The following is a 72,089-nucleotide window of genomic DNA, read 5'->3' as shown; positions in this document are numbered from 1 at the left end:
GGTGTTCATTGACTGGACACAGATCCCTGTTGGGCCTGTCCAGAGCCACGTGCACTTGGTCTCCTGGGGCGGTCTGATGACAGCACAGACCCAGCATTGCTGGGGCTGCTGCTGGCACTATGGGGGTGGCCGCGGCCCTGTTGTCATCAGCGATGACTGCCAGCTGCTGCTGTTGCTGGCATACGCCCACATCGATGCCTCAACTGTCCACCATTGCCCTGGCTCATGGACATGTAGTTGTGGAACCGGTCTAATATGTCCCCGCAACATCTGTCTATGACATCGGTGAAATTACAGATGGCAGCCGCAATGTCACGCATACTGTCAGTCATGGCTGTGCAACATGCTGTCAGCTCCCTCAGACCCTGTCTGGTGTACCGTTCCATATGTGACTGTGCCTGCATGACAGTCCGAAACATAGCTGAGGTTGTAAGACCTCTGTGGGCATGTCTGACAGGGGCAGTACGCCCATGGATGCTCCCACGAGAACCCCTGGACATCTGTCTGTGTGGTACCATCTCAGGGCCATGCCCATGGCTGCTGTGTGGGGATGCATGTGCCACAGATACCACATTACCCAGGTCAATGCCCACTGTATCCTGTCCATCACCTAGGGACATTGGGGACAAAGGGTGTATTGGCAGGATAACTGTGCGCATTGATGGGGTTAACAGCTGTGTACTGTCAATTGGCTGACAATGATGGACGCTGGCATACCTTCCTGTGCCATTACACAGATGTCATCATTATCAGTACCCGTGGCACCTGATTCAGGTTCCGTGCTACATGACACCAGAGCAGCACCCGAACCTGTGGGAGGGAAACAGGAAACACAGTTTACAATGTCTACACAATGTTACCAGTGATGCACACATGCACACATGCACAGGTGCACACATGCACACATGCACACATGCACACATGCACAGGTGCACACATGCACACATGCACACATGCACAGGTGCACAGGTGCACACATGCACACATGCACACATGCACAGGTGCACACATGCACACATGCACAGGTGCACAGGTGCACAGGTGCACACATGCACACACACACAGGTGCACACATGCACACATGCACACAGTTGCACACTTGCACACTACTCAGTATGCGAGATATCAACACACAGACACAGACACACCTGCATGCATACACAGAGCACTACTCAGTGAGCCTAATATTACTATTACTATCAAGACTATTAAAGGTATTGTTAATACACACTCACCAGCATGGATAGGCTGCATTGCTGTTACACCGGAGAGACCTGCAGAAGTAAGGAAATTAATGTCAGTGGGCACAACTGTGCCATTGTTACTGAGTATGATACAGGTCAGTAGTACAACAGTCGCCTTTCACAGGTCAGCTGTTGATATTGAGAATATCACACTTGCACATTAAATACTATGATGACAGCTACAAACCAAGGACACACCTCACACATGCATTAACTACCAGTGTACACAACAGTCAACTATACATATGGCATATTACCTGCACGCTCATAGTCTTGCTGCTGCGTGGCTCCAGCCTCCATCATAATGCAGGTCTGCTGCTGTTGTTGTTGTTGGTGGGCTGGAGCCACAACACTTATGAGTAGTCCCTCCAGTCTGGCGAGTGGGGGATGTGTAGCCACCCCACCACCTGTGGCAACCTGTTGCCTGTGGATATCCGACGCATGCTGATGGACATTTCTGATTAAATCACTGCAGTGATGTCGTACCTGCTCATATGTCCTATTATGTGTGCCTATGTCATTTACCCAATGGACCAGGTCTTGCCACAGTGCAGCCCTCTCCTGCTGATTCTGGCTGGTGTGGGAAAAGAGTATTGCATAATCCCGCACCAGGCTCTGGTGTATCTCCTCATCCTCAGCTGCAGAGTACGCTGGATTGCGCTGGTGAGCCATGGTCCTGAAAAAGGAAATAACATGATATCAGCAAAATATGTCAGCAGAATTTGGCACACATACTACACATGCTACTCGACTGTTGTGATACAACATATCTCACATATATAGCATCTGTCTGTCTATTGGTGGATACACATGTAAATGGCCAGGTATCAGTGCTCAGCCAACAACTGTGCAACAGTACCTGGCACACTCCATACGACATACTACCAAACTCCAGCAGTCAGAACACTGATTCAGGTCCAAAGCACCTCCTCACTCTGGGGGTTTGTATCGAGGTACTGCATGGGGTACATCATCAACTACTGTGAGCTGACCACAAACTAATTGCCCTGGATATACATATCCCACCTCCACCACCAGCACAAACGACTACAGTGAATAACATTTCAAATGCAAACTTTACACTTCGTAACACTGACATGGTATCCTTTAAGCCCACTGGGCCAGTGGAAGACACAACCCACAATGCTGACCCCTTCACAAATGATTTCTATGGACATCTCCAAGAATGCATGGATCATGCAATCCCATATAAGACCAAGACACTCTACACAAAGGGACAGCATCCTGTCTGGTGGACCCCAGCCATATACAGATTGTATAACAAAAGATGGAAGCTACTGCAAGACATAGAGCATAATTCCATAAAGGGAAGGCATATCTGATCAGCACTAGTACGGAGCTATTTTCTCTCATACAAACATCCATGGGCAACTTTGAGAGGGAAATCAACAGGGACACTACAGATAACCACAAGGCCTTCTTCAGTTATGTTAGCAACCTGGTCAGAAACCCTCCAATATGCTCATAGTTAGTACACAACAACAAATAATTCACTGAACCCACAGATATTGGCAACATTGTGGCAGACAGGTTCAGTGCAGGTTTCCCCCTCCCTCTCCCCCAAAATAAGACATACTTATCCCAGCTGACTGTAACCTCCCTGTCATCACAGATGTCCAGGTGAGAGCCGCCCTCAGAAAAGCAGAAAACACAACATGAATGGGACCTGATGGTATCCCCAGTTGCATGCTACATGAACTCCAAGAGGAGCTAAACACACATATAGAAGTTCTATGTAACACTAGCCTGACTACAGGATATGTACCTGTACACTGGCGTACAGCAGATGTGGTTCCACTCCACGAAGAAGGCACCTCTACATACCAATACAATACAACACAATACAATACATTACAATACAATACAATACAATACAATATGCTATTGCCCCTGGGACTACAGCAGCATACTGTTCTGCTACCCTGACCATTGTGACACATGTGATGTAATGGTACCTGCTGCTGTCAAACAGTTACACAGGGTGACTCATATGGCATATTACCTATCTGACTAACATTCAGCAGGGGTATGTGTGACATGTACTCATGGGGAGTCTTGCTTCTTAACACTGTGTGGTTTATTTCAGGGTATGTCTTATCTGTGAGTAGGAACCTGTACCTCCACCATGTGCTCTCTACTGCAGTGTCACGGATGACACACAGCAGTCCTTTAGGTTGTGGATGGTGTGATGTGTTAGTATGGTTGTTGGACATCTGTCATGGGTGTGACTTAAGTATGTAAATCCAGGAGTGGTAACCTCTATGTGGGTGGTATGTGTGTACTCTGTGGTGTTGTCAGTCACTGTGCATTGGTAATGTGTTTGATTACATTGTCACAGTGTTGTACATGTCACTGTGTCCTTCTCCATATCTGTAACTGTCATGTGAGGTACATACTGTGGCAGCCATTGTGTGGTGTGGAGGGGTACACTGACCTACATGTCCATAACTGACACACCATGTCTGCTGACACATACCATGTGCAGGTATTCCAGGAATAGTGTGCCACTGTGAATATCATTGGGGGGACTATTGTACACATTTATGACCCTGTTCACCCCTGACACATGCAGTGGTGGGCAGCCAGTCACATATCTGGTGGTTACTGGTGTAGGTGATTTGAAATGGGGTATGGTACTCCAGTTTTGACACTGGTGTTCACTCCATGCCTTTGTCACCAGGCACCTGTTGCAATACATCTGTACACATGTGCCTCACTCAGAATATATATACATCTCTCTCTCTCTCTCTATATGTGTATATATATATATATATATATATATATATATATATATATATATATATATATATATATATATATATATATATATATATATGTCTGTATACATATACACATATATATATATTGATGTACATATATTGCTATAGATATGGGGGGGTGACAGAGAGGGGGTGAGAGTGATAGAGGGGGTGGGACAGGGGGAGTGTGAGATCATCATATACAGTCATACCTGTAGATAGTCAGATCTGTCTGTCTATGTGTATGTATCTACATATATCTATATCTGTATGTGTGTATTACATATATATGTTTGTACATATTCTATCTATCTACATCTGTCTATGTATTCCTACATCCCTCTCTATGTATGTATACATATATGCATATTATATACACATATATATATATATATATATATATATATATATATATATATATATATATATATATATATACATACATACATATATTGACATACATACGTATCCATATGATAGATAGGTATATCAACATGTTTGTTTACAAAACTGTATACACACACTAACATACTGCTAAACATACATAACTGTGAAACCTACTTTGTACATTGCACTACAACCTACATTCAACTTACATTGATATGTGCACATAGATGCCCTCACATACATATGTATGTACAGCCTTCACTGATAGTTGCTGTATGTCCCCTGCCCTATGCACATCTTTATATACATATGGATACAGACCAATGACACATATGGAGGGTTCACAGTATGTAGACTTTTATAGTATTACTTTACATTACCTGTGTTTGTCACAGCTGCTTGTGTTGCCGTCTGGTTTCATGTCCTGCTGCTCCACTTGCCAGTTGTCAGCTTTCAAGTGGTTGTTGCTGACTGGTTTTGTTTGTGTATGTTTATTTTTATTTTTTTCTCTCTCTCTCTCTCTCTCTGTCTCTCCCTACCTCCACAGGGTGCAATGAAAGTATTGCATGTGTTGACTGGGAGTACAGCATGCTTTTGTAGGTATCTGCATATGTCCATGTGACAGCCTCTGCACCAATTGTTAGCCAGCATTTGCTAATTGCATGCAGCCAGTTGTGTACTGATTGCAGTTCTCACTGTGATTTCAGGACAGTGCTATAAAAAGGTATGTGAGATAGGCATAGCCCTTTCAGATTTTGAGGGCAGGGACCATGCTGGTATGCTGTGGACACTGTTCTGTGAGTGTAAAGGTTAGTATCTCTCTCATATTTCCGGCTGTGTTGTAGATTAACATTTATCCAGTTTCCTGTACTAATTGTGTATGTACACTGACACCTAAGACTACTACTACTGTTAATGTGGGTGTGTGTGCTTTCCTGTGGGACATGTAGTGTAACTGGTGTATAGCAGTGGCTCTTGCACTTTGTTGCTATGGCTTCAATATTTGCCCTTTACATTCACTACTTGTATGCCTGCTAGGTGTCTTGACTGTAGTGTCTTGTTGTGGCTTTCCTATTTTCCATGTATATTCATACCTTGGAATGCTTGCTATATCTGCTAGGGTGTTACTGCATGCAGTGTGGTCTGGCCATGGTGTGGGCCTTGACATCTATTAGGGTATTTGAGTATGCTGCTGAGCAGGCCCCAGAGACTCTCAGGTGCATCTTTTATCTGCCTCATGGAATGGTACATATCAGTGGGGTACACCCATTAAATTGTCTGGTATTCTGCAGTTGTGACTGTGGGATAGCATGAGCATATGTATTACTACACTATTTCTGCCGTGCAAGTGGTGCATACTTTCAGTACTTCATAGTTACCATTGCATGTGTTGTAACACCTTTCTGCCCACTGTTTGTACATTTCACAGGGAGTTTGTGGGGCATCCCTGTAACTCAGTCACTGTTGCTATGTCTAGGCTCTTAACTATTCAAATATGGCAGTGTCAGACCTCTCAAGTGTACAGATATTTGCAGGTTGTCCACATTTTTGCCTCATATTTTGGTCAATATCTCATAAACAGTTTTTTCTGGCAAATCACTGTGGGCTCAAGTCAGACTATAGTGACAAACATTTAAGTTTCAGACTTCATACCCTTCCAAACATCCAACAAAATGCATAACCTGTTACTCTCTGAACTGTCTAAGTTTGTTGTAGCATTATTTGGAATGTGTCCCTGTTTTTGGCCCTTTGCTCCACATTTTTTATTACTTAGTCCAGATGTGTTCCTGTAAGAGGTTGTGGGGTATGGGCAGTGATTATCCTGCTGTGAGTATGTGTGTGGCTTGCAAGGTGCTACAGTGACATTATTACCTACTAGCTACTAACTAGCATGGCTGTTTCTGTTTACACACTACTATTCTAGAAATCCACTACATTTGACAGTAAATATACATGACATGCTTTGTGTACTACACATCCTATATTCCCTTTACATTCATTCCTACTATTACATGATATATTTATTGTAGCACAATGTTCTTTTATAACAGTCATGGCTTAGTGGTAAGTCATGCAGACTACTGTTTGCATGATCCTGAGTTTGTGACTGACAGTGGGATTTTATTTTGCTTTTGAGCAGACTACATGACTTGTCATTCAGAGTGACTAAGGCACTTTTAAGCAGTTGTAACCGGGTTAACGCTGGTTTGCGCGGAGCTCCCGCATGCGCACTGGCGTTCAGCTCCATGCACACCCACTTACAACCGCTTAAAAGTGCTTACTCTTGCGCACACCCGCGCTATTTTCATCAGCCACAGCTGTGCATATGTTTGTAATTTGGTGTGACATTTGAAACCTTCCACCTCTGAGAGAGGTGTGAGGACAACAATAATACTTGTTGTACAGCCAATTGTAATTGACAGTTTCCATGTCCAGCAGACATGTGTGCGAAATGGGCAGCTATGTATGGGGCGTAATTTTTTTGTGGGTACAGAGTGCCCTTTTTTTTTTTCAGGTGAGAGTGGTATGTCAGGTACAGGAAGTCGGTATAGCTAGGGAGGTAGGTTGGGTAGGTCAACAGACAAGACAAACATGACGCATACAGGGGTGGTGTTTGACACATGTGGGGGGGGTTACACAATTGACGGGGACGGATGTTTGGCTATCTAGAGCCCATGAGCCCACAGATGGCAACAGTGGAACTGATATCCCCACCCATGGGCAGTTGCCACTGTGCCTTCACAGCCCAGGACGGGGCTGTGCAGGAGGCTGTGTAGGCCGGGCAGCAGGCACACCCGTTAGTTCTGCCACCTATGCCTCAAGCTGGCGTAGGGGCCCAAGAACAGCTTCCTGGATCTCCCTACGCACCACAGTCCAGACACTATGGAGGGTGAGTGGTTGTTCTTCTCCGGCCACATTTGCAGAGGGGGGACAAGCCCCATCCCCTGCAGCGCTTCCACCCGCATGTGGCACAGGGCCACTGGAGGAGGGTCCGGACTGGGCACTACTACCAGGTGCACTTGCCAGTTGAGGTGGGAGAAGTGGGTCCGCTGGAACCCGCCTTCCCTGTCGTCCTATGTTTTGCATTATGTCATGACAGTTTGGGTTAGTAACGTACAATACCATTCACAATTAGTTGTAACAGCATGCATTAGTATTCCCATTAACCAAACACCCAGATATTCAAACCATTGAACAGCAGGCATAACACATGCATATTTTGAACAGCAATACACAGTCCAACAACATGCAGGGTTGATTGATGGCAACAGGCCATCAGGTTTGGATGTATGAACAGGGCAGATGCATCAACGTACATGCAAATATGTATGACCCAACAGGACAAATGTCCAGGGGTGTTAATTGTGATTGCACATACCAATTTCATGTGGAATGGATTATATGTGGTTATAGGGTAGGGTGAAGAAAATTTAATTAACACCTTCAAATACCAATACATATGCTGTACATTTCTAATAGCTGCAGATATATACACACTACAGTTCTACCTACAGTTTCCTATGTAATAACTACTTCAAGTTGGTGATAGTAATGTTACTGCTACATCAATATACATTTTCATTTTTATTCATACACATTCATATCTGGCTCTGTTCAGCTACATCATCCTGCTACATTTACTTTATGTAGCTATAGACAACTGTGGATGTTTGGTATTTCAGACAACCATACTATCTGTATATTGCAGACTGAGAGCAACATATCCAGATTTTGGGATACACATTCCAGCTGCAGTAACATTTTCAACACATTTTGCAGTTTGGTTCTGCTTGTCACATTCATTTCATTATGTACTGACTGCAGTATACTTTATTCAGGAGTTATTACTACTTTATTGGTGGATTCATAACTCTTTCTCACACACTCTCACTTGTTTTATTTTTACAATTCAGGATGGTACTTAATTCTAGGCTTTATTGACATGATGTCCTTCAAGGATGCATCTGCTGTCCTAACAAATGGGTTGTCCTGGCCTCAGGCAGCCCTTCGGTCGTCCGGATTCCAAAGTCTGGGTCTGGCCTCGGCTGATGTCGCACTTCACCCGACGTCATAGCTGCAGTTCTTCGGGTATAAAGGTATCAGCCGACGCCATTTTCCTCAGTCTTTCTTGCCACGTGGCGCCCGAAGCAGAAGCTGTTCGCAAGTGCCGGTCGGTCAGAACCAGAGATTGCTACTACCGAAGACTTCTAAAAAGCTAAGTACCCCGTTGGGGACTCTTTCTTGCCTCAGCCGATGTCAGAAAAAGTGAATAACTGTTTAACTTGTGGGAAACAAATACCTCATAAAGATTTCCACTCTTACTGCCTACCTTGTTTAGGCCCAGACCACGATGTAGCAGCTTGTCTAGCCTGTGCTTCCTTCAACCGACGAACACTTAGACGTCGGTTGGAGTTTGCAGAGGAGTTTTTCGGCTCCGCTTTTGCTTATATCATGCCGTCGGAGACTCCGACTTCACATTTAGCTAAAAAGCGTAAGGAAAAGGACTGACACTCGCGGTCCGCGGTTTCGGCCGAAACCGCGGCTAAGCCAACCACGAGTGTCTCGGTTTCGGCTGAAGCCGAGTCCGTGGTTCTCCCTTCGGCCGAAAGCACACCTCCTTCTACCGAGGCCTCTTCCAGCATGGCTGAATCTGCTACAGAAAATCCACCTTCTCTTACAGTTTCTCAGGATTTATCGGATACTATCCCCTTAGATGTATCTACTCCTGCACGTGGAGCTGCTAGGCCCCCTGCATCCATGTCAATTAAGGCTTTTGCCAGGGCTAAAGCAGCTAAATCTTCAAAGGCCGTGCCTGCTAAAGCCCCCTCTCACAGGCCTAGCTCTAGTACTCAAATGCTTAGTCTAGCAGAGGATCTCATTTCTTTGATCAGGGGAACCCAGTCTCACCCTGACAGGGCCTCTCACCCACCTCCAGAGAAGAGGCTTAGAACAGAGCCCCCTGAGCCAGTTTCTTCAGATTATTCCTCTGATGATTCAGAAAATACAAATCCTCCAGAGGGCCCTTATTCTCCATATGAGGACTCTGATGCAGAGGATTCCATACCTTCTGCCTCTCCTCCTGAGGAATATTCTTTTGGGGAAACCTTGCATGCTATGAGGGAACAATTTCAATGGCAGGGCCAGGATTTTTCAGACTCTAGGAAAAGGCTTAGGACCTTTTTGCATTTACCACAGCATAGGCCTTTAGCTATTCCTCCAGTACTTACAGTTGTGGATGATGCATTTAATGATGCTTGTACTGCCCCTGACTCACTGCCTCCGGCCCCTGCTAAGCCCGACAGATACTACAGGGTTCCGGACACACATTATCATTTGTATAAGGCTCCTATTGCAGATCCTGAAACTATTTCACAGGGCCCCAAAGCTGTAGCAGTTGCCTCTGCCAAAAACCCCCTCCCCTCTGAAAGAGAATCTAGGGCATTGGAGAGATGGGGTAAAAAAGTTTATACTTCTGCTACCCTTTCGGCTAGGGCCTTAAACTGTCAATTCCACATGATTCAGTATCAGGAATTTCTGTTAGATCAGCTTACTAAAAAACTGTCCTCTCCTGAACCTTTCGACCGTAAGTCCCTTCAGGATTTGGTGCATAACACTCAGCAGGTCAGTAATCATTCCTTAAAATGTGGCTATGATGCACTGGAGGCTTCCTTTAGATCAGCTATGACTGGTACAGTGATCAGAAGGCATGCATGGTTAAAAGAACAATCCTTACCAGACCATGTAAAGTCAAAGCTTCTAGATGCTCCCATGGAAAAGCACAGTTTGTTTGGTTCCCCTGCACAGCAAGTGTTGAAGAAGGTGGAAGAAAAAGCTAAATCTGTCCAGACAGTCAAGGATTTCTTACAGGTCCAGCCTCCAAGGTTTAGTAGGAACTGGCCTTCCAAGAATTGGTCCTTTCCAGACACCACCAGAGCACAGAGAAGCAGAAATAGACGCCCTAGAGGCAGAGGTCAATCCAGAGGTACCTACAGGGGACGTCAGTGGCAGCCTAACAGCCAGAGAACTACTGCCACAGATCCAGCCACTACCACTTCTACAGGGCAATCACAGTGACTTGGCTCTGAAACCGCCTACCAGGGATCAATTGGCAGCACCCTTAGGTGGAAAATTAGCCTTATTTTCAGTGAATTGGCATTACATTACAGGAGACAAATGGATTTTACAGACAATAGACAAAGGCTACAGGTTTCACTTCCATACTCTTCCAAGGAAGAGAGGAATGCCAAACCTACCTCCAAACCAAAGGACAAACGCTCTACAGCAAATAGACCACTTACTAAGGATGAGAGCTATAGAAAAGGTACCGGCTATGGAACAAGGACAAGGATTTTATTCAAGGCTTTTCCTAGTACCAAGAAAGGAAAAACAATGGAGACCTATCCTCGACCTGTCCGCTCTAAACACATATCTCATTGTTCCAAAATTCAAAATGCTGACCCTACAGCAACTTCTTCCCATGCTGGGCAAGGAGTCTTGGCTGGTGACTCTGGATCTCAAGGAGGCATACCTGCACGTCCCCATATGACCAAATTGCAGAAGATACCTCAGATTTCTTGCAGGATCAGAGCATTATCAATTCTCAGCATTGCCTTTTGGCTTATCTACTGCGCCCAGAGTATTCACGAAATGCCTGGCATCAGTAATTGCTCATTGCAGGCTTCAGGAATTCAAATTTATCCATACCTGGACGACTGCCTGTTACAAGCGGACAGCAAAGACAAATTAACAAAAGATTTGAAAAAGGTTATTCACCTGCTGCAAGCCCTGGGATACACAGTCAACACAAAAAAGTCAAGGCTGATACCATCCCAAAGGATAACCTTCCTGGGTGCAGAACTGGACACATTAAACCAGATGGCATTCCTCACAGCAGAAAAACAGAAGCAGCTACCACTCTATTTCATGGCATTAACAACGCAGAACCAGCTTACAGCAAGGAAAATCCTGCAAGCCCTGGGTTACATGGCATCCTGCATAATATTAATTCCATATGCCAGACTACATATGAGGAAGTTGCAATGGTACCTGAGGAATTTATGGTCTCAGCACAAGCACAGCCTAGAAACCAAAATTCCAATAATTCCATGCCTGAAGCAAGAATTCCAGTGGTGGGCCCAGGCCTGTCAATTGAACAAAGGACTGCCCTTCCACAGGCCTCACCCAAGCCAGACTATCACCACGGACGCCTCAGACCTCGGTTGGGGGGCACACATGGTGGACAAGTGCATACAAGGCTTATGGACTCCAGACCAGATGAACCTTCACATAAATCAAAAGGAGATGCTGGCAGTAAAACAGGCAATCCAGACATTCAGACCATTTCTACAACAGGGTAATTTGCTGATAAGGACGGACAACACCACAGTTATGTGGTATATCAACAAACAGGGAGGCACACATTCATATCCTCTATGCCGGATGGCAATGGACCTCTGGAATGTGGCCCTGAGCCTCAACATTCAGCTCCAAGCCATATTCGTGCCAGGAAAAGAACATATACTAGCAGACATCTTAAGCAGAACCACTACGGATACCCACGAATGGATGCTGCATCCAGACATCTTCAAAACCATCACAAGGAAATGGGGACTGCCAGAAATAGACCTGTTCGCATCCCCACACAACCACCAATTGAAAAAATTCTGCACAAGGACATACCACCCACTTGCTTGGAAGGTGGACTCCCTATCCTTCAGTTGGGAAAACCTGACAGCATATGCATTCCCACCTCTTCCTTTGATGCACAAAGTGCTACTGAAGATCAAAGAAGATCACCCGAGGATCATCTTGATAGCTCCAGATTGGCCGAGGCAACATTGGTACCCGCTACTGAGGAGTATGTCCCGGGAACACGCATGGCCTCTACCCCTACTGCCTCTACTGCTAACACAGAACAACTTCAAAATCCTGCATCCGAACTTGAAAACACTGCAGCTAGCTGCTTGGAACATTACATAAGGAAAAATAACCCAGATTTATCTCAGAGGGTTAAAGACATTATCTTGGAGGCTCGCAGACCCTCAACAAGGAAAACTTATTCAGCAAAATGGAAAAGATACCTCATTTGGAGTGCAACAAAAGGAGTAGATGCATCATTGGCAAACATAGCTAACATCCTGGAATACTTAGCAGAGCTTTTCCACAATGGTCTGTCTTACTCCTCCATTAAGATTCATGCATCAGCAATTTCAGCAGAATACAACATGGATCCTCCAGTCTTTTCTCAACCTCTACTCAGGCAGTTTCTCAGAGGAATTAAAATGTAAAGCCACCAAGGAAACCACCATTGCCTACATGGGACTTGAACTTTGTGTTAGAAAAGTTGACACTCCCCTTTTGAACCAGCAGCAACAGCAGAATTACAGTACTTATCTTGGAAGACTGCATTCCTGCTTGCAATCACTTCAGCTAGAAGGGTTTCTGAATTACAGGCATTAATGGCAGTACAGCCCTTCCTTATCTTCCATCAGGATAGAGTGTCCATGAGAACTAATCCTACCTTTATGCCAAAGGTGGTCTCCAGGGTATCATTAAACCAAGCAATACACCTACCAACATTCTTCCCCAACCCACAGAACAGGGGGGAAAGATTGCTACATACCTTGGATGTACACAGACAATTGCGCTACTACCTGGACAGAACCAAGAACAATAGAAAAACTGACCAGCTTCTGGTAGCATATGCAACAGGAATGGAAGGAAAAGCAATTTCAAAACAAACAATATCAAAGTGGATAGGAAATTGCATTAGATTTTGTTACTCTTTTCATGGAAAGGCAACTCCAGAAAACATCAGACCTCATTCCACAAGAGCTACAACCACTACTACAGCTTTCTTACGAGGAGTGGCTACCAAAGACATTTTAGAGGCTGCTACTTGGAGCTCCGTGCATACATTTGCCAAGCATTATAATCTACCTTTATACTCCAGATCCCGAGCAGGTTTTGCCACTGCTGTTTTGCAAGGGATCTTAACTACACCATAAACTCTTAGTGCCTCCTTAGTGCCTCCTCCCCCAGTTTGGCTATGGTATTCTACCCATTTGTTAGGACTGCAGATGCATCCTTGAGGGACATAGTACAGTTTTGTACCTACCATAAATGTAGATGTCCGAGAGGTATGCATCTGCAGTCAGGATTACCCACCCTCCTTCCCCTCTGTGGTACTCCTAGGGTATTTGCCCATCTTGTAGCTAGCTGGGGGAATCTATTATGGTGTATTTGTTTGTATATATGTATATACATGTTCATTTCTATTTGCTCTCTATTGTTTGGAAACATTTGCATTTATCCAAATTTAGCCTTCCTAGAGGGCTCCTGGCATCTGGGGCAAGAAACACTGAGGAAAATGGCGTCGGCTGATACCTTTATACCCAAAGAACTGCAGCTATGATGTCGGGTGAAGTGCGACATCAGCCGAGGCCAGACCCAGACTTTGGAATCCGGCCGACCGAAGGGCTGCCTGAGGCCAGGACAACCCATTTGTTAGGACTGCAGATGCATACCTCTCAGACATCTACATTTATGGTAGGTACAAAACTGTATTTTTTACCTGTAGTTATTACAATCCTTTCCAACAGTCTCACTTCTGTCATGTTTCTGTATTTCAACAGGGATATAGTTCACACATGTGTTTTACTCAGCTTCTGCAGCTGTACTTTTCAGCCTGCTGCAGGTTATGGACTATTATATTACAGGTGGGACATCTTTATTTCAGACTTTATTTCAGACTTTTTCATTTTTCTGTTTGGATTACAGACTGCATCACACTTTTGTAATCAAGCAATACTTGCAAACCCTCTTACACTGTTACTTGCACATTTTATTACTTAGTGACTACACTGCACTCTTTTGCTAACTGTCATACTTTTATATTTATTTACAGTTACAGGGAGAGGATTACTGACCTGCCTGGTGGCACAACCGCACCAGCCTATCGCCATAGGCTCTACGGTTCGCAGAACGGACACCTGCAGCTGTAATATAAATAAAGTAATATTGGAATATACATCTCCATAATATCAGATAGATTAATTTCTTACATAAATAATTAGATGTAACTTACTCAGTAGTGGGGCGTTGGGCATTTGCCGGGCCTCCTGGATCCAACAGTTCAGTTGGTCCTGCTTCCGTCTCTTCAGGTCCGCATGGTGGTGATGGACCTGCTCACCAGTCCTTGGTATCCCTGTGGCACTGGTAAGATTATGAGCCAACCGGTCCCACGCCTCAGCCCTATATGCTCCCCACAGGACCTGGCCCTGCATGAGTTGGGCCTCATGATTGTGGACAAGGAGCCAAACCATATATTTGGACTCCTCAACGCCCCACCTCTGTGCTCGAAAGCAACTACCCTCACCAACACCTGACATTCTGGCTGCAAGTTGGTTCTACAATTGGTTATGCTGTGTATTCCCGCCTATGGGGCTTATATATGCCATTTTTCCTGCACTTATCTGTGATTGGCCATTTTGGAATTGTAGCAGCTTCACAAAACCTGCTTTGTCATGCTCCTCTTTCTATTCATTCCTATATATTTGCTATTACTGCATTTCTAAGTGCAGCTGTCATGGCTTAGTGGTTCAGTACCTTGACTATGGTGCATGGTATCCTGGGTTCGAACCTGGCCACTGCTTTTTATATTTTATGACTGTCTACACAGGCTAGGAGGTGTGTCTGTGTAAAGGCAGTTTTGTTACAGCTTGCTTAATGTTGCCCGTCGGTTAACTTGTTGGCACGGCGCGCAGCTCTGCGCAAATGGGTTACGCTGGTTTACGCTTCATTTGGCTGTCAGCACGCATATTACGCTCAGCTCAGCTAGGGGCACACAGTTTCAGCGTGTTAAACCACTGCTCACCTACGGGCACTCATTTTGCACCTGCTAAACCACTGCTCATCTACGGGCAGATGCACTCAACTTGTTAAACTGTAGCTCAGCTATAGGCACATCTGGCATTTTTTATTATTTTGTTATCTCACATTTCTTCAAGATAAATGGCCCATTTAATTACATTTTACATAAAATATAATTTTATATGTGTACATATATGTCAGGGACTCGTTTCGTGCTTATTTCACTAAAAATAAAAATTGATGCTGGGGGGGCTCGAACCATGACTGCCTGCTCTTCAGCAAATGTCTCTACCGCTACGCTATTGCTTCTTGGCTTACTTTGCATATGTAGTTCTTATATGCTTTTCCACTGACTGCTAACTGTGGCTAAGCTACGGGCACGCCCGCGCAAACGAGCGCACTCACGGGCAAACATCTTGTTCATTTATATATTTTATGTTCATAGTCTGTGGGGGCATATGTTGTGTTTATTCACATTTCCATGGACTCTGTCATGGGGGTTTACTTTCGGGACTTTTACTCTTCTGGGGGTGTGTCCGTTTGCAGGGCTCGCCCACGACACGCCCTATTGTCTTCCACGGACCGTGTAAGCCTTAGGTGTGATTCAGCATGCCCTCATGCATATGCATGACATGCTGACGTCACACTGTTTAACTGCAGCCTCCATGTAAGCCTTGTAACTCTTACATGGAGGCTTTGTGAATCCTGCCCCCAGTCATTAGAGAAAGAAAGAGAGAAAGAAAACACAATTTAGGAGGTGTTAATGGTTTTGTTTGAATTAAGAGTGACTTAGATTTTTTTAACTGAAAAAAATTATAATGAGCAAAAATCATCAGTGAAGAAATTCAGCCTTATTTTTCTGCCATGGAGAATATAACTTATACCCAGGAACTGATGTTCAAAGCTGATAACACAAGTTCTCAAATATCTGTGAATACAAATGTTTAACAAGATATATGACTTCCATCTGGGAATACTAAAGTATAAAGATGACTGACTTTAATAATTGTCTTAGCTTCTGGTATCGTTCTAAGAAGGTGCAATATTTGCCAGCATGGAAGGAGATGGCCAACAGGCCATGCTGCTTTTGCCAAGGATAGTCTGCACCTCTCCCCAGTAGGTTTTCGAATATTTGCTACTGCATTATCCTCTGACATAGTGGCCTTTTAGGCAATACAAAATTGAAAGTACATCTGGCATAGCAAATCAAAACCAAGAAAATCTAAAGGTGTTACTGCTCAATTATGGGAGCCTAAACATTGAATTTCATTCCCTACATGCTCTCCTAACCCTAGAGAATGCTGATGTGGTTTAAAAGTTTGAGAGAGCACACCAGCAGTGCAAGGCTAAAATGCCTTCCACATGTTTAGACCAGCTGCTATGAAGACAGGGACTAAAGGCAGAAGTTTTTGAGTTTCATCAAAAACAAATATACCTTAAGGCTGGTCAAACACGACAATGCACTTGGGGTTCTCCATGTTCAAATCACCACAGGTAAAATTCCTCACCACTTCTTTGCAAGCTATAAATCCCCCTTTATGACCTCGGAAACCCATAACATGTATTTAAGCTTATTGGAAACACTCACCATCCAACCCAATGCCACATTCATGGGTGAGTTGAATTACAGCACTATTAAGTGGAAATCATGTACAACACCAAATGTCCAGTCACAGAGGTTCCTGAATTTTGTAAACACACAGTCCCTGGACCAGATTATCATTACACCAACCAGGGGCACAGAAATACTGGATCTGGTCCTCACTAGAACAGGAGAGTGCTGCACATCCCCTACTGTAATATCTTGTCTGGTAAGGTCAAACTACAAAATGGTCTCCTTTGAAGTAAAAATAAAACCCAGAACCCCAACTAGCCATGGAATGTTCAGGCACTAGTCTAAGGCTAACTTTCTACTTTTAAATGATAACTTGGGAAAATTCTAAACACCATAAACCCTGAGAACACTGCTGCCTACATGGAACTGTTCACAAAAACCCTATGCAAGCATGTTAATAGCTGCACAGAGGCAGCTGTACGCACCAGGGAGGAGCACATTACTAAGTCAAAAAGCAAGCCAGCCTGATGGAATCACATCAATAGGCTATATAGCAGAAGGACGGAAATCATCGAAAAAAATAGGAGGCATAGCAAACTAAACAAAGAACTCAGAAGAAAAATAAAGTCAACAAAGCCAAATTTGAGTTAAATTTGGTCTCCCAGGCCAAGGACAACCAAAAGGCATTCTTTAGCTATGTCTGCAACTTCAAAGGCAATACACAATTGTGTGCAGAGCTAATTGTTAATGGAGCCACCTATACTGAGCAAGAAGATATAGCAAACCTACTGTCAGACAAATTCATCTCTAAATTTACCCCTCTCTTTCCCTCAACCTCCCCTCAGGAAATATAATCAAATATAATTCCCTCTACTATCACTAGGGAACAAGTCCTCAATGCTCTCTCTAAGGCCAAGTACACTGCATCAAGAGGCCCTAGCAATATCCTAGGATGCCTTCTAAATAGCATGAATCATGACTTATCATGCTGTCTGGAATTGCTATTTAACTGTAGCCTTCAGAGAGGTTTCATGCCTCAAGAATGGAGAACAGCAACAGACATCCCTCTGTACAAAGGTAGGACATCTACAAACCCAAAGTCTCAATTGTCTCACATGCAAAACTATAGAAAGAATTATCATGGAAATGATCAATACTGACATAAGAAACCTCCAAATACTGGACTCAACTCAATTTGGTTTCATCAAGGACAAGTCTTGCATACTCAACATGGTGGACTTCTTTGAGAAGGTCACCAAACCAATGGATGATGGCTAAATAGTTCACACTGCCTACCTTGACCTGATTTCAGCATTTGACACAATACCCATTCAGGCATTGTTTACAAACTCAAGAGGCTAGGTATAAACCTTTATGTCACCCCAGTGGATAGCCAGCCCGCTCACAGACAGGACCCAGGAAAAATAGAATTGGGGAGTCCACCTCTTCAAAGGGGCCAGTCACAGTTGTGTTCCTCACAGATCAGTTCTGGGACAGCTATTTTTTGGCATTCACTTCTCTGAAGTCAAGGCCAATGTCAAAGGCTTCTGGCTGATTACATTTGCAGATGACTGCAAATTAAGAGCAGTCATAGAATCCCTCACGACACTAATGTTCTACAGAAAGGGTTGACAGAGACAACTTGTGTTAGAGCCATGGACTAAAACTAAATACCAAAAAAAATGCATAATAGTATCCTTTGGAAAGTCATCCTTCCCTGGTAACTTTCTCTGGAACAGGCTCCCCATCCATGCGAAACAGTTGCTCTCTAGCCTAATTCAAGTGTAACTTGTACAACTGGATGGAGAGCAGGAAATTCATCCCTAGTTTGGCACCTATGTCACTAGTGGGCATAGGCAACCTGTAAGTGTTTAATTTCCCAGGCTCCTGCTTGTAAATGATTAATCTCCCAAGCCCCTGCTTACACTTATCATAGGTGCCAGAACTTGCCAGAGATTTGGGATGCATGGTTAGTTTAAAAAGGCCCTTGTGGTCATTAGCTTAGTACACAACTATGAACCTTTGAACTTATAAACAAAGAGCATTGTGTTGGCTTGAAATGTTAACTTATATGTTAGTACTGCTAGCTGCCTTGTAGACTATTTTAAGCCTATCCAGTTTCCCCTAAATGTGAGAAGCAAACCCTGTACCTTGTGTTTGTTAGATAAACAACTTAACCATTATACTAACCTCCAACCTCACACCGAGCAAACAGTACAGCGCTGTGCCATATTTAATACACAGAATAACAACAAACTACAGAAAAACATGTTAACTGGTATGCACCATGAATATCCCAATACTGAAAAGCATCTTCATCTGCGGGGCAGAGTGGGTATAGTAGTTTCATTTCCAAGAAGGCACTTTAATAATAATTTGCTCACCCAAAATAAAGTTCCCTAAAATAATTAAACTAGCAGACACAAGTCTTGAAACAAGTGATATATCTAATGTTATAATGTCTGACAATAGTCCAAAAAAGGCCAAGACATCAGAATTTTTATATATGATTGGATCTAAGACATATACTTTCAAATAAACATGATCCACAGCCTAAATAGTGACAATTTCAACAGGAACAGATGTAGCAAAATCTATGAAGATTATCATCTTGTGGTTTTGGAATAAGGATACTGTATTGCAGGAACTCGTTTTCTCAGAAGCTCATATGGTCATGTACAGATTGTTAAAGATGAAGTTACCTACTTTCTCTTCATTATTAAGGACTGAAAAGCAATATAAATTAAAGAAAATGCTGGAGAAGAATCCAGAAAAACAGAAATGTTATTATTATTATAGAAACTGCAGAAGACTGTTTGATTTACAAGACGGAGAAACAGTAACAATACAAAACACATGGGAAAACCCACAGCCTGAATCAGAAGTAGTTGGTCAAGTATCCAACCAAGGTGCTGTTGTTCATGGTGATGGAAAGGTGCATACAAAGAATGGTGGACATTTATATACAAAAATATATCAAATCTCAATGAAGATGAATAAGTATAATTGTTGCAACTAATACTGTTAAAAAAAACAAGAAACAGTGAGAGCTGAGATTGTCATGATTTGCCACAAGACTAATCAAGTCACATCTATAAGAAAATTTGCAGTACAACAAGAACTTTGCCAAAGAGATGGAATGTCCAGGCTGAAGACTCCAATCAAATATTGGAAATCTGGATAACTACTGAGTCAAACAAATGAGGAAGACTACTGAAAAAAAGACGTCACTAGAAAGATACTTAGTCATAAGCTAGTCAAGATAATAAAGTTCCTGTGTTTAGAGAGGGCTCTGCAGGGGAGTCTATAATGAGGTGTCTGTGAAGGAAGAAGGCAGTCCTGAAGTTATTGTTGAAACTTGAAACAACAGATAGGGACTGTTGGCCTCAAAACAGCAGACATCTGTGTTTGTGGTAAAACCTAATGAAAATGCACATGACTGTTTTCTTTGGGAAAATCCTATAAGAAGGAATACTGCAACTGTGATTTGAACTCTAGAAGGACTGTTGCACTTATAATGAATTTTCGTTTTCTGTTACTCCTGGACATTTTTTATAAAAATCATTTTTTCTTTATTACTTTAAACGTAATCAAACCATTGCTACCACTGGTAAGACTGTTTCCAGAGACTGTTTATTACTAGAACATACAGAAAATACTACATTTGAGGATTCTGTGGGCAGAAAAACTGTTTCTACACATAAACTGTGATTTTTCAACCTACTTGCTCCACCTGAGTTGCCCCTCTTATCCCATAAAAGAATGCAAGACGTCTGAGTTAGTTATCTGTTAAAGTTGGAAGAACCCTTAGGTAAACTTTATGAAAGCCTGACTGAACACTGAATTGATAAAACTAAGATCTGTTAAAAACCCTTGTGCTCTTATTTGCTCCAGAAAAAAAGTGAGCTTTGAGGCAGGGAAAAGATGTTGTTTTGATGGACATTGAAAACTCAACTGCCCATACATGCATTTGCTCTGGTAAAGAGGATTATTATGGCAGTGAGAAATGCTGCTTTGAGAAGAACATTTGTTTCATTCAGAATAGTTGAGGTTTTAGTATAATTATTTCTATGTCATTTTTGTCTATAGCTGGTCAGCTCTTCAGGAAAGAAGTGTAGCTACTTGACAAACAGCCGTGCAGCCTTTATGAAAGGGGTGCAGCCACTAACTGACAACTGCTTAGCCTCCAACAACAGATATCCAATATAGCTAACCAACCTTTCACCTCAGTGGAAACTCCAAAACCCAGTTCATCTTTGAAAGAATACAGAACGGAAGATGATATGGAGCCTTATTTGGTGGCCTGTAAGAAGTGTAAAGCTACAGAAAACCAGCTGCTATACAAGAGCATAAGGATCCTGTCCTCTGATCTATTTGAGGATGCTGATGCACACTATCTTCTCAGAAACTAAAACTGGAAATATTGGTTAGGAAGGGTTCACCTACTGCATGGCCATTTAGATTTCACAACTGGACATTCATTATGGAAAGTAGTAAGGTCTTAAATTACTGTAATAATGCATATTTTGAAACTGTGGTACAACCTTGTATAAGTAATATAAATAAATTCTATAAACCTTGGGTGTACATTAATTTAAAAGGAACATCCCTAGAAAACTAAGAGAATGGGTATTCCAGAATGACTCTACGTCTTATGAACAATTAGTCAGTTTAGTAGAATGCCTGTTGTTAAGTGAATTACAAACTCCAAGTCAGACTTGCATTCATCAAGGGTTAATATGTCTTCAATGGACCTCGGAATTGCTGCACACTGATCAGCAGCTTAATTTCAGCTTTCCCAGTGTGAAAACAGAAACTAAGAAATAAGAGCTTGTGATACTGACAAACTTGATAAAAATCAGTTAATGGCTAGTAAGCACACTGCCAGTATACCAGCAAAGAAGAAATTTAGACAACCTGAAAGAAAATCAACCAGAAAAGGTTAAGAGAAAGCACTGGCTGGGAAGAATCCTGCAGCTGTTCAGCAATAGTTCAGGAAAAGGTGAAGAGAAAACACTGGCTGGGAAGAATCCTGCAGCTGTTCAGCAATAACTCAGTTTGAAGAATCCTGCAGCTGTTCAGCAATAATTCAGTTCAAGTTTTAGCACTGGTACTATAGATGGCTTCCAGTAATTTAGAGGAAAACATAAATCAAATATTTTCATAGGTTATTAAAATAAATGAAACATTGAAGGACTATATCAACTAAAATAACAAAAGGCTGAAACAAATTGTAAGTAGCTATTCTGATGAATTGATAAAATTGCAAACATCAGATGATGAACTGAAGAAAAGTGTGGCTGAGTATGCGGCTTCTCAAAAAAAGGTGTTTCAAAAACTGTAGAGTTAGAAGACAGAACTTGCAGAGAAAATCAGAGATTTTCTGTTGTATGAGAGAGATTGGATGGAGCAGTCTTTATTAATTTTATGAAAGCAGAAATAAGCAACTGGACTGGACTGGTATTCCACAGCAGAATTTGCAGATTGAAAGGGCATGTTGAGTATTTATTTTAAACTTGGCCACAAGAAAGCAGCCAAAGCCTATTTTAGTAAAGAAGCAATCATACTAATAGAAAGGGTTTATCCTGACAAAACTGTGGAAGAAGGGAAAAGCATTAAAAAACTGCAGACAGCAGATTTTTTGTGGAAAATGTTTATTCACTGTACACCAAGCAGAAGAGAAGCAATTTTATCCAAGCAGTCAGGGAATGCCAATCTGTTTTATCCAGCTGTCTTCAGAATATTTTTTCCTGGAAGATCAAAGACAGTTTGGATGCAGAACAGGCTAAGGAGGAAAGAACAAATGTGGTCCAGCAAATAGAAGGGGGCTCTGCTTCTCATTCTTCTGATAATAAAGCTCATAGAGAGACTTTGCCAATTAAACCTTTTCCAATGTTCCAAAGGAAAATGTTTGAGAGACAGAAAAAGTACATAAGTTGACTAGAAGAATCAGAAGTACCTTGGACTTGAAGCAGGGTCTGGTGTTGGAAGATGCAGATAAACAAGATGAAGACCAGCAACACTGAAATTAGTGAATAAATGGGACACTATAAATCATTGGTCACATTTGTGAAATATGGCTTTCCTAGAAGAAGTAGCTAAGAAAGGACTGCACTTATGCTGCCTTTGTTAAAATTGTGTGTGGACTTTAAAATATACCCAACTTTATGTCATTAATGTGTAGAAGGACACTAAAAAGAAAAAAAAAACATCTGTAACTAAAAATGGTCTTCTTACTATTTATATAAAACATTTTATGATATAAACTGCATGTTATAGAGTAAAGCAATTTTGTGATGTGTGTATCAGGGTATTTTAAATTGGGGAAGTAGTCTTTTCAGTGACTGTTGTATGGGTTGAAGATATTAAGTAAACAAGTACTTTTTTAGTTGTACAAAATACAGGCCTTGCAGTATAACAAGAGAAGAAAGGCTGGACAAAACAAGATTATATTAATATTCTATGATCTTGGGCTGCCAGAGTTGGGGGTGGGGTGTAAAAGTGTACTAATTATACTAAATTCAGAATTAAGATAATTTCTCTTCTTTTTACAAGTCTGGATATATAGATTATTGCCATTGGTTTAAGCTAAAAACTGGTGTTTTTGTAAGCAAGTAGACTTGAGAAATAAGACAATATTGTGAAAGCCATAAACATGCAAAGTTCCGTGTACCTGCAGAGATATTGGCTTTTTTTTTTCATTTGCAAATATTCTTAACAGGAATCAAAATGTGTCCATCTGAAGGCAGTTGTACACTCTGTTCTGAGTGAAATTTACAAGGATTCATTCATGCATCTGCAGAGACATTAGCTGTTTCTTTTTTCTCATTGCTGACTACCTTTACATAGAGACAGGCTATCTGCAGGTGCAAGCAATCAATCTTAACCGTTCTGACTAAAGATAGCCAGTCCATATTGTCTTAAGGCTAAATGTTAATGTTTTCTGAATGTACACAAGCTGTTTTGCACATGTGGGAGGGGAATAGAGATAATAAATGAACAGACATTGTTCAGTGTAAGTTGGATGACAGGTAAAAATGTGCTTTAGCATGGGTAATTTAATTTTTACGTAAAGTAATGCATGTGGGTGCAGCTGTCAATTTGGGGCTATTGTTCCTATCTGCAAGGCTAGACTTCTAAGTTAATAGGGGATGGGGTTTCAGAAAATGCATTTAGATTTTTGTTTGAAGGTTTCCATTAAAACAAAAAGTCTTGAAAATGTGACATAGGTTCAAATGGAGATTAGAAGAAACAACAGTGGAAAAGATCAGCCTGCTAAAATAATCTACAGACTGCAGGCCAGAGACTGCCTTCCCTAGCAGGGATTGATATCAGTGTATAGGAATCCTAAGTGAAAGACCTGCTCTGGTAGAGTTTTTAGTTGAAACTAGAACAGAAGCTGTTGGTTAAAGATGGATATTAGTAGGGCATACAAAATATTGAATAATAACTATAAGAGCCAACTAGAGGAGGTTAGAAAAGATTGGGAAAAGAGGCTGGAAAAGCAGTTTACAAGGGAACAATGCAAGGAGATATATATGGCTCTCAAGTATGCAACAAAGTCCAGAAGGTTTAGGATTTTTGCTTGGAAGTATTTGCATAGATATTTTATACCCCAAGCAGACTTCAAAGATTTTTTCTCAAGTAGATGGCAAATGTTGGAAGTGCAATGAGGAAAAAGGAGGTTACTGGTATCGTATGTTTTAGAAGTGTAATGAATTGGCAGATTTTTAAAAAAAAATCCGTACAGACTACTCTGTCAGAAATACTGAATGAATAAATGCCTGTAATTAAGGAAATTATTTAGTTGGGCTGGGACACATGATTTGAATTGCCTAGACAAAGTAAGGACTTGTTAATTTTAACTATGTTGACTGCCAAAAAAGCAACTACTAGAAGATGAAGTCTAAACCAACTGTATTTGAAGTATTGAATATTAAAGAGAAAAAAGAACTGGAAGACAGATCTTTAGAAAAGGGAAGGAGCAAATTATGTAGAAATAAATGGAAATTGTGGGAACAATACATGTAGAATAATGTTCAGGAGGAAGAGTAAGGTTTAAAGGATGGCAAGAATTGAGCAAAGTATGTAATGTTGGACTGATGATGGTTATAAAGAAAGAAAAGTTATGTGATGTATAATGTATGCAAAAGGAAAAATGTTAATATCGTTCATTTTCTTTTCTGTTAATGTATGTTTGCCTATGTCTTAAGTGATAATTCAATAAATTGTTTAAAAAGTAATGTCTTCAACTATGTCCCTTTGCCTACTTACTAGCTGAGTTTTTTAACCATACAGAAAATACCACAGAACAAAATACCACATAGTTAATAACAACAGTTTTGGACCAGTAAAAACTGGATAATGCTAGCCAATAAAAGGTACTTTCATGCATACTTACTGAAAGTGATAATGCTGCACATATGACTATTAGAAGTGTAGATTCTGTGTTTTTGCCAGCGTGCTATTTATTGAATGTACTATTGATGTGGAGGAGAGAGCTACACAAGGGTTGTTGGACTCAGGGAGATTGTCAGTGTGGAGACTGATGGGAAAGGTGAGGCTGATAAATAGACTTTGTCTATTAAACTAGCAAAATAAGGCAGTGTGGAGACTGGCACGGAAGGACCCATAGTTAAGAATATATTAAATTAAGTAAGTATAGGAAATGAGGAAGTGATAGAAGAATGTCATACCTGAGGAAAAGGAGAAAGGGAACTTGCACATTATCTTAAGAATTTACCTGTTACACCAAAGCAGAGTGCCTGTCAGAAATAGAAGCAGAAATCTAAGAATAGAGAAAGCAAGAAAACTATTGAAGTTGAAAATGGAAGTTAAGAATACCCCTGACAGAAAAAAAATATTTTCATAATTTATCTTTTAGACAGTTAACTGGTAGATGAAGGGGAAAAACCTCTATTTGTATTTACAGGAGAAAATGCCATGGGATTCACTTCACATCAGAAAACTAATGAAAACACTGCTGACCTGGCTGACATCCAGAAAAAAAATATCAGTTTCAAGAAGGACCACTTGGAAAACAATACACTAAGAAGAGTTAGAAGGAATATAGCAATAGCTGAATAGGAAAAAATAGAACATCCACACTTAATACACATACTTTGAATTACAAAATGACCTGCTTACAGGGTAACTGAGGTAATGAATATATACAGAGTCAGTTATTAATTCCATGACCTTTTATGAAACCTGTGTTGGAGTGAGCACCACATTTTGGATGGTAATTTAGAAATAGGTAAGAGAGAAGACTAGATTTTAGCTAAAATTTACTGGCCTGGTGTTATGACAGAGATAGAGGAGATAGAGAACTTGTTGTACAACCTGCACAGAATGTGAAAGGACAACACATGGGCCAGGACTTAAGAACACTTTGATACTCTTGCTTGTCATGGGTACTCTGTATGAATATCAATCAACATTGGAGGTCCAATTTATAAAACTGAATAAGGACCAGCAGTATATTCTGGTAATTATTGATTATATCAAAGTGTCCTGAAGTAGTATCTCTATAAGGAGCTGAAGCAAAGTACATTCTACTACTACTGTTTTTCTAGACTAAGAATTCCCCAAGAAATTCTTTCTGACTAAGGCACACCGATGCTGTCTAGAATCAATATATTTAATTAAAAACTGCTAAGAACATCTGCTGGGCTGTATGATGCCAGTGCACTGACCCAGCAATCAAGAAGCCTCAATCCTCACCACTAACACTGGTGAGGGGCATCCATATAGGGAAAGGATAACAAATGCACACACAGTAAAGTACAATTTCCCTTAAGAGAACACAGAGATCACAGTCAGTCTGGGCCTGGTTTCTCCTTTTCTCTCCAGGAACCCAATAAGACTCCCCACTGGCACAGCTATAGGGTCCATATCTCAGCCTAGTGGGCAAGCTAAAACCTCCAGCACCCTCTATGTCCAACCAGTGCTTCGTGTCCCTGCCCAAATAGCTGACATATACACACTTTGAGATAAGAATTTATACAATCACACAGATACTCCTGGGGAAGGCTGGCACAGGTTCTCCAGCTGTGCTCCTTTTACCCAGACTATACAGTAGAAATCCCTGCCACCACCCAGCTAATATTTATCAGCTACTCAAAGGCCCTTATGAAAGGGTGCCCAATTATACTGTGCAATATTATTATCCAAATGGTAAGTGCAACCAAACAGTCAAGACTTATTTGGAATGACTTGGTACAGTATCACTATATACATGCAATGTACTCTTAGAGCTTAAATTATCTCTGCACAAAACAGCCACAGTTGAAAGGTTTCAAAATATTTAATAATAAATAAAAAAACACAAGACAATACTTCTTACTACACAGTGCTAGTCAAGGGTTCAGAGATCACACATAAATACTTAAAATAAAACAGTAGAAAAGTTCTGACATCACAGAAAAACAAACTAGTCTAATATTCCTATGTCCTAGCTATATCTAAGTAAAAATACAGTTCTAAAATAAACTTACATATAGAAACAGACAGTGCTGGTGATGTTGGATGTTCTCAAGACAAAATGCTCTGAGCTCTCTGATTCTGTCTCTTTAAATTGATAACACAGAGCTGCTTCACATGGCATCATTCTTCACACTTCTCTGGTGCTCCCAGGCTAACAGAAACTACATTTACATTCTTTACACCTGGTCAGAAACCAGGGCAATAAAGGACATTTATACATGCAAATTCTAGCCATTAGCTCTGGTCTTAGAACAATAGGCAGGATGCCTCCCTCTAGACATATCAGCACTGAATTTTGAGATCAAAGACAGTCAGGAAATGCTTGACTTAGCTTTCTTACAGCAGAGTGCACTGTTGTTAGATTTTTGCAGTTCAATATACAATGCAGTGTTTTCACATTTAAGAGAACAAGCCTGTGGCTTACATTAATATTTACAAATGACAGAAATATCTACAAAATTCTATCTGGCTAGGCTGGCAGCCTTCACCTATCTTCACGGGTTGTTTGATCACTTCAAACTTTAGTGGCTTTGTTATAACTAGCTATATGTCTGGATAGAAGAAACAAAGACTAGCTGCATCCACATTTTGCTTCACTGTAGGAGGAGTGTGCCAAGCCTCAACTGGATTTATAGTATTTGAACTGCAATATGAAAGACATAACATAGGCTACTAAATATAGCAAAGAAAGCATGAAAAGTGGAAAATAAACCCTTCAAAAGTGCTATGTAGTATTTTTCAAACCTGCAGGAGAGGTTAAGAACTATAATACCTCTAGTAAAAGAACATATGAAGGAGCAGAGAAAACACAGAAAAAGGTTAGAATGAAAATGTTTGTCTCAATAATTCAAACCAGTATATAATGTACTTGTATTAGTACCAAATGCTGAAAATAATTTTCTTGCAAAGTAACAATGAGTAAATAATGGGTTTAGACAAAACAGGAAACCAGAAAAGTTGTACAAGATAAAAGTACTGAAATGTCTAAGAGAAACTGACATGGATGGCACAGTGGTGCAGTGGTGGTGTTGTCGCCTCACAGCAAGAAGTTCCCCGGTTCAATTCTCAGCTGGGGTGCCTTCTGTGTGGAGTCTGCATGCCCTCCCTCCATTCATGTGGGTTTCCTCCGAGTGCTCCAGTTTCCTCCCACATTACAAAGTCATGCGTCTGGAGTGTTTCTCCCTGGGCCTCCGCTGAAAATTGTCTTTGTTCCAACCCGGACTTTCCTGGTTAACAAATGTTAAATAAAATAAATAAATAAATAAAATTTCTGTAATAAGTATGTTTGCAGAAGTCAACATCCTCATGGTAATTGCAACACTGAATCAGGAGACATTAATGTCTCAGAAACAAGAATCATGGGAATTTCTACTTAGTAATAAGTACATATTGTTAGAGTTGCCTGACAGAACTAGCCTAATGCAACATTACTGAGAAGGCATGTCTGTTGAGAAAGTCAAGTTAAAACTGTATCAAGTACCAGAAGCCCATTGTCAATCAGTTAGGAGGAGGTAAAAAATAATGTTCAAGCTTGGATCATACAAGAACCTAAAAGTGAGCAGCACAACTGCATTGTACTGGTTTCTAAACCTGATGGGTATATAAGGTTTTGCAATTACTTCAGAAAATTAAATAGCATATCTAAATTTGATTCATATGTACCAAGTGGATGAGCTGATTGAAAATTGGACAAGGCTAGGCTATGTCCACTTTGGACCTAACTAAAGACTGCTGGCAAATTCCACTAGCCTCACAAACTAAGGAAAATTGACATTGTCTATACCAGATGGACTGTCTTTTGATCTTCAAAGAGCACTTGCAACTGATGGGCAGAATGCATAGACGACATACCAGATATGCAGTAACAAACCTGGATAACAGTAATATTTTCTGAAGACTGCCTCCATAAAATGTAATTAATTTTGGATTGGCCATGTTAAGTTGGGTTGACTGCCAACCAAATTATGTGCAAATTAGACATGGCAGAAGGATGCTATTTGGGTTATGTAATAGGTGAAGGGATAGTAAAACCACGAACCGGGGAAGATGAGGTAGTACAGAAATGTCCCATGCCAACCAGGAAGAACCAGTTTAAGGCGTGTTTCAAGTTAACTTGCTATTATTGTAAATTTATTCCTAACTTTTCTGCCTTTGTTTGCCCCCTGACTGACAAGACCAAGGTTAAGGCTTCCTTGAAGGCTAAGTGGAAAGCTGAACCAGAAGAAACCTTGAGGTAACTAAAACACTTGCTTTGTTTAAAATCACTACTAATAGCTCCTGAGTTTTCCAAACAAATCTTTGTGTACATGGATGCCTCAGAGGTAAGCATAGTCACATTCTGACTTTGATAATGGATTTGGACGAATATCCTATCCATCATATAAGTAGAAACCTCAGCAATGTTGAGAGACATTATTCGGCTATAAAGAGAGAAAGCCTTATTACAAAATGGGCTCAGCATACATTACAACATATTGGGTATAAAAATTGTTAATCATCAACCATGTCCATCTGCAATGTCTCTGTTGCCATAAAGACAGTGGCCCAGATTTGTTCAGATGGGCTTTGACCCACCAGCTTTCTCACTTTAAAATTCGGCATTGCCCAGTCTCAAGTCACTTGAATCCCAATGAGTTATTTCAATCTTATGTCTCATTTGATGGAGCTAGAACTGGTGATTCAATTCTGCGGGGGGAGGGTGTCATGTGCAATAGCAACTGTTATAGTGGCTGATGAAGCATGGAAATGCACTGCTTTTTGAAAAAGAGGGCATGTGAGAGTTTCTCGGTTTATTTATTTATTTTATTTTACATTTGTTTACCGGGTATAGTCCGACTGGATACATGTCCATTTTCAGCTGAGGCCCGGGGAGAAAAGCTCCACAGAGACAAACTTACATAGATTACACAGAAGTTAGCAAGCAATTATAAAAACAAAGTGATTATATACAATGGGTTAGTAGTGTTCCCTAGTAGGGACTCACAATTGTCATGGACAGACAATTAAAAGTAAGAGACATCAGACTGGAAGCAGAGCTTGGTGATGTAGTTACAAGTTATGATAATTGCAGAATATGCTTTTAGTTTATAACTTAATCAGGGTTGGTACATGGGCACAGCCAATTCACTTTGGGATACTGTTTGAGTTTTTTTTTTTTTGAAGAGACTTTTGGAGGATTGTAGGGTTATATAGTTTGGCAACAAATTCTAGGTTTTGCCAATGAAGTTGGCAAACAGGGATTCACCAGCAGAGTTATTAGCTTTGTGGGTTTGAACCAGTAGTTTATTGGCTGACCGTAGGGATCTTAGGTTGCTATCTGGCTTAACAATATTTTTAAGTGAGGGGGGTATCCTCAGGGTGGTACAAAATTTTGTGCGCTATTAAGAGTTGATTGAATTGAATTAAGCTGGGCAGTTCTAGCCACTCTAGTTTTTAAGGTTCTGGCAGTGGTGGGATCTATAGGTGGAGCCAGTGACGAATCTGGCAATATGATTGTAGCTATGGGACAGCTTACCTAGTTCGGATTTGTTGAGGTTTGAGAGCACAGGTGGGGCATACAAGAGAGTAGAGAGTAGGTGTGATTGGGCAATTGCAGTCTTAGCCAGTGTGGTTAAAAATGTCTTATTTCTATACAGTGATCCAAGCTTCTTATTGATGGTCTGTATGGTTTTGTTGACCTGTAGGTCAAATTTGAGATTATTGTCTATGATAACCCCTAGCAGTTTGGTGTGATTATCTGGGGAAATAGTGGTACCATTGTTAGATGTGACAGAGAATGAAAGTGTGGTGGATCTACTAGTGGGAGAGAAGACTAGAAGTTTAGTTTTATTGGGGTTCAGAAGTAGGCATTGATTGGTGAGCCAGTTCTCGATAGTGTTAAATGTATTTTGTGTTAAGATTTGCAAGTCAGATAGGGAGGTGGCTGAGCAGATGAGAGTGGAATCATCTGTGTATTGGATGCAGGTGGCTTTAGGGATAGCAGTGTGGAGGTTATTGATAAAAATGGAGAAGAGTAGTGGACCTAGTATGGACCCTTGAGGGACACCAAGTGTGAGAGGTAACTGGCTGGAGAGTTTGCCCTGCCATAGTACCGCCTGCTGTCTACCAGTCAGGTAGGACTGGAACCACTAGATAGTAGGCTTGTTGAGCAAAATAGATTTTAGTGAAATAATGAGAAGTTCATGGTTGACCATGTCAAAGGCTTTTGATAGGTCAAGAAAGAGGGTAGAGGTTAGCCTATTGTCATTCCTGTTTTGGTTTATGGCAGTAGTAAAGGAAAGGAGGGCTGAGGTGGTGCTGTGGTATGGCCTGAAACCATGCTGGGAGTTGGATAGTAAGTTATTTTGTGTAAGGTGTTGCATTAGTTGCTTGTGTACACATTTCTCCATTATTTTGGCTAGTGGGGAAAGAATGGCAATGGGTCTATAGTTGGATATGTCTGAGGAGCTACCACCTTTATGGAGTGGGATGACATGAGATATTTTCCAGAGGGAGGGGATAGCATTTTCGGATAAGGTCCTGTTGATGAGGATAGATATGGGATATGCAATGGCATCTGCAGCTATTTGCAGGTACTCTACAGGGAGGAGGTCAGCAGTGAGGGTGGTAGGTTTTAGATTTTTTAGAAGTGTTTTGATAAAACTAGTGGATATTGGTTGGAAGCCAAATTCCGGGTGATTATTAGGTAGATTAGGCATGTGGTTTAAGTTAGAGGGGGTTAGATGATTTGCTAGGGATTGGATTGTTTCAGTGAAAAAGTTATTAAAGGCACTAGCTATTGTCTCTGGGGAGCTATGGGTGTAGTTAGCTGGGGTTGGGGTGGTGGAGTGACCTGGAAAAAGTAGTTGATTTAAGCCTGCCCAGAACTTTTGAGGGTTGTTGTGGTGTTTTTGTAGGAGATTTTGGTAGAAGCTTTTTTTATCCAGTGAAATAGATTTTTTTGTATCATTCCTGAGTTGATGATATTTTAGATGGTCAAGTGGGGATTTGGTTGTTCTCCAGCTGGCCCAGGCTCTGTTTCTAGTTTTGATTTTTGTTTTGGTATCTTTTGTGAGCCATGGTGCTGTATTGGATCTAATTTTTTATTATAAGAGCTGGAGCATGGGAATCAAGGATACTTAGGAATTTAGTGTTAAAGTGATCTACGGCCTCCTCTAATGTTAGATTTTTTAGTTTTGACCAGTCAACTGCTTTTAATTCATTTTGGAATATAGCAGCATCAAAGTTTTTCCTGTTTCTAAATGTTTTATATTTGGGTTGGTGAGGGTTTCCTGCCTTATGTTTTATGATATAGGTTAGACAATGGTCACTGATGTCATCAGGGAGAGTACCAGCTGTGTACAGTTGGGGTTGGTTATTAACTAGGATCCAGTCTAGATTACTTTCCTTGTTGGTTGGTTTGTTTATCCTAGTGGGAGAGATTATGGTCTGTTTAAACCCAGATAAGTTTATATGAGTGAGGGGGGGGGGGGTCAGAGGAGCAGGGGTGCCATTCAGTGTTAAAATCACCAAGAACTATGGTTTATTGGGGATAGGTAGTGGATAACCAGTAAAGGAGATCTTCTAGGGTATTTAGGTTGTTGCCTGGTGGAATGTATGCACAGACGATGTTCAAATGTTTGTTTTGGTTAATCTGTAGCTTGGTTATGAGGAGTTCCGCATTACTGAATTGGGGAGGTTGAATGGTGTCTTTATTAACGGTTAGAGTATTTTTTGTAAAGGACTGCTATCCCACCTCCTTTCCTTGTAGCACGGTCTAACCAGTGAATATTGCATCCTGGAGGTGGTATCTCAGGTTTGAAGCAGGCAAGCAGTCTGAAGCAGTCAGGCAAACCATCTCCATAGCAAATAAGAGCGAGCAACTGCCAAAAAGGAATATCAGAGCCACTACTCCTTGTGAAGGTAGCTTCCTGACTACTGGGTTTTGATAATGTTAAGCAGATGAGTCTACAATGAATTGCCTGTGAAGGAAGAAGGCAGTTTTAGGTGTCCCTTCAACTTGCATCAAGGGATAGAGGCTGTTCAGCTGGAAAAAATGAGAAACTAGGAAAAGTTATACCAAACAGAGTGGTAAAGTCTACTGAAAATACAGATGACTGTAAAATCATCTGCTTTGGGAAACATGTATGAAGGAATTCTACAACTGCCAACTGAACTCTGGAAGGACATTTGTACATGGATTGAATTTTGTTTTCTGTTATTGCCCAAATGTTTTCAAGAAAAGTATTTTTCTTTGTATTTGAAAATAAATATTTGTTAAGAATGAAAACACTGTTACCAGAAAATTGCTACAATGTGTGTGTGTGTGTGTGTGTGTGTGTGTGTGTGTGTGTGTGTGTGTGTGTGTGTGTGTGTGTGAGGATGCATTTGTGTTATCTTTTGGTTATGTAATTTAACATTTTTTAAGTGGCCCAAGGTTGAGGATGGTTGTACTAATATGAAAATAGTTATCTGTTGGATGAAGAGAAAAGTCTCTAGAGGGGTGAACAAAACACACTTTGGTAACAAATATATACTATAATTCCTGTGTCGCCATGTGTATTTTGTTGTTTTTCAACTTATTAAAAGATAATATAGCAGGGAGTATACTTCTCAACTGCCCAGATTTTTGTAGAATGTCCAGAATTTGCCTCATATTTTGTATGTTCCTCATAACATTTGTGGTTTTCTGGATTTTTGTGGCAAAACAGTGAAGACTGAATTCACTAAATAATGACAGGCATTTGAGTTTCAGACTTCACATCCTTCAGAAATGCATAGTAGCACATGCCAATGTAGTCTAGGAACTTTCTAAGTTTATAAGAGCAATATTTAAAATGTATCCCTATTTTTGGGGTTTTGACCCCCCCATTATTTTTGACTTTGTCTGGATATTTTTTTGGTAAGAGGTTGAGAGGTATTGCAGGAAGAGGGCTGGTTCTGGTTGCTGGCATGCCCTTACATTTGGCTAAATGGCTGGAATTTATCCTACATTTATTTGCTGTCTTGTCTCAGAAATATTTACTAGTCTGGGCTTTTGTTACTTAAGTATAGTGCTGTAGTGCTCATTATTGTACTTGTATTTTAACAAACTATATGCTGTTTGTTAGTTAGTTATCTCATTTCAACTACTTCAAGACTCTTCTGAACTTTTTGTAGTTCATAAGGATTTTTAGTATGTACAATATGTCCCTCTAAGCAGTCCTTCAGGTCAAACAAAATATTTTTTCTACAAATGCGTATAGGCACTAATTTTAGGGAAGACCAGTTATGTTTGTCCTGTGTTCAAAATAAAGCAGTTATGAAACTAATTAACTTGTTAGGTGCCAGATTATTTTTGTTGCAGGAAACAAGTTAAATAAAAAAATGTGAGTATATTTGAAGTACTGATGGGGATTAGAAACAATTAGTTATACAAAATCTGCAAAGTGGGAAGTGTTAAATGCTATTTCATTATTCCCTAGGGTGGTCACTAGGGTTCATAGGTTCGTAGGTTGGTACTAGGCTATCAGCCCTAGGGCCTATACAAGCCTAGCCATAACAATTCCCTGGCTATTTCAGGGCAAACAAGGATTCATAATGAAGGTAGATGGGTGTTCATATAAATACAAATTTTAAACATATTGTTACATTAAGCTTATATGGCCCAAATATAATTACATAAGCCTATTTTAAGTTATTTTGCTTCAGTAAGAACAGAAGGTTTGGAAAACCACTCACTGTTCTGGGGAAATAGTTATAATGCAATTCTTGACCCAGTACTTGCTAGCCTACCCACTGTTAATATTAGACTGTCCAAGATTGTTTCAGCATTGCAATGTAGTCTGTTAGAGTTTGCTCTGGTGGGTTGTGGTGAATGTATTAAATAGTATCCTTTTTTGGCTCACAAATCTGGAATAGCCTACAGAATAGTTGTGTTGTTGCTGTCCAGTAATAACATTTTCTCTGTGTTGGATGTGAACACCACAGCAACACTTTCTGATCATTGTTGTTTGAATTTAGATATAGATTATGTTTTTGCAGTGCTGAAAGTACAAACATGGAGATGTGATCCATTATTTTTGTGGGATTCATATAAAGTAAACAAATTTAAGGTGTGGTTTAACTTTCATTAGAAGGGGTATAATGAAGATGAGGTTTGATTTGTCTTCTTATGGGACCGCTTCAAGATTAAGATGAAAAATCTTTCTGTATACATTTCCATACAGGCCAGATAAAGCCAGGCAATGTACAGGTAGTTAATATGTGAACTAGGACATTGTTTAAATAAAGTTACTTTTTAGTTTAAATGGATAAAGAAATGAAAGGTTAGAACTATCCTTTATTTTCACCAGAGTGATAAAAAGGGTGTTATGGAGTGGGTGCCTACCTCGAGCACAAATTATAGGGCTTGCAGATGAGCACATGCAACATTAAGTAAAACTCTTGACAGTTTACAAGCTGTTATTTAAAGCCATCACAGTTATGATTTTCTTTCAAAGGTGGCAACAAGTTATGAGGTTGTTACATGCCATTGCAACCTTAAAAATATGGGAGTTTACAAGCTGTTGATAACTGATCCCAGTTGTGATTACTTCTAGATGACAGGGAGGGGGATGGAGTGCATGCCAAACTGTCTTGCTGCAGTTGGTCTTACCACTTAGAAGAGATGGGTGATGAACCTTTTTTGGATAAAAAGCATTAAGTCACCAAATTCTGTTAGTTAATGAATTGAAAGAGAGGAACAGGCAACTCCCTGTTCCAGTAATCATGAACTCTTTAGGTATCATTATTAATTTTCCTTTTTAACAAAACAATATCTCAAGTGTACCAAAATGCTATTCATACATCCAAATCAACTAATGGAAAGGAAATAAGTGAAGGACTTGATAAATCTAAGGGATAGGGAGGCATTAGTCAAGTTAACTGATATTGCCAACATCCTAGCAGATAGGTTCAGTGCTAACTTTACCCCCCCTCTCACCCCCTGGAGGGCCCATCTCTATACTGGAAGAAAGCAAAGTTCCTATAATCACAGCTGCACAGGTAAAAAACACATTCTCCAAAGCCAAGAACACAGCATCCATGGGACCTGACAATATCCCAGGCTGCGTTCTACATGAACTACAGAATGAACTGGCACCCTATCTAAGCACCATGTTCAATCATAGCCTCACCTCAGGTTTTGTACCCACTGAATGGCGCACCGCGATGGTTATCCCACTCCACAAAGGGGGAGCCATGACGGACCCCGGGAACTACCACCCCATTAGCCTGATGAGCCTGGTCTGCAAGGCCATGGAATGTATCATCGTGGAATTCATAAACAAAGACATTGGTAATCTCTAAACTCTGGACCCTACCCAGTTTGGATTTGTAAAAGGCAGATCATGTCTCCTAAACCTGATTGACTTCTTTGAAGCAGTCACCAAAGCCATAGATGAGGGTAAAATGGTTCACACAGCTTACCTAGATCGTGCCAAGGCTTTCGACACCATCCCCCACTCTGGAATTATAGATAAGCTGACTAAACTAGGAATAAATCCCTATGTCACAAGATGGGTTGCCAACTGGCTCATGGACAGAGCCCACACTGTGAAAGTAGCGGATTCCAAATCCGACATCAGACCAGTGACAAGTGGAGTACCACAGGGTTCAGTCCTGGGTCCTCTCCTGTTTGGTATCTACTTCTCTGAGGTGCAGGCCAACACAGAAGGTCTTTGGCTAACTAGGAGCCATAATCGAAACTCCTAATGATGTGGACAAACTAAAAAAGGGCCTCACTGAGACAGATACCTGGTGTCAAAGCCATGACCTGAAGCTCAATGCCAAAAAGTGTATTGTCATCCCCTTTGGTAAAAACTCTGTACCCATGAACTACCACATAGCTGGTAGTCTACTTAATGCCAAAAATGTGATAAGAGACCTTGGGACACAGGTGGACAGTAGTCTCTCCTTTGATAATCACATCGCCACAGTGGTCAGGAAATCCTTCTACGTGGCTCATCTCATCACAAAAGGATTCTCATCCAGAAAAAAAAAGGTCATTGTTCCCCTCTACTCATCACTCATTAGACCCATTATAGAGTACAACGCCTCTTTTGGTATGTACCTCACAAGACATCTACAACAACTGGAAAGACCACAGAAATACCTCACAAAGAGGATTACTGGCCTCAAACAGATGCCCTATGCAGACCGTCTCAAAAAACTACAGCTTTACTCCATCGCATATCGCCTACTCAGGGGCAATCTCTGCCCAACATACAAGGCTATGTCAAACCCAGAGCTGTTGGACATGCTCCACTTAAAGAAATCCTAATCCCTCCAAGCTACACGCTCTAGGGACCTAAACATTGTCACCACAATAAACAGAACATGCTGGAGGGATAGATTCCTGTCCCAGAGACTTCCCATACTCTGGAACAGACTACCTGTCTATGTCAAACAGAGCTCCACATTAGCACTCTTCAAGAAAAATCTTGATGATTGGATGGGAAATGGGAAATTCACCCTGGGGATCACTTCTGTGGCTCTGCTCGACAGGGGCACAGGAAAATAATTCTCTTGGGTGGCAAAAGCCAGGGTACATTTTTTGGCTAGGCTTGTATGGGCCCTAGGGCCAATAGCCTAGTACCTACCTATGAACCTATGTTAGGTTTGGTGGAAAAGATATGGAATACTACAAATGATATAACTTTTTGGTGAACTTCAGATGTTGGTGAGATTACACCAGATTTACACAAATTCTGCAAAAAAGAATTAGCATTACATTTACTGAGTCTTTACAAACAATAAAAATCATCTGGCTATTTTCCCCTGAATCAATAATAGCAAACTGTATTTTTCCAAGTTAGGAAAGGACAAAGCCATTTCAGGTAATTGGCATCCTACATCCTTTTTATGCCCAATAATTAAAGTTTACATGAGAATTCTAGCTGAAAGGGTTGAAAATACAGTCCCATATTTAAATTATTGTATGCAAGAGCAGATTGTTAAGGGGAGGTACGGCAGTCTAAATATCATTCAGATATAGCTATACATGCCATATTTAAATATATTGGATACTAGCTGCAGCATTATTTCTTGACTCCGAAAAGGTCTTTGATTCCATGGAAATTAATTATTTATGGTAAGCTCCATGGTGTTTATCTTTGAGTAATGTTTACATGCAGAAAATTAAGCAGATTAATTCTTCTCCCAAGGTCAGAGCTTTCCTTGATGGGACATTTTAGATATCATTTAAAATAACTAAAGATGCACATCACATGTGCCTGTTAGCCCCAGTACTGTTTGTTTTATGACAGAACCTGTCATGGTTCAGTTAGAAAACAAACTCCTCAATGTCACTATATATACATCTCATGCTGGCAGTCTTAATTCTTTCTGGTTTACTGATTGTATAATTTGGATTAAACAGTCCAACAATCATTCCCTACCAATTACAGATACAACAGACAGTTGTCTTATCTGATCAAACAAGGGACCTAGACAAATCTTTCCTTTTTCATCTAAATGAAGACTACCAACAGCTTGACTTCTCATTAGTAAAACTTGTTACTAAGCACAGGTATTTTGACTTCATTTTAAAAATATATCAGGATAGTTAGTAAACACTAATGTAGTACCAGTACTGAAAAATCTTATTCTCGAGCTTAGAATGTGTTTCCCTTTTTGATCTGGTTCTACATTTTTAAAGTGAAGCTGCTTCCAAACATTCTACTTTTAGTCAGATATTTATCATATTTTATCTATGGCAGAGGTGCTAAAATGTTAATCCAAATGAAGGTTGGGCTTTTCACTATGTGGTAACAGCTATCGCAAGGAATGATTTTGGGACAAAATCTACCTGGAAACAACAAAAAATGCCAAATTGTATAAAATAATTAAAATGTAAAAAAGCATCAGGAAAGAAACTTTCATTATAATAAAAGTGTTTTCCTGTTTTTTCTTATCATTTTATTTATTCAAAATCTACCCTAAAACTCCTCTAGATGACCATTCACTTAGAGACCCTCCAATTATGCACTTTGGACCAAAAGGATTTAGATGCATGGTTTGAAAACTTTTTGGCCAAATATTTTAGAAACCCAGTGATAGTACCACTTTTTGGTAGAATCTAATGCTCCATAAAATTAAGAATAAAAGGGAATCTCATATATCAGTCAAATTGGATTAAGGTAGGATTTTACATTGTTTCTGATTAATGAAATGTGCACAGTAATGGGATATTTACATGTATAGAGACACTTAACAGCTGTTCCCTCAAAAAATTAAGATGGTGGCACTGTTTAAAATTAAATTAATCTGTAAAAATAAAATTCAGTAACCAAAACAAAATGGTGGAATCAACTGGTCCAGATCTACAGAAATCATAAATCTGATTACAAATAAACATTTGGTCTCACAGTTGCTTATATTGCAGAAAATGCTTTTGGTATAAGTCACTTCTAATTTTATAGATTTGAAACTGCAATCAGAAAATAGTTGGCAGGCAGAAGTCACATATATGAAATGGACAAATACTTTTAATGACTCTACTTCTGTAGTTCCTCTCACAGTTTTCTTTACAGTTTTGAAATTACTGCACATCTGGCAAAACTCTCCAGTTAGAGTGAAACAAAGTCAGTTGGCACAATCAGATAACAGCTGGAGATGGGGCTTGCTGTATACAGAATATACACACTTTGGGTAGCCTTCATAGTCCCATAGTTATCAGTGAAAGATGCAATGGCACCTATATACTAATTTAGTAATTCCAAGTTATTTGCTTTGAATAAGTAAATGAGAAGGTATTTAAAAAATGCATACTTATGGCAAAAGCATAAACCAACTGAAGCTAATCTTTAAATATGTGTGAAGTACTATTTAAAAACTTAGCATTTCTTAACTTTTCATGACTGTGCAGTTTACAGTACCCAAGAGTTTTCAAAGTTACAGAATATTAATACAGCTGCTTATTGTATCATTGGACTACATTGTTTTAATATGTGGATAAAATTATCTGAAATGCTTGTTACTCAAGGTCTAGAAAACTATGAATGAACTTTTTTGAACTGAGTAAACTGTTCATACTTATGGAGTGGTGTTCTTTTTTTACTGTGTAAACAAGCCTTCCTATCTATGTCAGTATGAATTTAGATTAATTTTTGAATGATTTGAGGTAATGAGGTGTGTCCAAGTATGTTGGATGGGCAGAGATTTATGTTAATGCAGACTCAGCTCTATCTGGCTATATCTTCTCTTTCCTAATTAGCTATGTTAAAGAATTACTAGGGTTGTTTGCACGCTCCTGTGGACAGCTGAGGTCTTCTGCTGATTGCTGCAGTCTCTACATTTGTCCACAGTGCATTCACAATTACCCAAGGTCTGGTTATGTAAATTTGTTTACTTACACAATTGCATATTACTGCAGTTCATAGAGATAAATGTTACTGAGCCCAGTTTGCATACAGAGCATGTAAATGACCCTGAATTTATGTGAACTGAGCTGAACTGAGGTGGGATACCAGCCATAACTCTGAGATGACATGCCAGATGACTACAGGCTTCTGAGCTTCCCAAAAAACATATGTTGCCTGTTTTTTTTGCTTGATTATACTATTTATTGCACTTTTTATTGTGTTCTTATTTAATACTGTATTTTAATACTGTACACCAAACTGCACTATTTGTACTGCATTTGTCTACCTTACTGTGCCTGCTAAATCATATTTTGTTGTTGTTTTCACTGTCGTAAAGCTGTTTTTGCTATTTTCACTGTTTGCAAAGTAGTTATTGCTACTTTTCACTGTTTGCAAAGCATCTGTTCTGTTTGCTCTGTTTTCCTGAGAAGTAATGTTTTAAATAACTGATGTGTTTGCTATTTAAAGCATTTTTAGTGCCTCCTTGCTGTTTTTCTGCTGTTTAAAACATTTTTATTGTTTCACTGCTGTTTTTTCTGCTGTTTAAAACATTGTTTTTAGTGTTTCACATCTAAATTAGTGTAGCTAGTAGCTGTAGCATAGACCAGATACAGGTTTGCTGCATCTTGGTCTGTTTGTAGTGGCTATTGTATTCTGAGCACATTTTCCAAGCCATCTTTGATTGGAAGGGACCCTTCTGCACCCTTGTGAGAGAAATTAACCTGATGAGTCTGATATGCAGAGCTATGGATCACATCATCATGGACCTAATAAACAAGGATATAGGGAATCTCCAAACTCTGGATCCCACACAGTTTAGTTTTGTGAAGGGTAGAACATGCCTGCTCAACTTGGTTGACTTCTTTGAGTCAGTCACCAGAGCTGTGGATGAAGGCAAGGTGGTTCATACAGCCTACCTTGATCTGGCCAAGACCTTTGATACCATTCCCCACTCAGGAATCATAGAAAACGTCACTAAGCAAGGCATCGACCCCTATATCACTAGGTGGGTTGCAAACTGGCTCACAAATAGAATCCACAGTGTAAAAGTAGCTGACTCCAAGTCAGACTGCCGACCAGTCATGAGTGGAGTCCCACAGAGTTTGGTCCTGGGTCCTCTCCTATTTGGTATCTACTTCTCTGAAGTCCAGGTCAACGGGAAGGGTCTCTGGCTGATAAATTTCATAGACAATTGCAAGTTGGGAGCTATTATTAACTCTCCAAGTGATGTTGACATCCTACAGAAAGGCCTCACTGAGACCAAAACTGGTGTCAAAACCATGGCCTTAAGCTCAATGCCAAAAAATGTGTTGGCATCCCCTTTGGGAAAAACCTGGTTCCCATGAATTACCACATCAATGGTAGTCCACTGAACACAGAAGGAGTTATAAGAAATCTGGAAACAAAGGTTGACAGCAGCCTCTCTTTTGACCACCACATTGCCACTGTGGTCAGAAAGTCCTTCTGTGTGGCACATCTCATTACTAAGGGCTTTGCATACAGGAAGAAAGAGGTCATTGTCTCCCTCTACTCTTCCTTCATTAGGCCAATCATCGAGTACAATGCCCCATTTGGCATGCACCTCACTAGACACCTGCAACAACTGGAGAGGCCGCAAAAGCACCACACAAAGAGGATCCTAGGCCTTAAATGCATGTCCTATATGGACAGACTCAAAAAACTCCAATTATTCTCGGTCTCATATCACCTACTTAGAGGCGATCTCTGCTTGACTTACAAAGCCATGTCTGACCCAGCTCTGTTAGAAATGCTACATCTAAAGAAATCCCAATCCCTCCACACCACACGCTCCAGAGATCTCAACCTCATTACCACAATCAACAGAACATGCTGGAGGGACAGGTTCATAACACAGAGACTGCTCATGCTATGGAATAGACTTCCCATACATGTCACACAGAGCACCTCACTGGCCTTCTTCAAGAGAAATCTTGATGAGTGGATGGCAAATAGAAAATTCACCCCGGGGATCACTCCAGTGGCTCTACTCGACAGCGGCACTGGGAACTAAGATCAGGTGGCACGATGCCAGGGTAATCCTATGGGCTGGGATTGTAAAGGCTCCAGGGCCATTAGCCTTGTACACACCTATGAACCTATGAACCTAAGAAATGTGCTAACTGGAACCTGTCTTTTGAAGGGTGATCAGTCTAGGGCTTGGAGTAAGCACCCTCATTGGGGGTTTTTTTTGAGCTTTTTAAAAGTTTAAGTTTTTAGTTTGTGGAATTTAAGCTCTGTGTTTGAGACAGTTTCTGCTTCTTTGCCCATCAGGCAGCACTTTGCACTGCCTCACAATTGTGAGCGATAGCCAGACAGATAATTGTTGACTATTTTTCCCTTTAGTTACAGCTACAGTACATTAGTGTAGTCTACATCTTTAATACCTCTCTAGTCTAAGAAGTATTGCTAGTGAGCTGTGACCTATTAAACCACCAGCCAAAAACCCTGTCAGAAATACTGGTCTACAGAACACCTCCTGGATCAGTCCTGAAAGCACCCCCTTTGTAATAACAGTTCTTCAAACCTAGCATTATGGACAGTTGGACTACCCTTGTTTCTCCTGCCAACTTTGTTGACTTGAGTCTCCTGAGGCAGTGTAGCAACTGCCTCATGTACACTGACAACCCTCTATTAATAACTCACTTTAGTACAGAGTGCAAGAGATATATCTACACCAAGAATCTTGAATCCCTACTCTCTCTCACTCAAAACTGTAATACTGAAGAGGTTGTCAACTCATCCACCACTACTCATATACATAATACCACTACTCTTACACATAGTACGCATCCAACACATAAATCAACATACACAGAGGTTCTTTCAGAAAACTGATTGAAACACCAGAGACTTCCAAAACAAAAGACTTCTATGGCTAACACAGTTCCCACAGCACACAAGACACATAGCAACACCAGTGTCTTACCTACCAAGCCTTTACGCATACCACTCAAAAAACTAATTTTCTTGTCATTGGAGACTCCATAGTGAGACACACAGATGTCCTACTCACCAGCTTAGATAAGGAGAAAGTCATGGTCAGCTGCCTGTCTGGTGCCAGGATTCATCAGATCACACATGCACTCAGGTCTCTTGGCAACAAGTACCATTATGACTCTGTCATAGCTCATGTTGGAGTGAATGACCTGAGACATACCTCACTGGACTATATAAAGACAGACATGACTGAGCTGTCCAAGTATGTGTTCAAGGCAGGTATGTCCCTAACCTCCAGCAGCATATGACCCTCCCCTAGAATGATGCCACAATATAAATAAAAAAATGATCGATTTCAATAAATGTCTTAGTTTTTGCTGTCATTCAAAGGGGATCAATTTTTCTGTTAGCTGGGGATGACATGATCGACAAACCTTGCTGCTTTGCCAGAGACAGTTTGCACCTGGCACCACTAGGCATTTGGCTGCTGGCAAAGGCTCTTACTTCCCATTAGTGCCTTTTTTAGGCAAAGTCTCGAAAACAAAATTGCTGACGTGAAAATTGCCAAAACAAAATAAGGGTTATGCTACTAAACTCTAGGAGTTTAACCAAAAACTGCACACCCTAGAAGCACTTCTGCCACTGGAGGATGTAGATGTCTATGCTGTCACAGAAACCTGGTTCAAGGCCTCGCAGACTACCCTGGCCTTGCAGGGCTATAATGTCTTCCATACCTTCAGGTCGCAAAACAAACATGAGAACCAAAGGAGGCAGTGTTTTTATCTATATTACAGATTAATTCACCTCCTGACTAGTTAGACTGGGGAACTCCATAGAGTTACTCCAAGTTCAGATTACTGTGGGTAAGACTCCCATTCAAGTCATTGCTAGTTATAGATCCCCCTCCATGAATCATGATGTGCATGAGGCCTACTTGACCAAACTGGAGTCAATCCAAATATTACCAAACACTCTGGTCATTGGGGATTTCAATCCTACTATCAGTTGAGAAACCTACTCTAGCCTTAACTCACTAGTTCAAAAGTTCCTTGACTTTGTTAACTCAAATGATCCTGGAGGAAACTGTTCAAACCCAACAAGAGAAACAAACATACTAGATATGGTCCTAAATAACATGACAAACAGATGCACCACTGCAACTGTCGGACCCTCATTAGTTAAATCTGATCACAAATCAATTGCCTTTGAACTGGCACTAACACCTGAATTCAAAAATGGTGAAGTCAGACTAAAACACTTCACCAAAGCAAACTATACCCTCTTAGTGGAAGGTATAAATGCATTCCAAGCCCCACCCCCAGTTGGAAGTGGTAACTACACCAAAGCGTACACTAAAGCCCTGTACAATCACTTCTATAAGTGTATGGACTCGGCTGTTCAAGACAGAATCAAAGCCAGAGCCCCAAGTAAAAAATAGTTGCCCTGGTGGACATCCAGCATCAACAAACTTTCAAGCAAATGCAAAAAGTTCCTGTCTAAGAAAAGTAAAGAAAGGCCCCAACAATGGAAATGCACCCTCCTTGGCCTCAACAGGCTAATAACACGAAATGTCATATCCTCTAAGGGTAACTTTGAGAAAAACTTAATAATTACAACCAAGGATAATCATAAGGCCTTTTACAGCTATGTACATAGCTTAAAAGGTAGGACCCAAGCATGTGCCAAATTAGTGACTAATGGTATCACACACACACTGATCCCTTAGAGACAGCAAACCTGCTAGCGGACAGATTAAGCAAACATTTCACTCCCTTATCCACTCCAAACTTATCACAAACCTTGCCTCCAACTCCCTCCTCCCACCCTACATATCCAAAGAGCAGATCAGTAAAGCCTTGTCTAGGGCGAAAAGCACAGCCTCTTTGGGACCAAACAGCATCCCAGACTGTCTTCTAAACAAACTAAAACATGAACTAGCATCACCATTAAGTACCCTATTAAATCACAGTATAACCACTGTCTTTTTTTCCTGCAGAATCGAGAACGGCAGCAGTTATTCCCCTCCACAAATGTGGCTTATCAACAGACCTAGGGAATTATAGACCCATAAAACTGACCACCCTCATCTGTAAAGCCATGGAAAGCATCATCATGGACCTCATAAATAAATACATAGGTGATCTCCAAATCCTGGATCCAACCCAATTCAGCTTAGTGAAAGGCAGATCCTGCCCGTTAAACCTGGTGGATTTCTTCAAAAATTTGACCAGGGCCCTTAATGAGGGCAAATCTGTGCACACAGCATACCTTGACATGGCAAAGGCCTTTGACACAATTCCATACTGTAATCTATCACACTGAGCACCTCAGTGGAAATGTGCCTCTCCATAAAAGGTACTCATAATATGGGCTCAGTCCTGAGGTGACACCAGGAACTAGGTTCACTAATCCACACATGCCAAGAGTATGCTGAGGTATCCTTCAGACAGAAGCTTATCAGATACCCAACTTGTCTCCAGTCTATCTCTGGAAGGACCCCATGGCAGGTGTTGTGAAGTGATACATTAGCATCCAGAGGGTTAGGAAGGCCAAGCATCCTCCCAGTGCCCATATGGGGGCTTTACTTATTCACTAAAACACTTACAATACCCCTGTCCACTCAGAAACTGTCAAGCATTTCCTGATTATCAAAACTGTAATGAGTGACTCTTTGCCTATATCTCTGTCTTCTTAGTGGTTTTGGCTCAGCAAAGACAAACAGCTCACACCATGAAATAGCAAGGTAAAGCATATTTGCAGATTGCAAAGTAGATAGAAAGGATGTGATTCCACCTTTCATAACGAGTCTGCACGTGGAGTAGAAGCATGTCAAATTATGGCTATAAATTGCAAACAGGTGGAAGAAGGGCTTATCAGCATATATAGATTTATACCATTTCACATTCACATCTTATTATTAGTTTATTTGCTTAAGTTTGTTTGTGGCTATCATGCATTAGCATAAATGGCCTCTCTGAATCATGCTTTTGCTGTGGAAATATGACAACAGCATGTATTGCCTTTACGTGTTTGAGTAATGACTATGAATGCTATAATTTATGTGGAATTGCCCTGTTGTATCAGACAGATGAAACAGAATTATAGGCTGTGCAAATTGGCTCTTATAAGTACATTACATAACAAGAGTGATGCTGTATTTTGGCTACACAAGACACTACAACACAACTGAAATGCAATATCTTTTATTGGACTAACATAAATTTTGCAATTATTCAAGCTTTTGGCTAGCAGGAACCCTTCATCATGAGTTATTAAGTTATTGATATTAGATGCAGTGCTTGAATATCTGCTTGTGGTTTGAATGAGAAGCACATTATTTCTTTCATATTGGCTAATAAAGAACACTTGAAAAATGCCTGCTTGGACTAAAATTTGCAGTTTGAATGCTTAGAATGACCGCTGCACCTAAAAGGTAGACAAAGTGTGAGTGTGTGTGTGTGTGTGTGTGTGTGTGTGTGTGTGTGTGTGTGTGTGTGTGTGTGTGTGTGTGTGTGTGTGTGTGCGCTTGTGTGTGTGTGTATGTGTGAGCATGGGTGTGTGTGTGTGAGACTGTATGTGATTATGTGAACTTGAAAATTTAGAAGACCATGCTATGGCCTGCCATAAGACTAACACTTCTCCCAATTTATTGGCTCCAGTAGTCTCTGAAGTATCCAGCTATCATGGTGGTTTCCTGGTTTCAAAGCAGTTCTTTCCACCGTTGTGTTTTTTGGTCTTTTAATGTTGGTTTTCATTTAGTAGAGAAGATAACAGCTCAAGAGACTGTCAGAACTTAACCTCTCTCCCTCCTCCATAAATTGGTTCTCCAGTTATTTATCAAATAGATACCAAGCTGTAATATGGAAGAAGGCCACTTCCTATTTCCTTAGTACCCCACTGGAGTTCCCCAACGATCTATTCTTGGTCCCCTCCTCTTTAATATATTTATAAATGACTTCCACAAATCCATTCCATTTGCAAACATCATCCAATATGCAGATGATTCTACCATTATCTGCTCTGCCACCTCCCCCTCTCTGCTCCAAAAACTTACTCAGGAAGCTTTCTCAATTACTGAGCATTGGATGAAAATAAATCACTTAGCACTCAATGCCTCTAAAACAAAACTAATGGTATTTACCCCCTCCAAATCCACTTCTTTCGATATAAACTCTTTCTCAATTACCAGCCAAAATAACTCACCCTTGGAACTGGTATCTGAAACTAAGCTACTAGGTGTTCAAATTGACAATCAGTTTAAATTCAACTCCCATCTACAACTAAATATTAAAAAAACTCATCAAAAACTAGGTATGCTCTACCGTCAGAATCAGTATCTTACTAGCTCCTCCAAAATCACTCTCGCTTCCTCCTTTCTCATCCCCTCTCTTCTCTATGGGGCTCCATTACTGACTAATCTTCAGACCTCTCTAAAAAGCCAGCTTTCCTCCTGCTATAACAAAATTGCCAAATTCGCTAATAGCCATAGGTCCTCCACCCACCACTGTTCCTCTCTCCAAAAACTAAATTGGCTCGAACTATCTAATCATCTCATCTATATACAGCTGACTTTAGCTCATAAGCTCATTCTCAACCCCTCTCTTTGTCCCTCCCTGTCTTCTGCCTTCAAAATGCACCTACCAAATAGAGTCTTAAGGTCCAACAATCAAAATCTACTAGAAGTCCATAAACCATCTTATCCCCTAGGTAAACACTTACTATCCTCTAACCTTTCCCGTCTCTGGAACTCACTCCCACCATCCATTCATACCACCTCTAACCACTACATGTTCAAAAAATCTCTCCATACACATCTCAGGTCCCAATGGGATTGTTCTTGCTCCCACCCCTCATAAATATATGGCATCTTACCTCCTCTATGCCTTCATACTCAACTTTACCTAACAAAGCTTGTGTTCCTTCAGAATAACTACTCTGTAATGTAATGTTGTGTTCCTTCTCAATTACTATTCCGTTATGTAAATCACATTACTGTCTCAGCTCACTTACTTCGCATTAATCTTCATTTATTGTATTGTTTGAATGCTTCTTGAATTTTTGAGCTTAAATGTTTTATCTACTACTTGTATAATTATATTTAGCAATCTTGTGTATGTACCTATTTTTTGTCTGTGCTGGAGCTTTTCTCCCCAGGACTCCATTGAAAACGGGTTCTTTTGGCCCAGTGGACTATCCTGGTAAACCAACTGCAAATAAATAAATAAATAAATAAATAAATAAAGAGACGGCTCTGAAATTTAATAAGAAAATAAATCACAATACAAGAATAAGATACATTTGTTGCACTTTGGTGCACTACTGCAGTGGCAGCACCAGGTTCCTTTCCTTGCTGGGCCACACTAGGGGCATTGCAGCTCTCTGGTGGGGCACCTAGGGCATGTAAAAAAGCCACCAAAACACCATAACAATAAAGCATAGAATACATTAGAATACATAATATTCGAAAACAACTCACCAAGAATTCTCTGTTAAAAATCAAAGATCATTTCCTTACAGAAATCAGTGAATGTTATAAGCTTACAAAAGCCTGGCAATGTTCATGATCAACATTATGATCAAGGATTATGGCTTGGACCGGATAAAGTGTTGGAATGTTACAGTGTGACAAGTCAGGGGTATAGCTACCAATACAACAGAGGTGGTAAAATGTCATGCACAAAGACATTTGTGGCTCAGAAAGAAAAAAATTATCATTAGCTCAAATGCAAGAAAAGAAAGTCAGACTTATTTTGTTCTGTGCTGCATTGTAAGGAAATATTTAAAAAAATACAGCACATTTTGCCAACATTCAAGATAAACAAACATCTTCCCTGGGCAGAAACTGTGAATAGCAATGTAGTTTAAATGTCTGTTAAATGTTCTTTGATGCAGAAGCAAGAGTGGTCTTAGCACTCCTGGATTATAATGGTAGTTTTGAAGACTGTGGGAGAGGGTCTGTCAGCACTTGGACTAAAAATTGAAAGCCCTAGACATGCAGTTCAGCTAGTTTATTTTGTTGAGCACCTACACTTGCTGTTAAAGAGATAAGAGTTGTACTGAGAACACAAATTAGAGTAATTCACCAAAAAAGTTAAATGAAAGTGGGTTCCAGAAGCTGTTCAAGATACCTGTGACTCACACTACTGCCATTTTGTTTGGATGGCAGTTTAAAAAAGTTATTTTCTTATGTCTAGCATTACTCATATAAACAGAGCTTAAAGTGGATTCTAGGAAAAATCCTCCAAGATTATTTTACAGTGGCAGGTCCATTGAGATATAATAACCATAGCCACAAATGATCCTGATATCTTAAAGCAGTAAGAGTACAAATATATAATGAAATAATTGACATATAATGGCAACCATGACTTATTTATAACTTTTGCTGATTGGATTAGTCCCACTAGGCCAATAGCCTCTTTTCGGAGGAGACCCAAGGTGGTATTCATACTGACTAGGAGAAAGTTGGCCGAAACACAGTGAAACTTCCCCTGCTGTTATTGATAATTTCTGTGTGGGATCTTCTTCATCCATCTGAGCTACCACAAACTCCAGTAGAGGGGGCCTTGGTTTAGTGTCCCATCTGAAAGACAGCACACCCAGGAGTGCAGCTCCCCCCTTAAGCTGCACTACAGTATCAGTGCTGGAAAGTTAATCCAAACAACTAGTGTAGGAATAGAACATAGAGTCTTCTGCATCAAAGGAAAATGTGCTATCTGTTGGGCTACCAAGACTGCAAGTAAGCATATTAGGTGTCCAGCCCCCTCCAAGGAAAATTACACTGACAAAACAAAAGCTGCACCCAGCAAATGCAGCAACATAAACTGCCAAGTACTCTATATAAGATCAGTAGTAATAGTTTAGATCTGAATGTTGTGGGGAAGCACCATACCTCTCAGCTTATTTTGTCAAAAATTCAGGACAAAGCCAAAAATAATGGAGGGGTGTATAAAATAAGGAGCAACTTGTAAATATTACTCCAATTCACTTAAAAGTAATAGAACAGGATTTGCATCAATATGCATTTTTTGAGCAATAAGAAGTACAAAACTTTATGATTGGTATTACTGACTGACTGTAATTATGAGTAATTTACTAGAAAGCCAAAAATGTTATGAAGGACAGGTCAAATGTCTGAAGGAAAATCAGGGAATTCTGCCAAAACAAGGACAGTTCAGAGATTGGACAGCACTCAAAAGGTGACGTCTGGTCATAATAACCCAGGACTGAATACTTTTTTCAGATGTGCAAGATTTTAAGTGTTGCAGTTATAATTTTCTGAATGTTATTGTAACTAAGAACAAGCCTCAGCAAAAGACTTTAATAATTTGTGGTTTTAATGCCCCCCCCCCGGCCTGATAGCACAAAGGTTAAGGGACAGAGCTACCAATTAGTAGGCCTATGTTTGAAACCTCACTGGGGAGCAACTGGGCAGCAGCAGTTATGTCTATGTGCTAGAAAGGCCTGGCAATTTACTCCTGTAATATGCCACAAAAACCCTTTGGGGTCTTGTTTGGTAATGCCTGACGTATTGACTGTAATCCACAACAATTTGCCAGAAAGCTAGAAATTTTAATAGACCAAAATAATTTCCTTGCTAAAGAAATTTGGATAAAGCCAGAAATAATTGTCTGGGGGGGGGGGGGGCAAAAGGAACAGATTTTAAATACTATTTTTTATCTATTTGTTAATCAGGTGATGGGGCGGGGGGAGCAAAATGAACCGATTTTAAATACTATTTTTTTTTATCTATTAATTAATCAGGTAAAGCAAATGAAAGTGGGATGATTCAAACCCTGTACCTTTGACTACAGGAAGCAATTTATTAACCACTCAGTGCTCTTGAGTAGCAGACAACTACAAAAGACATTGATTGTGGGAGGTCTGGTAATTGGTATGGAAGATTAAGGCTCCAACTTAAAGGTACAATGACCGATACTCCAGACTCTGAGCAAGTGAAGTTACTTAACCAGAAACCCCTACCTTATAGGACATTTGACACATACACACATACTGAATACTTAGTAATCATTTGCATCTTAGCTCACACTCTGTGAAGTTTGTTGCCTGCCTTTCAAATGCTCACATTCTCTCCTGTTGTTGATGTAATGTGCACATCCTTCCTGAAGAATCAGAAACGTAAAGCTAAATTGCATCTGGGTATTACATTTTTTGTAGCTACCTCAGAAACATTAAAGACCATCTGAAGTCTTGGTCGGTTCTAATCTAGTCCTTAGTACTGGTGAATACTTCTGATAAAAGTTGTCATCCTAATAGCTGCTGTGACATGTATTCTCATTTCTCACAGTTCTGAGGTCACATCAGGTAAGCTGCACATATCAGGGCTGTTGTGTATTGCTTTACACATCAAATCTTATTATGGTAGAGTGCTTATTTCTGCTGTTCTGTTAGGTACTTTTTATGGTAGATTGCATAGTTCTGCTACTCTGTTAAGTACTGTATTGGACAGAAGTTCTCAATGTGAATGTTCCTGTCTAGTACTGTGTAATATGTACAGCTTTGGCAGACATCTGTTGTGGAACGCTCCAACATAAAACCCAATTTATTTTTCCACATTGGCCCTAAAATACACTCATTCTGTTCTGTGATGCTCCTGCTATACCTATTCTATAAACAGCAATCAGTAAAGGGAGTTTCACTTTATTACCTTATGATCTAATGTTCCCACATACTGATATTAGTATAACAGAGATACAGAGATGTATTATTGGTTAATTATACACGCGCCCCCTCATACCAGTTTGATTAAAGACAACTTCCCCTTTATGCAGGTTATAGGGTTGTCACCTTTTCAGATTTCTAAAGTGGGACATAGGGTGTGTTAAAATGTCTGACATCACAGCATTTGTAATTGAGACTGTACTGTAATAATAGTGGAATAAATAAAGTAATTAAGCCAGGGGTCTGCCAGCCACTAAGCCCCAGGAGCCACAAACTTCTAGATGCTTTGTAGTGCATTTTAGAGCCATTTCCAAACTTTTGATCCAGTGATGGCCTGAAGAAAAATCATGATTAAAGAAACAAAATATTTCAAGAAAGAACGAAAATGTGTTCATGGTTTAATATTCAAGATAGTAAGAGTTCTCAACAAAATGGGAAGACAAATGCTTACACGTTGATGCAATGCCTGTTCTATTAACTTTCTTCTACAAAAGACCATTATATTATCAATCTTTATTCCCCTCTCTTCCTCCTCCTCCACGTTTCTTCTTTCTGTCTCTTTCTTGCCTTCATATTTCCTTCTTTCTTTATCTCCATTTCACATTTCTTTCTTTCTCTCTCTTTCTCCATGCATATATTTCTCAACTGTCACTGATTTTTCAGAGTGCCCCTGATTTTACGACTTAACATATTCGATTTTCCAATAAATCACTGAGGATTGCAGTCAGTCAGTAATGCAGGAGTTACAGAGTTTCACACTTACTCTTCAGAGAATGCATGTTGATGGAAAACCTGTTGCTTGATTAACTTAAATGCATTGGAATAATAATTAAAAATTGTCCTTAGTTATTTTTGACTTTGATTATTGACTAAAGTTATGTCTCTACATGTCTCTCTCTCTTTCTCTCTCTCTCTCTGTCTCTGTCTTGGACCACCTGAAGTAAACATTACAAGTTAAGTAAATACTAACAGTGGTTTATGCTTAAGCAGAATCTGCTCTGACATGGTTGGGAGCCCACAAGAAGAGCAGTGGCAATACAGATATGGTAATATGTTGTCCACATTACCAAATTTTAACAACCCGTATGCCAACGCATAGACTGTGACTAGAGAAGACTTAAAACAGCATATAAAACATGACATAACTACAACTAAAAAAAGTAATGCAGGCATAAGCTGTGTAGTTATGTCACATTTATTTCAGGCAGATACACTGATTTTAGTGTGACGCAGACAAGCAGATACATAGTGCGGCTCACAACTGCCACAGCAAACTACCACAGAACTTGACAACAGAGGCACTATGCAGAATATTTAAGTGTCACTGGGTTGTCACACTGAACAACTAGCATACAAAAGGATATCAGCAGACAAAGCACATTATAGGCATTAAAACAGTAGTGTGTCCAGTAATACATGTAATAGAAGCTTCTAGATCCCCCACTTTATATAACTGCTATTTATGCTTCTCAACTGTCTAGCATTTCTCAGAATATCTAGATTTTTGCTTCCAAATTTTGGTCTCATAAAATGTATGGGTTTCAGGCAAATCACTGAGGAATTCAGTCAGTAAACACTGACAAACATTTTACGTTTCAGACTTCATATCCCTCAGAAAAATGCATACTATTGTAAAAATGTTTATAAGAACAATATTTAAAATCTGTCCCTGATTTCCATCCTTTGTACTCCAATTATTTCTGGTTTTGTACAAAATTCTTAGCAAATAAGTTTAAAAGTATGTTTGCTAGTATAGTAACTGATGACTCTCTCTCTCTCTCTCTCTATATATATATATATATATATATATTTTTTTTTTGTCCTGCTTTAAACTTCATTTATTATACTTTGCAACTGGCAATCCTATGTTATTTTGCTAGTACAGATCAACCTTGGCTTGATGCAATCTTTGCTGCCAGGCTAGACTAGCAGAAGGCAGTCACGATGTAATACACTCATCACAGCATGGCAGCAAGGAAGCCACAGATCTAACCCACTACAGATCTTTTTTTCTAAAAAAAAATGTTACATCTCCCAAATCCAAAGTTTTCATGCTGGTAGCTTGTCTTACCTATTGCCTCAACTGAACTGACAACTCTGGTATTTGCCTCCATTGAGTTTCTGCCAATCAGTATGGCGCATTGTAGTAGTAGACCTAATTGAGACCATAAAGCCAGCCGATAGCCTATGAATGCAAACAAGGCCCTGCCAGGAGACTGACTGACTTTTATTTTTATATAAAAAAATACTACAAAAGCAAACTGCTTTAGTATCAGCTAGACTGCTGGCAAAAACATAAAGCTTCATCTTTCCTGTATTAACTGTGAGCAGGAAAGGAAGCATTAATTTTTTATAGTATCAACAGTATATGGGGCATTTTCTTTCCCACTCACAGTTAATACGTGGCGTATGATGTAAGTTGTTAATTTATGACTGTCTCCTTCAGGGACAGGTGGCAACTTCAGGTAGATGGGCACAGCCATGTTAGAAACCTCTACCGGGACACTCAGGGGGGCACACACTTTCACTGGAGAGGGGCACATGCCACAGTGTGCCCCATAGTGCTACAATTGCTTTATTCATCTCCAGTGTTAGTTGTTCAGATGAAAAAAATCTTAAATGCTACAGTGTCTCATAAAATCAATATCCAGGTTAAAGCTACCAACTTGTCAGACTGAACAATTAATTTAGCTTAAATCTCCATTGTTCTTTTTTCCAAAGGTGTATGGAAATGTCCCTGAGAAACCAGATGTGTCTGATGCAGAATAATCAGAATAATCAGTCTGGAAAAAATGTACTGCCACTGATTTGTCATTTTGCATGTAACTTTTTTAATGATTTTTTATTAAATTTTACTAATCACAACTTAAGCAAGCATATACACTATAAACCATCAAAATAACTATGTATAAATGTGCCTACATCACAAACTATAATAAGTGAAACAAAGGTTTAAGTCACAGCTAAGATAATGACATTTGTTAGAGAATACGGAGTACACAGCTTTAATTATGCTAATGACTAGTTGACAGAGTTGTTATTTGTTTGATGTACATTATTCTAGAAAGTCGTTTTGAATAAACATCTCATGGAAGATGACTCATACCTACAGTACCTCTATTATACACTGAGCATTCTGGCAAAAATCCAAATAGTATATAGTGAGGAACTGAGAAAAGGACTTTGGGTGAGAGAGCTGGCTCTAGACTTGAATCTTATCCTTAATAGGCTCTATGATGTTTATTTACATCTAACCTTATTTATTTATTTATTTTTATTTAAATTTGTTTACTGGGGTAAAACATTTATGACACCGGTTTCTGTTTAGACAGATGAAAAGATTTGTTTTAATGGTGATTTGATTCACTCAGTGTTAAGGAACCTCAGGTTTAGAATTACAGGGAAGACAGTGATTATTATCAAATGATGAAGATTTTTGAAATGGTGTTGCACGAGGCCTGCAAATAGGCAGCAGAGTACTGGATTTGGAGTAATTTAGAAGGAAACTGAAATGAGATCAGGGAATCTCTTTGCCAAAGGTGTATAATTTCCATCTCAGTTTAGTTTTGTCTTCTATAGTAGATTAAAGAAATTTGGACCTCACTGACTTAACTTGGTAATTTAGGGGGAGCTTGTGAGAGGCAGGTAATGACCCTAATATGGATGAAATTAAGTCTTCTATTGCTGGAAGCAGATGTGTCTGATGGTCAAAACATACATCCTTCATAGAGGTGGACTGGGGGATCACCTTCACAGCCACACATAATTTGTTAAGAATTCACGTTTGCTATAATAACCATGCTGTAGTATATTTTGTTTGAAGCATAGCTAGGGTGGGGAAGGAGGAAGCCACTTTGGGTGCCAGGTACAAGGATTCGGGGAGGGCAGTTTGTAGATACCCATTTGTGGAAGTGTAGCCAGTATCATATCTGTAGTCAGGGCTGAAGCACTATGGCTTCAGCACTGTGTGTGTTGTATTCTGAATTAATTTAACAAGTGGTTTGTAACAACTTTCTGCCTTGAGCTCCTTCGGGAGCTTTTTTTTTTTAATCTTAAGTCATTCACAGAATTATAAGCCTTTTTTGAGTTAAGGGGGGGGGGGGGTGCCATATTGAGAACTGTACTGGGAGCCACAACCATTAACTACAGCTATGCTTTTGTAAGCTACCTCTATTCAGGATTTTCGGGAGGATTTTAACTGAAGTGTGGTAAAGCTGCATTCGGCTTGTGCTCTATATATGTCCTAAGGTTCAGAATTTGTAGAATGAGATTCATATGACAGTTCATCTTTTGCATGCAAACAGTTAATTTTCACGGAGGCTTATGAGCTCAGAATTTATTTTACTAGTGACACAATAAAGACTTTTAGCCTCATCTCCTTACTTGGGCTTATTCTGGTTTTCATAGGGTGGAAGGAAAAGCTTTCTCCTATTTCTGGACGATGCTTTCAGGAGCTTTCTTTCTTTCTTTCTTTCTTTCTTTCTTTCTTTCTTTCTTTCTTTCTTACTTTCTTTCTTTATTTCTTTCTCTCTTTCTTTCTTTCTTTCTTTGTCTTTCTTATTCCACTGCTGCTAATGCATTAATGCATTTATTGTAGTAACATGTAGAGGGAAGGTGGATTCAAGCATGTGGTCAAAGATCTTGGCAATGTACTGTGAACCTTTGTTGTGCTGTATTACACTGGCTGCATTATCTCCAATGCATTATTTATTAGCTGAATTAATTGTAATTGATATAGTATGGGTCTTCTTCTGTAAGCAGGGAGGTGGGGGGGTCTGCCCGATTAGCAATAAAAACTGTATTCAGTCCTCAGTTTGTTCCTGTTTCACCCTTTTCATCAGTTCCAGTTGCTTTTATTGCATTTTTCTTCTTTCTTTTTATTGACTGAGGTATAGAGTTGTATTGATGGTAAGTGAGAATTTGAAAAACAGTAAAGCATATTAAATATAAACAATACCCAAAAGCATAATAAATGTGTGGTGATGCTGACCAAGACAATCACAGCCATGCAGCATGTCTAAATCATTGTAGGAATGCATACCTATAGCAAGGGTTTATATCTGTGCATATACTAAAACAGGAGTATGAGATGTCCAGACACAAGAATCTTACATATGTGTGCATACCCTCTAAAGTGTCTGCTCCGTTTTTGGTATGCTAAAAGCAAGCGGTACATGTATGTTATGACACATAATGCACTATGGTGCAGGACCCATTTATTGTTACTTAAAGCAACGTCTGTAGCCTGCAAGCAGACGTGGGCTACACAACCTTTAGCTATTAGGTTTTAGTTTTTCAGATTCCTATGCATATTCATTCACGTTTGAGCATCTACTGTGTGCAAAGTAGAAGTAAAAACATCCAAAGCCTGCTACTGAAAAAAAAAAACAAAAACACCATAGTCTGTAGTCATGCAGAACAAATCGAATACGTTTTTATAGTCCTTAAGTACAAAAGAAAATGGCATGAACCTGTTGGATATACATTTGGACAGCAGGCAGGTCACTATCAAGTGGTCATAAATTTAACCTACAATGTGTACTCAAAAGCCATCAGAAACATTACCAAGAATAATTACAGGGGTTGAAAGCAGTAGGCAGAGAACCTGGGTTTATCTACAGAAATGGGAAAACATAAAAACTTGCAACAAGCACTGACAGGTTTTGTTAGGCTTGTTCAAAGGAGGGGCTCATTCCCCTGTGATGGGACTTGAAAGTACTGTCAGTACTTATTCAGTTGAGATTCTTTTTTGCAAGGTTACAACAATTCGTACACAGTAAATTGTTTGTTCACTTGTGGTTTTGAACCAGATTTTCAGCTATTACATTGATAAAACGAGGTGGGAGCTAAAAACAGGATTTATGAATATTTGTATATGCTGCATAACATGTTTGTACATGATGCCATATATAAACACAATAGAAGTTGCACAGATTTTTCAAAATGTCTTTTTTATGTGTTATAACAGGTAGAAGGGACCAGCAGAGGATATGACTTGAACAACCTTCTGAAATTGAAGGAGCTCAGATGAGAAATCTTGGATGAATGCCTGTGTTCAGGCAAGGCTGAAGAGGTTAGTAATGTCTTTCGGCTTTTCCCGGTTAGGGGTCACCACAGCGGAACTGCGGTCTGCACGGCTGAAGAGGTTACCAATGCTAAATGTTTGCTGAAAACAAGCTGTCTACAGCACTAACCTCAGATGATATCTGGTCCATGCAGTACTGCTGTAATGTACCTATATTGTAATTGGAAGGTTTGGATTTTGAATTCTGACATTTAGATCGGATGACTGGATTTCTGTAGTTCTTCTTGGCTGTTTTCTGTAGATCATTAAAAACATTTTTGAAAAATCACTTATAATGGAGCAGGATAGGTAGGAGGAGCTATGAAGTAACTTTCTTTTTACTAAAGTGTGTTCTTGTTTTATGGAGTGATTTATATTTATTTTGAATCTGTATACAGTGTTTTGGTTAAATACACCTAAAATGAAGTAGAAGTGTATGTATGCTGGTATTTTTGCACTATTGTAAAGTGTGAAGAAGTCTCAAACCCCCGAAGATGAATGTGCTTGCGTAATCATGTTGAGGTGCTTACTTTTGTTTACATACGTGTGGAGCTTTGAACTTGTTGAGCATTATTATGTATTTTATTTTGTGACTCCATATGGTTGTAATCAGTGCCCCTGGCCTCACAGAACCTGTAACAAACTTTCTGCTACTGTATAGATAGTGGTAGTGTTAAAAAAGCAAAGGGTCTATACCACTGACATGTGGAGTCATTGTTCCTTAGCACCATAACATGTGCTGTAGGATTCCCACACTGTGAATTCATGATGGTACCTGTCAGTAGTGGCAAGCTGTCATGCATCCAGTGGGGGTATTACTGAAAGAGCTGCAGGATGTTGTGTAGCCCCCTTTTCCCTACAGCCACGAGGCAATATATAATGTTGATCTGAGTACCTCACAAGATGCCATGTGTTACAGTAAATGTGCACTGCTGTCTGTAACATACAGTGTGGCATGATGGGAGTACAGCAGCACTTTGCTGAATGTGATTAGTGCCACATTACATACATTAATGCCATCAGTTAACATGTCACACATACTGCGAGATGCTGGCACACTACTTCTCTTAAAACAGCTGCATAATTACATTAGCTATGCTGAGACTTCAAAGCTGCCCTTAGACTGTGCGGGATTTATGACCACCTGATACAATTGGAGTTCATTAGCAAGTCATGGAGCATGTGACTTATATAACAACTCAGTACAGCAACTCTGGCTGTCTTTGCATTATTCTAAGTGGTAACAGCAGTTGTGATTTGCAAAAACAAATATAGGCAGACTCCTACTATTTGTAGGTCACTATCATATTACCTGTTACTCTATTTTATGACTAGTCACCTGTTAGAAATATGGAGAATGTTTACTTTCTCCAAAAGCTGGCAGAAGCTAAGCTAGTGACTGTTTATAACTTTTTTCTGTTATACCCTACAGAAGTAAATATACTACTTATAGTCTACTGTAATGTATACTGAGTTGGAAGAGAAGCCCCATAACGTATTATGTGAGAATAAAGCCATCTCTGATTACATTATTATAATCATCTGCTTCATCTAAGATGCACTATAGTATAGGTCTTTGTAGGATTACTATTATATAATCGAAGATGCAATCCTTCGAATGCATCTTGATCGAACTTGAAAGCAAGAAACAGCAAAATAGCGAAACAGCATATAAGAGATTTCTTTCCCTGGGAAAGAGATCACTTGGCCACCTCTGTTACTTTGCTGTTTTCCTCACTGTAGTGCGATCTTGGAGTTGGTATATTTAAGTAGGGGGGGGGGTGGGGGGCTTTATGTAATGTTTTGAAGTTTTTATTTTTATTTATTTATTTTTTTTTGTGGAAAAGCGATTTGTTTCCCTGGGAAAAAAAAAAATCACTGTTCCAAGTGTTCGGGATTGTAAGCTTTCACTTACATGGGGTCAATAAATCAGCGTTCAGTTTTTTAAGCTTTCACTGATTTAATATAGACCCTTTTTGTAATGGCTTGATCACCACAACAAGGCACAGTGTGATGTGATCTGCAATGCTGCTGCTCTTGGATATATCTGGTCACAAACTGCCTGCAGCTTTCCTGCCACAAATGGTCAAAAATGCTGTGCAGACATGTTAATGCAGTTGACTTTTACTATTGTTCTTCCAGAAACATCATAATGTTTTGATTGCCAGGACCTTATAATGACCATTATGTCTCTGTGCCCTACAAAGATTGTATATTATAAATCAGTGGACTGTCATATGTGTTCCACTGATGCAGGATATGTGGAATAAATTGTTTTATAAGATGGAAGTACATTAGTATAATATACACAGTTCACATGTTTGGGGGTTATGTGTGTACATGTATATATCAACACACCCCATTTTTGTGCAAGTGTGTGCTCTCATTTGCACATGATCATGTATGTGTCTCTGCATGTATCTGCAGAAGCCCAAGAACATATATGTGCATGCACATACGTATAAGCATGTCATTAAATTCTGTTGTATGAGTGCATATAGCATACATAACACAATTGTCCTCTCAGAAACACATTTCAGCCACAGACTCTGGACACTAATTGTATTGACAAAGCCACCATGTAAACACTGCTTTCCAGTGGCACTGTGGACAAGCAAGTTCTGCAGTTGTGATGTTTAGTATGCAGTTAACTCTGTATTGTGTGTTGTATCTATTCTAGAATCACCACAGCTGTGCAAAAATGGATATGGCCGTCAATGCAGAGACATTAATAGCACACACCTTGCTTGATTTCTACTGTATACACCAACTGCTTCACCATGTATTGAATTAAGTTGTAATTCACAGTTGATATTTTACTTCTATACTGTCTATGCATGTGCTTTGATTACCACAGTTCCCAGGACTTTTTAATGGCACTTCGTCTAGCTACTGCTAAGGAAAACCAACTTCCTTAACTCTAGTAACAGACTTCTTATTGACAGTGACATTCCATACATATCTGCATCCTTTTATGGGCCATGTTCTCTTGTGTTTGGGTTGAGTTCCACATTGCTTTCACTGCTGTTTTCGGTATATTGAGGATTTTTAAAAATTTGTTTTTTTCTCAAATTACCTTCACTCATGCTATAGCAAGGGGCAGTTTGCTCAGTAAAATGCTGTCTCTGAAATTCTTCTAGCATAATATGCTACATTGCTGAGTCTCAGGTTTGACAGTGATATTTGTTTGCATGGACAAATTACAGTGCATCATGTTAGAAAATGATTTTATGTGCACTAGAGGCTTATTCATGAATCACTCCATGCCACAATTATAAATAAAACTGCTATGCCTTACCTATGCTGGCAGTAAACATTTTGTGGTCAGAATCTTACGTGACAATATACCACATCCACGTCAGATTTAAGTTAGAAGTAACCAAGCCAGATAGGCTTACAGATCACAGAAAAGGATATCGGTTTATACTGAAGCTAGCATAGACTCCAACACAAAATGCTGAAGGACAGTTTAAGTAATTAAAGATTGATGTGCCATGTAGCAAAAGGCTCTGATATTTTATAATGAAGGCAAAACTGTCTAGGCTACAGAGACATAACATATTTTTTTAGTTTAAGGTTTCTCCTACTACAAAAAGATTGAAGCACTTATTTATTAATTATGGATCACAGTTATTATTTTTAAGTTAGAACTGTGTACAGTTTCCAGAAACCATAGGTAAGAAGGGTTACAAATACAGCTTACTGGGTATGGTTTCAGGAAGTAACATCATTTGTAGAGTCTAAGTTGTACCACATTACTTGCCTTTTTGTGGTTTTTAGCAATACCTTGTAGTGTGAACATTTTAGATTAAGGTGATACCTAACAGACGTTGCTCAAAGCAGATTGCGAGATAAAATAATCAAAATAACAGCTCTGCACTTATTTAAAGCTAGCAAGATGGAACAGTCCACTGGAAAAAGAATGCAACACAACCCTTGTGCTTGAGAAAGCAAAGGAAACCACAAAGATGCAAGAACCTGATAAACAGAATTTAGTAAATATGGTGTTACATTGAGATGCTTGTTTTACCACATCCCAGCCAAGGGCAACAGACTCAATAGATTGCAAACTGCCTGCAGTTACAGCTCATAACTAGTTTTATTTTTAAATGTCCGAAATGTTTTGTTCACTTGAGTCATTCATTTTCTTTCCTGTTCTGGGGCTAGTATTTCTTTCAGTCTTGTTCAGCATTCAGTCTGCTCTTCATACTCATCCATGGTCATTCCAGCTTATGCTCTGTCTCTGATTTCTCTGTGCCTCTGTAAAGTTTCAGTGAAGGAATAATGCCAAAAGTGATAAGTCTGCAAGTATATATATACATATTACACAGACACACAGACATACACAGACACATACACACACACACACACACACACACACACACACACACACACACACACACACACACACACACACACGCACACATGCACACACGCACGCACACACGCACGCGCACACACACACACACACACACAAACACACACACACACACACACGTGTGTGTGTGTGTGTGTGTGTGTGGATATGCTCTCATGTTTATATTAGTATCACATTATCACATCAACATGAACCTCACTGTTACACTTTGTAGTGTTAATTGATTTTCTATGCAATAAAGATCCAGTCTTATTAACTGTGTCTTCATCTTCACAAGTCCACACTTGCTTGTATCTGATTCTTCTATAGCCCCGCAGAATAGTTCACCCTATCTTTTCTTCCATTTCTGTCAGGCCCCTCTCACAAGCTTGTTAGTGGCTAAAAGGCTTGGATCTTTTCTCTTTCATAGTTGCATCTGAATAAACTGTCCTATCTTATGTTACTTCTCTAAACACAGCTTGAACATTCTCCTATTACCAGTACTTGTATATTGCCTGTTAGTTATGACACACAATTAAATGTAAATATATTAGCTTTGCTGATACCTTGTAAGGCTATAATTTCCTATATGCATTGCTTACACGTGTGCTAGTAAACTTCATTTATACAAAGCCTATAGCCTGTAATATTGTCATTTCCTATAATGTATTCTTTGTGAGTGGGCTGATTATCTTCCCTCATGCATTTGCCCACTGCTTCAACAACTGTTCCAGCCAAAGGTATGTTTAGTATTTACTTTTTTACTAAACAGCACCATATTTACAGTTCTAAATTCATGAATGCACAGAGAATCTGCTCCTCTTGTGTATTTCATTATGTTACTAGGACCACAGCTGTACTTGTTTGAATCTCATTGCTATTTTGATTTTCTCGTAAATCCTTGGACACTGCAGTCAATCAATAATGCCAGACATTATACTCTAATACTTCATATTGTTCAGATAAATGCAGAATTAGTGAATTAGTATAATAGTTAAAAGAAGTCCTTGATGTTAGGGCCTTTGATCCCCCCATTATTTTTGGCTTTGTTCAAAATTCTTCAGCAAAGAAGTTGAGAGGTATTGCTTTACCTAGTTTCACACCTTCTCTTGAGATTTAGTAGCAATCAAAATCCCATAAGTGACTCACAGGTGTCACATGATTTCCTACCTCACCAGTTTTGCTTCATAGCTGTCTACTAGGTTAATTTCCACTAGGGCCTTAAAGCATAGCCATACATCTCAAATCTGTGACAAGTTCTTGTACCTTTGATAATTGTAAGCAGAGGCTTGGGAGATTAAACATTTACAAGCAGAGGTCTGGGAGGTAAACTCTTTAAAGGCTGCCGATGTCCATTAGAGACACAAGAGCCAAACCATGGATGAATTGCCTGTTTTTCATCCAATTGTCCAAGTTATACTAGAATTGGGTTACGGAGGAACTCTGATTCACATGAATGGGGAGCCTGTTCCAGAGAAGGGTTAGTCTCTGTGATGCATACCTGTCTCACTAGCATGTCCTAAGAAACTTTCTTGCCCTGCATTTCCCTTTGTGACTACGCCTGGCTGGATGCCTAGACTTAAAATAAATTAAAACAATCTCTGCTGCCTCATCCCCTCTACGGGAATAGAACCAAGCTTCTCCTAGATGCATAACTACTGAAGGAACTAAGAAATTTCTTGCCCTGCATTGCCCTTTGTGACTACGCCTGGCTGGACACCTAGACTTAAAATAAATTAAAACAATCTCTGCTGCCTCATCCCCTCTACGGGAATAGAACCAAGATTCTCCTAGATGCATAAATATTGAAGGAACTAAGAAACCTTCTTACCCTACATTACCCTTCGTGACTACATCTGGCTGGATGCCTAGACTTAAAATAAATGAAAACAATCTCTGCTGCCTCATCCCCTCTACGGGAATAGAACCAAGCTTCTCCTAGATGCATAACTACTGAAGGAACTAAGAAACTTTCTTGCCCTGCATTACCCTTTGTGACTATGCCTGGCTGGACGCCTAGACTTAAAATAAATTAAAACAATCTCTGCTGCTTCATCCCCTCTACGGGAATAGAACCAAGCTTCTCCTAGATGCATAACTACTGAAGGAACTAAGAAACTTTCTTGCCCTGCATTACCCTTTGTGACTATGCCTGGCTGGATGCCTAGACTTAAAATAAATTAAAACAATCTCTGCTGCCTCATTCCCTTTATGGGAATAGAACCAAGCTTCTCCTACATGCATAACTACTGAAGGAACTAAGAAATTTCTTGCCCTGCATTACCCTTTGTGACTACGCCTGGCTGGACACCTAGACTTAAAATAAATTAAAACAATCTCTGCTGCCTCACCCCCTCTACGGGAATAGAACCAAGCTTCTCCTAGACGCATAACTACTGAAGGAACTAAGAAAGTATGTGCAACTGCTGCTAAACCTCTGTATTACTTTATTTGTCTAAAGTCCTGCTAGGTGTTTCAGCAGCTCCTTTGCCAGGAAAGCCAGCAGCCAAACCATTCTTAATTCTGTATCTCCCATACTTGCCCCTCTTCTAGCTCCCTGATTTACACAAGCCTCTCTTCTCTCCTCCCAGTCCAGGGATTTGCCCTGGTGGAGCCACAGGTGCACTTTAGCATTTGTCCACTAGATGGCACCCTCTCCTCACTACTTTTGACTTCCCATATATTCGCTTTACTCTCTTGTATTCTGTATAGTTCTAAATTTTCTATTTTCCCTCTTTCTTTTTCTTAAACATCAGGCCCACTCTATCCTACTAAATCCCTGTCCCCTGTACTTACCTCCTGCAATCAACACTCCACTGATAGGTTCTCGTTCTTCTCCTGCCTTCCTTGGCTCTTGGCTTTACCCACTCCGTTTGCCCTGCGGGCTCACTCTGCTCCCCTACCCTGCCCCCATATCCCACCCGCCCCCAGCACCTCTACATTTATTCCTTCATAACCACACCCACTACCCTGCCTGGCCAATTAGTCTCCATTACTCTGTCAACACCCACTTCCTAATCCCACCCATATCAACCATCACTCAACTCTCCTTTCCCTCACTAATATTAGAGATGTACCTGCTCCTCTGTACATACAACTCTCTTGCACCTGTAGATTACTCAGCCACAACATAACTACTCTTAACAGCCCTATCCCACAATACTTTCAAAACCCTCATCCTTCTCTATTTTACTACTACTTCTTCTCAACATATCCTATATCTATTACCTCACCCAGCCCATTAATATTAACCACTCACAATCCTTCCATATAACCAACCATTTTACCTCACCACCCTTATACTCACACACCCCAATATCTTCCCACCTATATCCTATAAAAAAATCTACTCTTTCCATATAAACTTATTACCCCTCATAAATATTCTACCCCCTTAGTAACTAACAAATCCTTCACAATTATAATAAAGCCCAACCTATATTCTAAGCAGTCCAACTACCTCTCCAACCTAATTCTATATCTAATTACCATTCTATTATCTGGAGATATTCACCCTAACCCAGCCCCCCCCCACCACATCCACTATAGACAAGTCCATACTACTTACCTCTTTAAACTCCCAAAGTATAGCTAACAAAATCCCAAACCTCCATGCCTGGCTTATACATAATAAACCTGACATCATGTCCATCTCTGAAACTTGGTTAAAACCCCATATAAAAGACTCTGAAATAACACCACCCAACTATTCTATCATTAGAAAAGATAGATCCCACAAAAAAAGGGGGAGGAGTAGCTCCCCTATACTCATCCTCCTTGTCAGTTACTCCCTATAACAAACCTACTCCCCACTTCAATAATGCTGAATTACTCCTAGCACTACTTCAAGTTAGCAAACACAAGCACATATGTATAGCCTCCCTCTACATCCTCCCTGGTGACAATATTTTTACACTCGAGGACATCCTCTCCTGGCTTTCCACCAACATTAGCAATGAAACAATAATCTTGGGAGACATGAATATCAATTGGTCCTCCATTCAGTCTCCCACAAACCCACTTAACATCAACCTCTATAATTTCTCACAGCTAATCATCTCCATAACCCGCTCCTCAAAAAACCTCTCCAGTGGTAGTATCCTAGACAGGATTTTAGTCTCTCATCCCCATTATTTCTCTGACAGTGGAAACCCTTCCCAATCCCCTTAGTGACCACTTACCCACCTTCACACATCGACTCCCTTCACTCTTACACCTTACTCATAATTATATTACTACCCGCAACCAAAAAAACTTTAACCCCATTACCTTTTCTAACTCTCTAAAAGCAATAAATTGGAACATTCTAAAAACTCTACCTCTAGATATTGCTGTTGCCCACTTCAACTCAACCTTCTTAAACCTCCTAGACCACCATGCTCCCATAAGGACAAAAAGAACAAAAATCAAAACTGCCCCTTGGCTAACCAAAAACACGCTAGCAACCATGCGCCTCAGAGATAAAGCTTGGGCACATTACCAGAAAAATAGGACTACCCCCACCCATAATGAATACAAAACACTTAGAAATAAAGTAAAAAAGCTCATCATCACTGATCGACAGAATTACTTCTCCATACTCCAAAACAACAATAAAACAAACCCTCAAAATTCTGGAAAGGAATCTCCACCCTCCTTATTTCCAGCAAAACAGACAACCCCAGCCCAGACCCCAATGCTCCTGACATAGATTTGGTTAAACAATTTAACTCTTTTTTTCATTGATTCTATTTCCAAACTCACCTCATCATTCTTTAACATCACCACACCCTCCACCCCACCCCATTCTCCTCTACTAACACTATACCCTCCACTTCTGCTTCTCCTTTCATTTCTTCTCCATCACCACCACCCTCAAATACCCCCTCTTCCCACTCCCCACCTTTCTCATTAAAACCAATACCCACATCTACCATAAAAAACTCCTTCAGAAACTGAAGCCATGCTCTAATGCCCCAAATAACATTCCTTCATACTTTCTTAGCATAGCTGCCGAAGCCATTGCCTACCCCATCAGCATTCTAATCATCCGCTCTATCCAAGAAAGCATAGTACCCCAAATTTGGGAAAAGGCTTTTATCATACCTTTACATAAAGGTGGCAATAATAACAATATTACTAATTTCCGTCCCATCGCTATCCTGTTTCCCATCTCTAAACTCCTAGAAAAGTGTATCCATCTACAACTCCTACCACATCTCTTAGACAATCACCTACTAACTCCCACACAACATGGATTTAGACCCAGTCACAGCACTATGACAGCCCTCCTCTCCTTCCTGGAAACTGTAAATAAAGCCCGGGACTCCAGCCACATTATTTCTACCCTCCTACTTGACCTCTCTAAGGCCTTTGACACTATCTCTCACAATCTACTTCTAACTAAACTCTCTAAGCTTAACCTATCACCTTCCTCTCTGAACTGGTTCTCCAGCTACTTATCCAATAGATATCAAGCAGTAAAATGGAAAAAGGACACCTCCTTATTCCTTAATACCCCAACTGGAGTTCCCCAAGGTTCCATACTGGGTCCCCTCCTCTTCAATATATTTATAAATGACTTCTGCAACTCTATCCCTTTCTCAAATATCATCCAATACGCAGATGATTCAACTATTATCTGTTCTGCCATGTCCATCCCTACACTCCTAAAGCTTACACAAGATGCATTCTCAACAACTGAACAATGGATGAAAAAAAATCACCTAGCACTTAATGCCTCTAAAACCAAATTAATGGTATTTACTCCCTCTAAAGTCACCTCTTTCAATACAAACACATTCTCTATCACTAGCCATAACAACACATCTCTGGAATTGGTGTCAGAGGCCAAATTACTAGGGGTCCAAATTGACAGTCAGCTTAAATTCAATTTCCACCTTCAACTAAATATATAAAAAAAACACCAAAAACTTGGCATGCTCTACCGACAAAATCGTTATCTCATGCCCTCCACTAAAACCACTCTCTCTACCTCATTTCTTATCCCCTCCCTTCTCTACGGAGCCCCACTCCTAACTAACCTACAATCTTCCCTTAAAACACAACTTTCCTCTTGCTACAACAAAATTGCCAAGTTTGCCACCAGCCATAAGTCCTCCACCCATCACTGTTCTTCTCTCCACAAACTAAAATGGCTAGAACTATCCAATCATCTCGCCCACACTCAACTTACTCTTGCACATAAGCTCATTTTCAACCCCTCCCTCTGTCCCTCCCTTTCCTTTGCCTTTAAAATGCACCTACCTGACAGAATACCAAGGTCTAACAACCAAAACCTAATAGAACTGTATAAACCAACTCGTCCCCCAGGTAAAAATCTCCTATCCTATGGTCTAGCACGTCTCTGGAACTCCCTACCACCATCCATTCGTACCATCTCTAACCGCCTTCTATTCAAAAAATCTCTTCACTCACATCTAGTATCCCAGTGGGAATGCTCCTGCTCTCACCCCACATAATTTACACTGGCAATTTCCATTTTACTTCCTCTCCTAACTCATACATCCTTCCCTTGTACTTACTAAGCTATGTACAAAGAATGTATTAGAATGTACCTCTTAAGTGCAAGCTTCCTTAAGATGTAATGGCTTCTCAGTATTTATACTGTAATGTTCCTTTTTACCAGTCTCTAGCATTTGTAATGTTTTTCACTAGTCTGTACTATTTTGTAATGTTTTTGCTCTATTCTGTAACATTTGTAAAAATTGTGACCTAAAAGCTTATTGTAACCTTGCTTGTTTTTGGAGCTTTTCTCCCCGGGACTCCATTGAAAACGGGTTCATCTTGTTCCAATGGACTATCCTGGTAAACCAACTGCAAATAAATAAATAAATAAAATAATAAATGTCCTGTTTATAGCACAGGCAAGGACTAAGTCTTTAGAATAGGTAATTCCAGTGCTGTTTGTTTTGCGGATATGCAGGAGGTCCATTACAGTGGGATATTATGCTGCATCTATATGTTGTTAATATTTGAAAAAAAAATATTTTAGAAACCTTTTTAAATGTATTAAGGAAGTTATTGGCTTGCTGTGTCATGTGATGCATATACATTGAATGAATCTAAATAGGTTTGAATATGCACTGATGAAGGGAGTTATTCCTGAAAGCTTTGTTTGTGTGAATCATTGATTAATAAATATATCTGGCACTGGTAGTCCAGCAGTTTTTGTATGTATAGACATAGAGCTCCTCTCAACAGCCTGCTGGAGGCAGAATACAGAGATAGGGATTTGAGGTTGTCTGCAAAAGACATGCTACCTATGCCCTGTATTCTTTTAGTGAGAAACCTCTGTGAACATTCCAATTGTTGGATGTGTATGATTAAGTACATACCAAAGGGGACATTGTACTCTGAATACAGTGGAACAATGAACTTCTTGGACCTTGATGTCATACTTTTGCTTATAAAGTTGCACAACATAGAATGATTTCCTCACTACTGTAGACACATGATGGTCAAAGGCTAGATTACTGTCTATGGGTGCCCTGAAATCTATGACAACTGGTTCGACTTTTAGGGGTGTGTTGTCAATATGATAATTATTGGGGTGGATGTCTACCTGAAGGATACTATTATGCATTTTTTGGTACTTAGTTTTAGTCCATGACTCTTAACACAAGTTATTTGTCTGTGTCAGCCCTTTCTGGAGAACATTAGTAGCTGTGGAGAAGTCTATGACAGCTCCTAATTTGCAATCATCTAAAGAAGACAGCATTTTTTGCAGGGGGCAAGCAACCCTGCCCCCAACACCTCCTGCTAATTATATATTTTAACTCCAAGAAAACACAGTTCATGGGGAAAGGGTAAAATCCCCAAACCCAAGAATCACCCAATCTGCTACTTTTGTTATTAGGTGTCGACCATCTGTTTAGCTGACCAAATTTTTTCAACTACACAGATGTCAACAAAAGTGTTGTTTGACAAGACTACTGACTACTATATATATATATATATATATATATATATATATATATATGTATATATATATATATATATATATATATATATATATACACACACACACACACACACACACACACAGCGTATATATATATATATATATATATATATATATATATATATATATATATATATATACACACACACACACACACACACACACACACACACATATATATATATATATATATATATGGGTTCATATCAGATAAACGACACGTCGTTCCATCGACAGCCGGCAGATGGACTTCAATTAACCGACACGTCAAAACAACGAAAACTAACATAAACGAAACTCACTCAACCGACAAGTCTAAACTACATACTAGCACTAAACAACACATACCTGCAAGTACAATCACTACCACAAAAACACATACACAACTACATACATACTCGCGCTGCTACCTACGATATACACCTCATACACTCCACACCACAACAACAATAATTAAAAACCAAAGCGGATCCCCACTCCAAACACCACACACACAACACAAGCAAACCAAACTCCTACCAAAGCAACACTAAACCTGACATGCACACCTATCGACAACCCTGACCCAAACCCTAACCCTAAGGTCCGTCACTCTCGCACGCTCACCTAACCCGAGCCCTAACCCTAACTCACTTAACCCACCCCTAACCCACAAGATATCACTACTACACACTTACCCGACCCGAGCCCTAACCCTAAATCACTTAACCCACCCCTAACCCACAAGATATCACTACTACACACTTACCCGACCCGAGCCCTAACCCTAACTCACTTAACCCACCCCATCCCCACAGACCGTGTACATCGCACACTTACCTTACTCGCACCCTAACGTCCGTCACTACTGCATACATACACATCCCTTACACATTTCACTTACCTCCGCGTCGGTGTCGGTTGACTGACTTTCGTTGATTTCGGTTTTCGTTCCTTTGACGTTCGGTTAACTCACGTTCGTTGGTTTCAGGTTTCGTTCCTTTCACGTTTCGGTTACTTGAAGTCCATCTGCCGGCTGTCGATGGAACGACGTGTCGTTTAACTCATAGGAACCCATATATATATATATATATATATATATATATATATATATATATGTCAAACTTAGATCCCCTGAACTAGAGGAATAAGATAAATAGGAGAAGGAGGGCCTTGAGTCTTACCAAAGACCTCAAGGTTGCTAGTATTTTTAACCCAAATCTGCACCCAACTATTGCATTATTTGAAAAAGTATGTGAGAATGATTTTAGAACATTGATGGGTACACGTGGTCAACTGAATTTGTTTGACAACAACCTTACTCAAATAGAGAGGGATTCCTTGGATAGGTTGAAATTTGCCAATGTCCGGATTATGAAACTGGATAAGGGGGGGGGGGGCG

The sequence above is a fragment of the Protopterus annectens genome, chromosome 3.part0, assembly GCF_019279795.1.
Source record: "Protopterus annectens isolate FY-2018-M chromosome 3.part0, PAN1.0, whole genome shotgun sequence".
Lineage (NCBI taxonomy): Eukaryota > Metazoa > Chordata > Ceratodontiformes > Protopteridae > Protopterus > Protopterus annectens.
Note: the sequence above shows the minus strand (reverse complement) of the source record.